Source organism: Cyanistes caeruleus, chromosome 9 (assembly GCF_971803275.1).
Source record: "Cyanistes caeruleus chromosome 9, bCyaCae1.hap1.1, whole genome shotgun sequence".
Classification (NCBI taxonomy): domain Eukaryota; kingdom Metazoa; phylum Chordata; class Aves; order Passeriformes; family Paridae; genus Cyanistes; species Cyanistes caeruleus.
In genome coordinates, this window is record NC_141709.1 from 14,799,312 (window position 1) to 14,860,259 (window position 60,948).

At 38.8% G+C, this 60,948-nt stretch overlaps 1 long non-coding RNA gene across 1 annotated transcript; it reads left to right on the forward strand.

The window, feature by feature from the left end:
* The first annotated feature begins 10,247 nt into the window (after positions 1–10,247).
* On the forward strand, positions 10,248–57,844 carry LOC147651621 (uncharacterized). The gene is made up of 2 exons (XR_015290328.1): positions 10,248–10,644; positions 53,343–57,844. It is a non-coding gene; the product is annotated as an uncharacterized LOC147651621 (long non-coding RNA).
* The last annotated feature ends 3,104 nt before the right edge of the window (positions 57,845–60,948 follow it).

The window sequence follows — 60,948 nt, forward strand, 5'->3', positions numbered from 1 at the left end:
AGGAATTAATTTTTAAATTGATACTTATTAAATTCAGTGAAGCAAAACCAGACTGCATCACTGATCAATATGCAGTGTGCATATTTATTGCCATTAATTTAAACAACTGAAAACCAGAAGGACGCTATTTCTGTAGGATTGCCCATAGACATACACTGGAGAAAACTCATATAACTGTCAGCATCTATTTTGTGGCTATAATCCATTTCTAAGATGCAGACTGTGTTTTCTCCTTAGCTGGTGTTTGTTTGTGCAGAACTCAGTGCGTGAACATCTAGACTCATCATTTTCCCAGTAGAATCTTGGGTTTACCTCAATGCCACAGAAGGGAAAATGTAGCTCTTGAAGTATCTTAAAAATAGTATTGTCTTTGTGACTTATCACAGTCTGGGCTTGTACATTTGTTGTGCTCAAACCACAGTGCTCAATAAAGAGTGGTTCTGTTGAATAACTGGAAAGAGACTTTCTGGCCAGGCTTTTGAGAACCATGCCGTGATGGTCTCTGCTGGAAGCCATATTTTGCATATCCTACAATAGCAGCAATTTCTGTCAGTGCCAGAACTGTTGTAGTCACTCATCATTCATGGGAATGTAACATCTTTGTAATGCCAAGTGGGAGAAGGACAATGACACCAGACTGCAATGCATGAAACATGTGTATCCTAAACACATGGAAATATCTGTGACTGCAGATGGCCATCTCCAGTCCATTTTAAAGTAAGCACTTGACCATTTGTGCATCAGAATGTGTTTCACTAGACCATAACGCTGTGAGATGGTACAATATAATATTCTTTCTGTCATTAGGTTAGCCATGAAATCTCAGTGCTACCAACATATATTAAGAGGGAAATGATCCACCAAAGAACAGACTTCACCTTTTTAAGTGAGTGATAAAATTGAGCAATACCATTAAAAAAAAAGTATGATCAAACCAGGTAAAGGTTGAGAAATACTGTACTAATTTAGCTGTAATAACAATATAAGTCACAAATTTGTCTTTTGGAGATGTGTGAGTGAAATTACAGTGCAGTATTTCAGACGTCAGTTTACATGTCAGCCTTGTTCTTGTGGTTAAAAGGAATGTCTGCAAAACCCGAAGCAGAAGTATTATTCATATGAAGGTTGAGAAAACAGATTGAATGCAGCTGAAACCAACTCAGGCAGAAACAGAAGCTTTGTTGTTCCAGGCAGAATATACAAGCAGAGATTACAAAGTTTTAGTTGCAAAGATCACACTGGTGCCACAGCAATATATACTTTACAGTATCAAAGCAGAACTCACATCTGGCTGCCATGCCAAAGGTTTCTGTGCTTTGCTTAGTTTCAAAAGCTTCTTTCTTTTTTTCCTTTGCTGCATGAGGTGGTGGCATTGCTTATCTGGGAGATGGATCTAACAGATCTGTGGAGTGCAGTGTTCTCATGCATTAGGACAGTCCTGTTCGTCTGTTGTGAACAGCCTCTGCTTTGCAATGTTCGGATGTCAAGGAACCAGATCATGAAAAACCTCTGTTTCTGAGTGCCTGCCTGCACATTTCTCTCCCAGTAGTTTTTGTTCAGCAATTCAATCTGCACTGACAACTGGTAACACAAAGACAGATTTTGAAAAGTTTCTGCTAACTAACATGCAGATGGATAGACACAAGGGCTTCTGAGTGTGCCTAGGCACAAACTCCCATGGAAGCTTGAACAGGAGTAAGCTTTTGATTGTGATTCATCAAAAATTCTTTCAAAATGAGAAGTCAGAGAAGGCCCTTATATAATGGGACAAAAGGAAAAAAAGTATATATATCTATCAACCGGTTTTCTCACAGTGCAGTGCTGGGAGCCAAGCCATCTTTGGCATGGCTATAGTCTGCATCCATCGCCTGTGCTTTCATGTTGACTGTTCATCTTTTCAACATCTGCTTCTTTCTGTTTTCTCTCATCATCTCCTTTTTGCTCCCATCTTTTCACCATGAAAGGATTAGTGTAGGTGAACATCTTTTAAACACATCCCATTCAGATTCATTTGAAACTTACCATTTCAGAAGTCTTTGAGCCTTTACTTAAATCTTTTAAATCATCTCTATACTGATCTCTGCTAGAGACGAAGCATATGATAAAAACTATGCGCTAGGGAAAAATTCCTAATGCCACAGTGAAGTCAGCAGGGATGGTGCAGATCATAAACCTGTTTCCTTCTGTAAGTGCAGTGATTGAAATGCCAATCCCAGCAATTCAAGGCATCTGAAATTGGAGAATTATGATGAGCACTTGCTCTAAGTTTACTTGGTTTGCTTCCTGGCTGGGTTTACTCTCATTTTGCTAGTTGAACTGAAAAAGGAAGGAAATTAGTTGCCTGGTTTTACATTAGGAAAAGATGGCAGGAAAATATATGATTTTTTTAATGTAAGTTTTCTATTCTGTAGTCCTCAAAATTTATGTTATTGAAAGTACTGTTCAAAATCCAACACTGTAATCCTCCAGGAACACTTAGAGTTTTGTGCAAAGCTAAATTTTATCAGTTTCCTCTACAAAGAAAAGTGTTCTTCCTAGGGTGTATAGTTCCTACCAAGCCAAAGCTGCAAAAAGGAATGTGGGTGGCACACTCTTTCTATTCCTGTACCATCATGCTTCATATTGCCTGAATTTATTCATCTGCATTTTTCTCTGGTTTAAAACCTGGCTCCAAATTTTCATGACACTTTGAGAAGATCCAGAAATAAGCTTTTTTCTGGTCCTTTTAATAATCTTTGCAGACTATTCAAATTCTTTATGCTCAGTCTTGCAGAACTTTTTAATAAATACTTTTCTTCAGTAAAATATTTCCCCAGTCAAGAAAAAATGTCCATCTGAGGTCTTTTCCTTCAGTAGCCCTTTTCTTTGGAGACAGGTACTTATTTTAATGTAATTGAATTATTTCAGTGTTTACCAATATTCTCTAAAGATTATTAGTAGTGAATCCCTTTCCTAAATTGATACACACCGATAGCAGAAGTATGTTTTTTCCTGCTAAAAATTAAGCCAGAAAAACTTTCTTGCTTAGTCTCATTGGAATATTGAATTGATTAATAGAAATGTACTCTACAGAACATCTGCCCCTGACAACTGGGCTGCAAAGGGATGCCACCTCCATGCAGAGAGTACAGCTGGGTGTGCTGATGTCAGCTGCTCCACTGGCCAATAACACATCCTGTAATATAATCATTTTTCTTCAATTATGTGTAAGTACATTATGGTCACTATTCTGCCTGCACAGGTTAAGAGGTACTTTTTATATCTGAGAGGCATTACAAACCATCTGTCTTTCTCCAACTAACCTTCACTTTCCACACAGGTGAAGCCACTTCTGAACTATTGTGTTATCCTGAACATACAAGGTTTTCTGATTGAGATCTCTTAGAAAACTAGAAAGTAATAGAAAACTAACAGTGGAAGAAAACTCTACAATGAGGCTCCCTTTTATGTATTCTAAAGTGATTTTTGCAATTTCACAGTAGCTTATGCAGTTTGGTTTGTGACTGTCCTGTGACCCACTACGGATAACCCAGGTAATTATTACTGTGCACCTTAGCATCCAGGGAGATCCACTGGAGCTGAGGGTGGTGGGAAGGTTTCCTAGCTGTATGTGATAAAATAATGAAACAGAAATATCTGGTTCATCTGCACAGCTATCTGAAATATAGACAGTCAACTCAGTCCTCCTATAAATTTTTATAAAGTTTATAAGTTCAGTCCTCTCAGGTGGGAAAAGATAGGAACAATTCCTACCCACTATCCAATTATCACCAAATGAGACTGCAGTCTGTGAAAAGGCAAGCCATTCTAACAAGCTTGAAAAAAGGCTTTTACCCCACCTTTACCATTAACTCTTTTTATATCCTTCTTGTCTACCTCTTTCTATTATTCTTTTGAGTTTTACCACACTGTGACAATGATAGCAGTGTATAAATGCTACATCATGAACATCTAAAAGCATTTTCTACCAGAAATTACATCCTATAAATGGCTGGTAAATTAGTATATTGGGTTGGAAGTGATTTAAAGATCAACTAATTAGATGAAGAAAAAAACCTTTATGAAGAGTTGTCACAAATATTTTCTTATATAAAAAAGGGCTTCTTGTAATCTAATGGTAGCCTAACACAAGAAAAATATTTCTTTTCCCATTTATTGTGTATCCAAGCATCTCATTCTCAGACCATTTAAAAAGTAATAAAGTCATGCCAGATACACAGATACACAAAATTTTGCTGAGTTCATGTAAAATCAGTCCATTGCCTGAAGCTGATATGAAAGGAATATGAACAGGAGGTACAGTTACACCAACTGGGAAGTACAGTTATAAAATTGCACATTTCAGATAGAAGATAAATCCTCTCAGAAACTCTTTCTCAAAAAAAATCATTTTTCGATACTTCAGTGCCCAATAGTGAGCAAAATAATAAACCAAGTAACACCAGAAGATTTCCTTTACAACAAAGGAAATTAACCACAGTGCAAAAGAGGTTTGGGTTGATTCCAATAATATAATGAAATGTGTGTTTTTAACCATCATTTTTTACATTTTCCTTTTTGACCTAATACTGAGGTAGAGAGCTTTAATTAAAATGGATTATTATCAGTGAGCCCAAGCACAGGGACAGAAAGATTAGGAAGCAGCAGGCAACCAAGGAAGAGCATAATAACCAGAGACAGACTCGGCTTTCAGAGAGAAAAAAGTACCGTAGCTACCACCTTAAATTCTTCTGTAGCAGCTTTCCACTGAATAAATAAAGGAAGGAACATTATAAAAGGCTACACAGGTCAAAATATGAGTTTACTTTTAATTTTAAGACTTTATCATCTTTTGCAAAGATTTAATTGCTTAAACTTTTTCTGGCTTAATATCTGTATTAAACGGAAGGTATGGGAAAATAAAGGGAATATCTAAAATAGCAAGTCATGTACATGAAGGGGAAAAAAGGTGGCTTTCCTAATTTTGGAAATGGAATAGTATCATTAAACAAAACAAATGAATAATCCATATATGAATTTATTATTTATTTGTAGTGTAAAACCAAACAAGCTAGATTTCAAAAAATAAGCCATACCTATCAAGGGGGAAAGTGTTAAGGAAATGAAGGATTCACATTTAGAAAAGATGAGTTTTAATTCTTTCTCATGTGCTCTAACATCTCTACAACATTAGGATTTTTGCAATAGTCATGAGAAACAGTGATCTTCACCCTCCACAGGAACATACCAAAGAACATTATTTGGAAAATGAGTTTTGCTTTTGTTTCCCTTCCATGGCTTATCCAGATACATTTGATAAAATCCCTGTCTAAATAGGACAAAATTATTCTGAGTTCTGTTTTTCTGGCTGGAGTTTGCTTTGGTACTTTTTTAGCTAATAAATGCATGTGACTCTGATGTCGATATTGAGTACAGGGATACATAAGATACACAAATAACAGGTTCATTTGCATTCATTTTATGTTTGTTTTTAGTCTTTTTCAAACTTTCTGTCAAAAAGTCTGAAAACACACCCTGTGGATTTTTAACCTTTGTCACTGGCACAATGCTGTCTTACTAACCTGAGCAGAGAATGTAAGGGATAATTTAATCCTGAAAAATCCCAGAGGAAATATTTTTAATTTTCTTCTGAGTCTTATACAGAGTTGTGGCACACTAATTCTGGATTAGACCAATAGTCACTGTTTTCTGTGCAGATTTTACTTAAAATATTATTTTCTGGCATCTTCAGGAAGAGTAACATCACATTAATACGATGTGTAGAGGGAGATAAGATGGAACTGATGTGCAGGCCTTGGGACACACCTGCAGAATTCCATGGCAGCACAGAGAAGCTGGTCTCTGCCTGACCTTGGGGGGAAGAAATGGGGCATGGCAGCCACCCTACGGAGAGGAGCCTGCCAGACGAGTGGGCAGCGCCTGGTCACCCCGTAGAACGACATTTCAGGGTGTTGCAGATGTGGCAATGTGGGATAGGTCATTTATTGAAAAAAAAACATAAGGAAATATTGTGTCTTGAAGTGTAAAAACCAGCTTGGTTCTCACAATAACAGTCTCGGTGTCGCCGCCGCTCTGAGCCCCTGCGATTAGTGGCCACGATGATCCAGAGGGACAGGAGTCAAGCCAGACATATTAGCACTCTGCAGAAACACTGTCATTATCTGTGCAAATGTAGTCATTACAGCAGAATTTCATTTCTACTTTAAACAGCTTCACAAACTTTGACAGTAATTTCTTCTTCTCGTGAGATGTGCAGAGACACACCTTTGCTCATGTCTAGTATCACCTACTCAGAACAAGAACACGCAATTTTCCTGTCAGTGCAACCAGTAGAAATGGTTAGCGAATGCAGAGAAGGTTTCTGTTCTACAATTTCTCTAGAAATCCCAATCATTATTTCCTACTCTTGGTTCTTTGCACACATCATTTTAAAAGTAATAATGCAAATCATTGCTGCCTCACAAGAGCTTATTTCATGAGCTCTCTGCAAACGAAACGTAGCTCGCAATAGCCCATGTTTGTCATAATCTGGGACTAGTAAACCCACATCCTGTTTTACAGCGTGCTCTGATTTCATGTAGAACGTCTTAAGCTTAGACTGGAGCCCAAAATTTGACTAATAATTCATTAATAATTTACTAGATTTATGAAATTGGTAAAGAGGTGTCAGCATCAACAGTCTACAGAACTGCCGTGTTATGCTGTGTGAAACCCTGAAATTAAAATATATCAGTTCAAACCTGCACAAAATATGTAATCCTGCAGCACTGGACAAACAACCAAAACAAAAATCTTTGCACTGGTACATAAGAAATTTGATTTATTGTAGTTTCTCTTAAGTGTATGTTCAGGCTGTTGAGTGTGGAGAGAGACAAAGAGAGAAATCTTCTCAGTGGTCATAGGGGACTCTTCAGCGACATAACACCAAATATAGTAACTCTTTATTCAAATGGTTTCTTGTATGTTTGAAAAGTCATCACATTTTTCCATGTAGCCCACAATGAAGATCAGAGTCAACATTCAATTCTCACAATAAGTAGCTATTTGTGATAGAAAACCAAATTCATTTATGAGTTTATTACAATTATTAATACACCGCTAGTTTTTTTTCTTAACTAGGTTGACTATATTTGTCACTAAAGGACACAAAATGATTCACACTACTACCTTCAGTGTTAGAAAAAAAAAACTTCTGACTTTATTTCCTGGCTCCAGTATTTACAGATTCTTGACAATGACCAAGGATTGGATAATTAAGTTACCACCTTCCTAAGAACACTGGCCATGCAAAACATCCATCAAAAACTGTACCAGAAGGAATATGATAAACAACTAATGTTTACTAGACTCTCATGGGAAAGCAACCAAAACTATGAAAACATTATCAGAAGGCTTAATTTTCAGGGTGACAATATTCATTCATATTTCAGAAATTTCAATATTTTATAAAAGGTCTACATAACTAAGTGCATTGAGTGGCATATTTAGCAATATTGTAGTTGAAGTTAAAGACGTGAGATTTATATCCCATAATGAAAAGCAGCTCTTCATAAATACCCCTGGCTGCTGTAATTCTACCACCAGCCTCCAGGTGTGTCAGTGAAACACTGAACTCTGCAGAATAAGCACCTTAAATACTTGCAATTATATTTGTTACAGATTTTAATATTTGTGATGACTAAATTACAGCAGAGTGGCTGGAAAGCTGACTCGGTGCTCAGGGCATTTCTGGCTTCTCTGCCTGATGAGTTTTGCTGCCCTGTTTTGGCCTGGAAAGAGCAATTGCACCACAGAGCATAATTGCACAAAGTCCTGGAGCTAGCAACACATGTTATGTGCTGTTGGAAAGCGTGAAATCCACACCTTCCAGTGCTAATAGTTATTTGTTTATTTTTCATTTCCTGGTTCATGAAGTGCAACTCTTCTTCAGACTGTACTGCTGCCTGCAGTTGTCCAGATTTCTAATTGTCTACTCTTACATCGAGGGAAAGCTCAAGGGGAAATGTTTTAGAAGTACTGATTTTGATGCTGCCATTTCAATTTTTTAATTTTTCCTTCCACTGGATTTATAACTTGCTAGTCAGAAAAATAAGAGGATGTCGCATTATTAAAATAAAAAGAGAATTAGGTCAATTCCCTTCAAGAGTCTTCCATTCTTAGTTAATGTCCAGGTTAAGACTCATCTCGTTTTCATGATCCAACCATTTTTGCTTCAGTTAATCTGCCTTTCCATTAGCTCCTTAGAGTAAAACAGTAACATACTAATACTCTTTTTGCTTCATGGCCAAATATGGGTATTTCTCCAGGCTCATTCATTACTATTCATCTAATAGCTGCTTTAAGGTTTATGAGAAAAAGTAAAACCTACCATAGGGATAATCTCAAATATGGCAAGCAGCTTTTGCCAAATGGTTCACAGCAGCTCTGCAATTATCTTATTGCTTTATTTCTCAGAAGGGAAACACTCTTTCCTCAAGCTTTTGCTGTAAAAACTGTGAAACTCTAAAAAAAATTACTTCTATTTTAAAGGTCTGATTTCACATGAAAATTATATGCATTGCAAATGTTTTCTTGGCAATTTACTTGTCATAAATGCCTATTGTACTGAAAAACTCTGCAGGGAATTGGATGTATTTATTCTGCATGTGCTTAAGAATTTGTAAAAAAGACACAATGACAATAAAAATAGAAATATTATGACTCTCTGAAAACCCCCAGATACAGAGATTGTTTTCAACTCAAATGTAGCTTTCTGAGGTCTGTGTAAACCAGGCTTCCTAGCAGGGATTAGGTACATGCTATTGTACTTTCATAATGAGGAGAGCACCGAACCAAACAAAAATATTGTGCAGTATTGACAGAAGACATTCAGAGCTGATGCACATAAAATAATGCAGCAAATAGCACATAAGGCTCACAACACTGCTGTGTTTGGGCCACTATTACTCTAAATGCAAAGCTTAGCTTTGTTATTTAAAATGTACTCTTAAAAGAGTTGCAATGGCCCAAGCTCTGCTCCAGTTCAAAGCCCGCACCCGGAGAGTGGTCCTTGGAAAGTCCTTCCCAGCTTTTGTAGGGAAATGTGCCCAAGGGCCAGTGGCACTAGTGTAAAACCTGAAATAACTTGATTTTCATATTTTTGCTGAAGTGCACCTGAATCCAGCCCTCAGCCATGCTCATCAGTCATTTGCCTGGGGGAAGCACAGCAGGCTTTGAAGTGGTGCTACTTCCAAGCAATAGCAGGACAGAGATACAAATATTTTCACCCAGGCTGGTGAAAACTCTTCCAATGGGTTTCCTTCTCAGCTGTCTGTCACTGAAAGACTTTCATTTTTTAATTGTAAAATTATTAGCTGGATGGAATGGGCTGCCTGGGGAAGTGGTGATGTCAACAACCCTGGCCGTATTTAAATGACATGTAGATGTGATACATATTGACAGGGTTCACTGGTGGCCTTGGCAGTGCTGGGTTAATGCTTGGATTTGATGATCTTAAAGGTTTATTTCAATCTAAATGAGTCTGTGACTTCAGTGCAGCTCCTCATTATAGATTGCACTGCTGTGTGTCCAGATTCAGAGTGCATGTGCACTCACAGGAGTGCACTGGCTTCTATTATGCTTCCTTTTCCTAATGCTAAAAATTAGGGGGGGTTTCTTCCCTATAATGGAAGCATTCCATTTACTTAAGGGAAACTAAAGGCACACAAATGGAGTTCAGAAGTGGTATTGCTATTATTTGATCAAAATTGCTTGGGAATTTTTCAGAAAAAATGCTATAATCTGCTTGTTCACTAAAACTAATCATTTTTCCCAGAAAACAGTCCTCTAGGTAATCTATTATAATAAATTATTTAATTTAAATGTATAATTCTGATGTTTTCTGCATGAAATGTACTAAGGTGTTTAAGGTTAAAATTAAACATTTAGTTAGGAAGTAATTTTGAGGGTTTTGTCTGTTCAGGCAGTTTGGAATTGTGGATTTCCTCTTTCAACACAAAAACATCTAGGACTGGAAAACCTTTACCTGTTCGACCTGATTTCCTGCATATTTTTGGACAGAAAGAAAATTTAATTAGAAGCAAATTGTGTAAGATACTCCTTTCCCAAAAGTTCTGTGCCACACGTACCACAAAAAAAAAAGCTATTTTCATTGAAACTCTAGCAAGGAGAGGATTATAGTATGGCCAGAGTTGTTCAAGAAGTCCTTTATGGTGTCAGAAAGTACCCCCAGCTAATGCTGGTACATCAGAGCTGTCGTGTCACCTCCGGTAGCGGCTGAGCTCAGACAGCTGGTGACTCTGGCTTGTTCCCTCACATGCACAGTGTCATTAGAGAACTTCCTAGAAAAACTTTGTCTGGTGCAGTCAGGGTAGCTCCTGGAGTCAGGAGAGCCGGCTGGGGACCCTGCACACCGGAGTGCGGGGCCAGAGCTAGGCTCGGGCTGCTGGAGGCCGCGCTGGGCCGGTGGCTGAGCAGGGACCCTGCAGAGGCCGGCGGGCTGGCACATTCTGCCCAGGGAATGGGGACCTCCTTGGGGAGCTGCTATCGGTGCTGGAATAGCCCCCAAACAGAAAAGTACTGGATGAGCACCTTCCTGGCACAGCAGCTGTGCTCTGCTGTGGACCTGAATTTTGCTTCCTGAAGGTGAGGATTAAATACGAGTTATTTCCTCTTCAACCTTGGGGCAGCTGGGAAGAGCTGAGCCAGGTGCAGGATGGATGCGAGCTGTGCACCTTCCCTGCACTTTTCAGCATGAGTGCTGTGGGATTTATCCATGTATACTGGGGGATAGTCTGAGTAAAAGCAGTAAAAACATAGGCCTGCAATGTGGGATCACGCCTGGGTTGTTTTATGTTACAGTAGAGGGTAATGTCCAGCTGTATGAAGGATTAGGCATAAAGATCTTCAACTAATCTGATGATACAGGATGACTTAAGCTCCCACAGAGTTCAAGGAGTGCTGAGTTCCAGGTGGCTCCAGATTGGTCTCTATTTAGGTGAGGCCACTGCCCAGCCCCCTTCAGCTGAGCTCTGCTGCTGTACCCTGAGACACAGCACAAATACACTTGCTCCATTAGATAGCCCCACAGAGACTTCTGAGGCCCTGTACTTGGCAACCACAAAAGTAGAACACACTAAAACACAAAAACATAGAACTGAGCTGGCAATGGCTCTGCTCTGTGTTCATCTCTGCTCAAACAGGCTTGAGTGAAGCAATACCTGGATCTAATAAACCACGTAAATGTCACTCTCTGAAGGCTCTTTCCAGAAAGAGATGATGTGCAGTGCCATGCGGCAGGCCCGTGCCTAAGCCTCATGGAGAAGAACCAAATTAAATCATATCTCCAGAAGCTGCTGTTCCCTAGATACCAATATGAAAATAATCCATTTCTAAAGATAAATTCTCCTCGTACATCAAAAGTAGAGTACATCAAATGCTGCAAGAAAGAAAAAAAGTGTAGCTGCAGGGATGGTTTCAGAAATTTCAGAGTGTGTAGAGGAAACCCAGAGCTGTTAGCATATTTTTTTACCTTTTTGACAGCGAGTAAATGTTCTGTGGCAGACAAATCTGCAGGAAATAAAATTTTATGATGTGCTGTAACCATACTGGTTATATATCTATACACTACTGGCAGGCTATCAAAAGACGCACATTTCCAGCGTTTCTGAATGTGACTTGAAAGCAGCTTGACTTCTGTAATCATAAACACTGACAAGTGTACTCTGCCTACATGGACCAGATGATGTCTCTCTTCATATTAGCATGGTGGTGTTGTACAAGCAGTCCAGTGAGATCAAAATTAACTGAGAAGCAAAGGGAATTTTCTATCTTGCCTAAATATTGGTCATAAACCAATTTGCCTATAAAAGGAAACTGCAGCTCCTTCTGTTTCCTATCCTATTGAGTTACTGCTCAAAATAACAGTAACTAGTGCTGGCAGTTATTCCTTTTTCATTCTCTGCATCTTAGTAATATGCAACCAAACTCTTTTTATTTATCCTAAGATAATCCCTAATGGAGGGGTACTACTGACCATGAAAGCAGTAGTAGCTAATGGCAGACATAAAATATCTTTCTTCATGCGTGTACATTTTTTAAGAACTCTGATGAATCTGTATGGTACACAGCTGTACTGTATCCTCTCCAGGCCAGTACTGTCACATACAAGCACATAACGCAGGTGTGAGCATATCCTTCAAAAACACCTCCCCTTTTCAGCTCCTATTCCTACCTTCTAGAAATTGCACATGTGATTTCTACCGCAATTGAAAACCATAGTAATTAATGATTTCATTACCTTTTTTTTTTTTTTTTTATGGAAAGGTAGTAGTTACCACAATGAGTGCACAATGAAAAATAATAAGCATACAACTCAACAAAACCCATTGGGCTCTGTTCTTTTACAAAGGCACCACATTGGTGTATGGGTACCTAATTACCACACTGAAGAGCAGAATCAAAAGCAGGTGAAAGTAAATGTAAACAATTTAAACAACCGTTGTTGTCAGGACCTTCATCATTAATGTAAAATGTCCTTGTTCTGGCTGCTGTTGCCTGGTCTGATGAAAAGCTGTTCTGTCAGTATCACATGGTAAAATTGCTCTGTGTAGCAACCTGGGGGTCATTGATAAAAGAAGATGAAAAAAGCAATATGAAGCTGAAAAATTAATTATTGTAGTGAAAATATGTCTTATACTATACGAGGCTGAGGTAGAACTAAATTAAATCCCTAGGGAAAAGCCACAAAGTACAGTAATATGGAGTAAATTAAAGGAAAACACACAACTTAATGGAAATGACCGCTCGATCAAAGGATTTGACAGCGGTCCATGGTTCTGCTGTTATACTTTCAGACATTTGGACTTTCACATTTTTAATCTGTGCACTTTATTTTGCTCTTAATGTAAAAATGTGTTAGGTAATCCTCTCTAATGCTTGCAAATCAAGGAAAGTTTCAAAGATGAAAGTGGAGCTCTTCCCGGGTAGCTTTTGTCTGAGCGTTCTTAGCAGTCGAGGTTCTTAGCTATAATATACTGCCCATGAATCAAAGAGAATAATTTCACTACAACCAGAGGAAAGGCTTGTGGATGTCTGTTATTTAAGAGGCAACAAATAATGGATGATGTGGAAAATATTGAACGTTAAATGCTCTCTTGCTGCTGACTTACAGAATGCTTTAATGTTACTAGATGTTTGACAGTACTAAAACTAAGAAAAAAGGATCACAAGGATATTCCAAAGTTAAGGAAAGAACAGACTGCAGGATAATTTTAGAGAAATCAGAGGTCATCAAAAAAAGTCAACAAAAAAAGCAAACTTGCAGCAGAGCCCTCGAGGAACTAGCTGAGGTATCCTGAGCAGCAAAAGAGAAAATGTAGAGAAAAGCACATCTAGCATCTATATTTAAAATGAATTGACTACTTTCTTGTATTGTGCAACTTGTCACCTGGTTTGAATATCTAAAAAGATATCAAAATATTAAATAACAGCATTGCAAGCATCAGGAGACTCACAATGTTGTGGAAGCACCCTAGAGTGATGCCAGATAGGATAAGCCCAGTCTAATTTACAAGCAAACTGGTTTGATGGTGGCAGGCCATAGATGAGACATATCTTGATACTGCCCCAAACTTATGAAAAATAAACAAGCAAAGCTAATACAAATCAGATGTGTTCAGCTGTCATCCCCAAAAATGGTCCAAAAAGGTGCTTGCTCTCTTTGTCAATGTTGTACTACAGCTGGGATGTTATAGAGGGGTCAGCACGCTAAGGAAGTTTCTTTCCTGCTTCTGGCCAGAGTGACAATACTGCATTCAGTGCACCACTGACCCCAGAACCCAGACCTGTTGGCTGCTTTTCCAGGTACATAATCCACTCCCTCGGATTTCCCTCCAGCTCCCTGGCTGGGCATCTCGGCCACATCAGACTTGCCATGAGCAGAGTTTGCAGGAAGCAGTGGGCTCTCCTCACACCACTGATCTAGAGCCTGGTGCACAAGCCACCAGACCAAAAGCCAAATTTAGGGTTGTACAACACTCCCTGTGACACATCCCCAGTGGCACAGGCAGGGTCTGTGGGCTCCTGTGGCTTTGGGAATGAAGCCTGCCCTGTGAAAAGCCCAATCTCCATAGTGGAAACCTAGGGAAGGGCTTGTTGGGATCATTACTGGAAAATTTCTCCTCCTGATACTGAAAACAGCTTGGCGAAATAAACACAATGCTTTTCAGAGAGAAAAATATAGAGTGCACCAAGACATTCAGTGTACCAATTTGCAGCATACTTTCTGCATAATTAGCACATTATTAGAAAAAATAACTAGAAGGCAAATTTAGAAATTTCTTTGCTCAGGGCTCTTCAGTATACAAAGCTGAAATACCATGACAGATTTTTAAAGGAACTGCTATTTAAACTGGTACTAAAAAACCTCCTCAAGTGAATGTTTCTCTAAGCTTCTCGGCTTAAACCTCAGCTACACATTCTCCCTATGATATACCTGTGGATGCTTAGCATTAACTTTGTCATGAGTGCTGTGTTTAGCCTTTTCTCAAAGTCAAAATCTAGCATGAAAAACTCTGTGCAGTTCAATGCATTAGTATTCCATAAGTGAAGTCAGTATATACCTGTACACTGACTTCTATTTTGAATCAATTTTATAGCCTTAAATGATTAGTGCCTGAAATAAATGATTGAATATGCCTTGAGAGAAAATGTGTGATGAATAAAAAGATGACAAATGCTTTGTTTTCTGGAGAGACCTGGAGCAGATTTATCATGTTAAAGAAATTGCTAGAGTGATGATGAGGTAAAAATCTGAATCTTTATTTTTCAATTAACAGATTTGCTAAGACAGTTTTCCTAGAATATTTAAAATCTTTTCTAGCATAGTGGTATACCTGGTAGCTCCTGTCTGCTCTTCCTTTTATCTGTAAAAAGTTGCACAAGTACACTGGAGCTGCTCACTTTTAGCAAAAACTTATGACCAATGTTCCCAGTTGAAAAGGGACTACATTGACTTATCCATGGCCAACTTTTACGCTGTAAAATTATTCCAGTCACCTGTGATTTGAAAAGATGACCTAGGAATGGATCTGAAATCCTAAGGAGTGCTATTAGATAATGTGTATTGGCAGGACACACATCAGCATCCCCTCAAACCCAGCACCAGTTTTAAGCAGGTATTTCCTGTGAGGCCTCAGAAGCGTTGTATAATTAATACATACAGCAGTTTCTCTCCTAAGTCCGTGGGAAATAAGAATATTTAACTGGAAAAAGATCACCATTTTAGACTCACTGAGCAGAACCTGAGGAGAAGAGCATCTTCTGCCTCCTTTGGAATGGAAAGGATTTCTACCTTTTGTTGTAAGAGTCCTTATTTGTCTGGACATTCATATGCTTAAGTATATTGCTGAAAAAGCATAGGCTTTACATGATCCTTGTCCAGGGGAACATGAAAGTGTCCAACCATTTCACAGTGTGGCTTTAGACAGCTTTCCTAGTCCTGACAACCTGAACCAGTGATTCCAAGGCTTCTGTTTTGTGTTCCAGACACATGGAAAAGGCAATTTCAAACAAATTAAACAAAACCTACTATTTTGGAAGGATTTCTTGGAAAAAAAAAAGTGATATTTGATTAACAGTAAAACCCTTCCTACAATTTTCTGCAGATTTGACACCCTATTAAAGAAAACAACCAGCAGTCACCTCTATAAACCTGGGTCCCTCAGTGTGGGGGCCTTATGATTTTATCTTCCAGGGATTCAGACCAGTGCAGTTCATTAAAGATAGATTGTTCCTATGGAGGGTGAATCTCCTTGAATTTAGCATGATGTCAGTAAGAATGGGGTATTTCCACAGGCTTTCCTCACTGGTGTGCTGCTGACACAGCCCTTGAAGCACAGACCCTGCTGCACGGTGCTTCCTGCCCTACAGTGAAGCAGCTGGCACAAAAGCACACCTTCTATTTTTGTCAAAACCATAACATGCACAGGCCATATTTGGAAGGTGCACATGCCAAGACCCAGAGCAACAGGGACACCAGAAGATATTGATTGACAAATGCTGCAAGATGGAGCCTTGAATGCAACAATAAATTGCCCAGCTGTAATTTTCCTTAAAAATCCTTAAAAATTAAAAAAGCTGAAGCTCATCCTCTCTCTTTCTTACAAAAGTAGGTGTTTTGTGTAAAGCACAAATTAATTCACTCCTTATTAATAATTTTCAAAGGATTTTGCCTTTTCCTGTAAAAGTAAATCCTATACTTTATCCACTTAGACTACTATGATACTTGCAGCCTTTCACATATGCTGTTAGCTGCTCATTTATCTTGCACTAGTGATAGTCTCTTTAGCTGACCTGTGGTGTGACTTTAGCTGAATAGAATGTAAAACAGGAGCTGATAAAGAGCATTTTTACATCTGAAGGTCATAAATATTGAACAGATTCCCTGTCATGCTTGTAAAGAAGAGTGTCACGCCTCTTTTGGTTTTGCAGTCAGTCTTTGAAAAGCAAAGGCCTAGCAGGAGTACTGGGGTATATATAGAATACTTCTTCACACTTCTAAAGGAGTACAGAACCACTTCTATAAATTTAATAATAAATACAAACAGTTTGTGCTTCAAAATGGTACATTAATGCAGAGTTAGAACTGTAATATCAGACACTCAAAACCAGAATATTTTAGAAGGTTGGGCTGTTGTAATTATAATGTAGCTAAGCTGCATATCTGAAAGTGTATATGGCATATTTTAATAGTAAAAATGTATTAAAACTTACATTTTAAAATCCACTTTCTTTTTCAATATGTGAAACTTATGTTAATGAGGCATGAGTGACAAAGCCAGATTTGAAAGTTATCTCTTCAGTGGTTAGAAATTTTCAAACTCCACAGGTTCACAACTCCTTTTTTGACCATCAGGTTGATTCAAAAATCATGCTAGCTGAAAACAACCAGTTCTCTCCTCAGAGGTAGTTAGTTTGTTGTTTAAATAATCTCAAGCTCTGAACTGTAGGGTTTGGTTTTTTTTCCCAAATGTGGTTTAATATATAGGGTTTGCATATTTTTTTAAAACAGGTAGACACAGAAAAATTAGAGAGCAAAAGCAACTCCACAGCCTTCCTTGTCGAAGTGTCCACTGGGAAATAAAAAAGGCTGAAGGATAATTCATACTTTTTGTTTCAGACTAATACTGAAAATTCCATGTCAAATTGATTTGTTTCATGGGTACTTTGCTGTTATCAGTTATCTGGACTTATTAAAATGTGTGAGATATCTTTACTTCTCTCTCTTCACACAAAAAGCAGCATTAGTGAGCACTTCAGTCCTATTTTGAGGAGCTGAGCATCAGACAACATTTTGCGATCCTGATGTGGTCATTAAAAAACACGCTACGGTGAGGGTTAACCTTGACACCTGATTTTGAAAACCCAATTGAATCTTCACACTGACTTAGTGTGGGCTTCGACTCTGGCTGCATTTGAAGGAATTTACCTGGGCAAATGTAGACATGGGAGAGATTAGGCTGAGTACAGAGCTTTTGTCCCCATAGAGACATTTTGTATGCACTGTGCTGCCATCAGGCCCAGCCCTTTGGAGACCTCCCCTGAGCCCACAGGGACTGCATGGGGATCGTGGCACTCCTGCCCCACAGATCACCCTAAGACTCTGACTTGTCATCTTTACTAAATGCTTTAAACTTTCCTTTTAGTCTGTAAATATAATTTGTATCTTCTTTAGAGACTGAATTCAGCACAATTTTAAAGATACTATTTGTCTTAGCTGCTACTTACTGCTTTATCTGAATATGTACATCACGTTTAAACTTCAATTTTTAAGAAGTGCATGCTTTGTTGTAGATGGAAGAGTGGAAAAGTTGAAGACTGTTGAACTCCTATCTGTTTCATCTGCTAAAGACTTTAATTAAAATTATCTCATTAGCAAAGATATTAATCTATAATTTATTGTTTCATTTTTCCAAATGATTCCTAAAGCATAATAACATATCATGTAACATGTCCAAACAATTGATAAAACCAGTCTGTAGTCTGACACAGGCTGAGTTTTTTAACAGACTTATCAAAAGTCTTTGACATTTTAAAAAATTTCTGCCTGTTAGAAAGAGTAACGTTCTTCCCCATTAGAGTGACTTTTTCATCAATGGCAATGATTGATAGAGAGAGTCTATTCCTGCTAGAAAATAACCCCATTCACATTCTGAATCTATACAGGACACTGGAATCTTGGCTGTACAGGTGTATGTCTTTGTCCACTCAGCACAGAAAAAACAGCACAGAAAATGTTGATCCACAGCTGTGGGAATTTGCTTGCTCTGCCTGTCTGATCTGTAGCTCCCTTCTGAATCCACAGAGTTTGCACTCCTGAATTTTGGGCAGCCACTCCTCACATTGTGTTGCGATTGAGTACTGATATAAATTTAACAGTAACCAAAATCTCTCTCATACCTCTATAAGGCTGTGCTGTATCTTGGCCTCAGAATGTTCATCAGTTAAGGTTTTTTTCCCAGCTGAGGATAGCAGTTGTTCCACTCCCAGAGCCACCAACCATCCAGGCAAATATGGACTTTTTCATTCTTGAAGCTTGCAGAAGAAAGGTGTGATGGAAATAAAACTGAACTTATAAATGCTTCTCTTTTTCCCCTATTAGGAGCAAATTCAGCAATGTAAATGGGCTATAAAAACATATTTTGTTATTCCTGGAGCAACAAACTTTAATTTAGTTACCTGCATCAGACTGTTCTAAGTTGCACAACTTGTCTAATGTCATCTAAGCCCCATGAAGTTAAAGGGCTGCTGTTATTGAGGGCCATTCATCCTTTATTTGCTGAACAATACAATACCAAGCAAAACCACAATCCCTTTTTTGTTTCTGAGACAAATGGAAGTGTTTGAGGTTCCTGGTACAAGAGGGAAATTGGACACCCGATGATGTGGTTACATCTTACATGTGGTTACATCTTACATGTGGTTACAGCTTCACAGCTTGAGGAGTTGTGAAGACCTGGAAAATACTGTGAGGCCAGGGCTTTTAGAAGGCTGCTCCTCAGATGGCAAAATACACAGGGCTTGCTGGAATTCTAGGGCAATTTTCCAGCAGTGGGGTTTAAAAGTTGTGCCATGGAAGTCATGTGTATGGCACAGGAGATTTTTCTTGCCAGAAGCTTCTGAACTGAACTCCTTGCTTTCCAGCTTCTCATGTTCTGTGCCCATGGCTGAGCCCTTGAAGGCAATGTCTGCTACTCTCTCCAGCAGGTGGTGGAAGATGGTCCTCACACATTTTGTGTCTGGCTGCCAGCCTGAAAAGGCAAGCAGAAAATGAGCCATGAGGGCTGGCCTGAAAGGTTCATTCAGCTGTTGCTTCAAGAACCAAACTTTTCCTTAATATACTAAGGGGTTAAGAGGGAAGTGAAAATTATTCTTTCAGTAATGGGAAATGGCTAAACAGTTTAAGCTGAAACCTGCTAAAAAACACTTGCCCCTGGGTGGCCACAAAGCAGGAAAATATTACCAGAGAAGGAGAAAGTTTCAAAAAGTTATCTGAATGAAAGAAACAGAAAGTTATAATGGCACTCCTGACTTAACCTTACCAGCTACTGCTACTGGAGCTTACTATAATACTGTATCTTATCTGACCCCAATCCTAAGCCAAATAGTTTTGTTCTCTGTTCCTTTATATTTTGCTGCTGGCTACAGATAAAATTGAGCATGTCTCATTCAAAGAATATTAGTGTCTAGATACCAATTGTTCATCCACTCATAGATACAAAAGAAATAGTAAAGGGTATTTGCTTCAACATCATGACTTCATCAAACAAATGGAACACAAGTAGCTCAGTAGAAACAAAGAGAGTTTTCATAAACTGAAGAACAGGAGGATAGGGATGACTATTCCACTTTCATGGAAAAAGCTGATTCCTTTGATAAACAGCATCACAAAACAAAGCTGGGTGTTATTAAAATGTGTCTTGTCTCTGTAACTTTGTAAAAGATTGTGTCAATCTTGGAGCTATTTTGCTTATATCCTTCAAAATAAGAGGACCCTTAATTAATAATTTATAAGCACAGCCACTCCAGTGAGTGTTCCTGCAGGCTACTCTGACTACCTTAGCAACCACCAGAGAATGCTAAGCAGGAACAGCAGTGACCCTTCTGGACATAAATAAGTTTTTTTCTCATATCACTTGATAATCTTTTTCTTTGTACTGTTAAGTCCTTTGTCCTCTAGTAGCCAGGATGTTAGCTGGTCATCTCCACACTGCTGTAAAGATGAAAAGAGTGGAAATAACACCGAGACAACTTCACTGCTCCGTGCTGACAGGGCAGAGGCAGACTGTATCGATCGCCACGTCTAACTGGTAATAAGAATGTAAACTCAGCCTTGTGCTGCTTTCCATCAAAGCAATGCAAGTCAAGCTTTCCTTTTGCACAGGCCTGCATTCATTTCTCCAGTTGTCAATATGTCCTGATAGAGCTTTTAGAGACTTATCAATATTTAACTGCACTTCTATTGACTCAGCAATTACACGGTAATTGATTTAAGATTGATTATCATCATGTTAACGTTTTAATGGTCAAAGAGTAATATAACTAACTGAACATGATATTATTTTAGGCTTTTATTACCTTTGTCCATGTGTACTATCGTTCCTTGTCACCAAATTTTAGGTTTTACTTAATGTTGTATTGTTCACCAAAAATAACAGAGAATATTATTTATATATTTATTCTTATTAATAAGAATTAATTCTTATTTTTACATCATAATGTTTTTATTATAATTAAAATATTCAAGTGGAACTCTTCAGAATATCTTGTTGCTAGTTGAAACATATGAGAAGTGTGAGTACTGGCAAAGAGTCGATTAATCCCCTGTGCCACATGAGGCAGTCAGCTAAAGGATAAGACAACTAAGTTATTTTATCAACTGCAGTGTTGTATCCAAGGGCTGGGTTTGATGAATGATGTTTTTCATTAATCAGTTTTATTGATTTCTTGCATGGAGAACTCTCAGACCTAGCTGGAACTACAGCAGGTTTGAGCTCTGCCAGCTCTGGAGATATAAATATCAGCCAAGAAAAATATCCAAAAAAATAAAACCAGGAATGTGGAAAGATGGAATTTTTTCCCAGTGCAAGTGATTAATTCAGTCCTGTTGGTGCTGTTAACTCTTTGTCTCTCTTGGTATGTGAGGTGTAGTGAAGGTTGTGTCTGATCTGCTGTGTACAAGACCAGTGGGATGTGAGGCCAAGACCAGCTGCAGCCAGGACCAGTTGGGATTTTTACCTGCTAGACAGGAGACAAAATCACAGAGACAGGGCTACCTTTTTACTTTCTTTCTTTTTTTAATTTTTCTTTTTTTTTTTTTTTTTTGCAACAGCTAGCTAAATAAATAGAAGTACATCAGAAAAACAAGAGGAGAAATTAGATTACAGGTGATGAGTGATTGTCACTATAAACATTTTCCATCCAGTCTTTTCTGAGACAATCAGAGATTAGTTTAAGAAAATCTCACACTATATTTTAGCTGTCTTTTGTCACGACTTACCTTGCTGGGGCATTTTCCAAGAACCCACTTCTGAAGTTTTTCTCAAGATACAGAGGCCGGTTTCTCTCACAAATAGACCTTGGGAGACTGACTGTTAGATCTAGGCCTTAATCAAAGGGAAAAAAGAGCAAAGGAATCTTCAAAGGATGCCTCACTATGCAAACGAAGAGGTCTGTGAGCTATTTCATTGCAGAGCCTACTTGTTCACTGGTAACAACTGAAAAATTATTTTTTCTGCTATGAAGTGGACAGGTTTGAAGTTTTTGAAAGTTTGTGAATCCTGTTTTAAAAAGCTTTCAGAAAACGGCCACTTGATGGGCTGCTACATCAAAGAGGGCAAATCTCACTCTTCAGCACTATCATTGCAGGATTTGGTCAGACTTGTGACTATTTATGGATGTATATTTGTGATGTCTTTTCCTGTTCCTTATCAACCATTGGAAATTCTGTAACTTTCAGGCATGAGCAATCCTGCAGACATCTTTTCACAGAATCACAGAATTGTTAGGGTTGGAGGGAGCTCTGGAGATCATCAGAAGTTCTTCCTCATGTTGAGGTGTGACTTCTTGTGTTTAGTTTATGACCATGGCCACTAGTCAGAATTTTATTTTATCAATCTTAGAAAGAATGGGAGCTCTTCTAATGAAAAGGAATTTTATGCATACTTCTTTTTTTGGGGTTTTTTTGTCTCCTTCCTTTCACCTATTCCCTCCTTCTTCCCAAAGCTGAGGTTCAGTCTGATATGGTATTTAGGGTGGCATGGGTAAAAATAAAATAGAAGGAAGTCCTTTAATATTAATACAAGTAGTTTAGTTGGTGTGTAGTGAGAAAAAAAATCATCAGAACCTTCACTAAATATTAAGGTTGCTGCTATTGTGTACAAAGATTCCTTGAGAGATGTGGTTTCAACATTCCCACCTTGTGGTGTCATTTCAGCACAGCAGCTCAGACTAAGAGTGATAATTTGTATTAGGAACTTAGTACTGAACCTTAACTTGAGCCCAGGGAAAAAACATCATCATTATCAAATAATGTCAGAGGTTGCATGAGTGCAGGAAGGCTTGAAAGGCAACAGAAAGCTTTCTTGAAGAATCCAGAAAATTATTCCTGAAGGTTTGATAATTTTTATTTTTTTTTTTAATATTGGTTGAATCACTATAACAAGAGCCTCATGCTAAGGCTGTATTTTGTAAAAAATAAAAAACAAACTGCAGACACTCTTACAGGACTGAAAAAAATAGGTCCTCCTCCCCCTGAAATGATCACTGTTAAGAAGCTGGTTTTGAAATTAATTTCATTTCTGTCTTGCATCTAGACAGATATTGGATGTGCATAAACACCCAGGAAACTGTTTTGTTCTGACCTTGTTATGATTTTCAACTACTTTGCACAGTCTGTACAAGACTAAACCAGACCTGGGCCTGCAGTGGCTCATTTGACTCCCCTCATTTGCTGGAAGTAAATTAGGACAGTCAGAAAAAGTTAGTGTGCTGCCTCAGAAAAAGTTTCTGTGTTCAGGATTCCTCTGCATTCAGTCAATTTGGATAAGGAATATCAGGTGAAAATGTTGATTCCTGCTCAGTCAGACTACTGATGGGGAAATAAATAAAACATTTTAAAAGGAAAAACCTGTCCACATGTCTACACTTAATTTTAGAACTTCATGCTTTATTTAAAATTCTTTTACATAGGTAGAAAATACTGAATTTCACATTAAATACTTCATTTTAATTAAAATATAATACCAGGGGAAAATCTCACACAAACACACTGCCTGTAAAAGAAAAATAAACCAAGCAAAAACCTAACATGACAGAGTTATAACTCAGTTCTTAGAGTCTCTTCTAACTGTCCTGCATGAAATTGAGGAGCTGAATTTTTAGAGCCAATGGGTATCACAGTTTTATTTGAATGTAGAAGATGCCTTAAATTCCTCAAAAATTATGTCTGAGATATTTCAAAATACATATCTGGGGTTACTTTTCCCTAAGAAAAAATTGGTCCTTAAGTTCTGGATCCTTGTTTGCTGTATGCATCCAGAGGCTCTTTGATTCTCCCCTGACATCCACAGCAGGCCTTGAGGAATGCATTTTATTTATTTGTTTCTTTCTTTGTTTGCTTGTTTGTTTCTCATGAGCTTTGGGTGAGATTTAGGTATAGCTGTGCTCTCCCTGGCTGACAGTCATAGCCCAATTCCATAATTCTTGTCTTCTCTCAGACATTTGCAGAGCCTAGGCAGGAATTCTGTCCAGGTTTTGATCCATCTCTTTTCATGCTGCTTCTTCCCACCTTTGTGCAGAATATAGTTGGATTTCTAAATGGATTCTGTGATTATTAGCTGCTTCTAGAGATGGCAATAATAATTAATACTTCCCTTTTATGGAGGATTTTAATGAGGTTAGTATTTGGACTAATGAAATTCTGATACACGATATACATCTCTCATTGAGGTTACAATTCTGCGTATCATATTTTTTTTTTAAAAATGATCAGTGCTTTGATTCTATTTAGCTTATTTAGAATGACTTTTTAAACTAAAAAAAAAATAAAAAAAATCTTTAAATATAAAGGTAGCACTGCAAAAAGTTATCTATTCAAGTTGGCCAAAAGAAACTTGGGCCTGCAGCTACACAAACCCCTGTGTCAGACTGAGTCTTATATAAAAGACACTTATTATAACGTGGCTCTGTGGAAGTAATAGTACTCAAAAAGCTTGAGAGACAAGGCAGTAAGGGCAGGACTGAACTTTTACAATGCCTCTGCTACTTCAGCTTCATCTCTTTTGGGGCAATATTAAAAGAAAAAGGAAAAGCTGTCAGATGTAATTTATTATATATCAATATTCCCTGGCTCCCAATGCAGCCCAAACCAAATTCCTTCACTTCTGTGTAACAGAGGGTCCAGAAACAATTGTTTTGCATGACAAATTACACTGTTACAGACACTCTTGCAATTAGTATGGAAGGTAGATATGTTAGATTTAGGGAGAAAAAAAAGTACAAAAGATTAATTGCAGTCTATTAAAATTCTAAATTCATCATCACTGGAAATTTTCGTCATTTTATACCAGAGAAGAAAGATTTCAGTGCATTCATGAAATGAATCCAGTATGTGCTAATCTGCCATGCCAACCTCATTCCAACTTGAGGGCCCAGATGTATTATAAAGCATAATTACTCCAGAGCTAAAATCTTAAGGAAGGCTTTGAGGGCAGTGTCTGTGAAACACAAATTGAAGCTGCCATGGTTCACGTATAAACAGAGAACTTAATCTAGTAGAACCAGTAAAAGCAAGACCTTCTGAAATTGCCCCTGGTATCAAAACAGAAGAAGTGTTATTAGAATGTCCATATTTCATAATGGTTTGGAACAGTGCTCATTTTAAAATGGATTGAAAGACCTCCAAAGAAGTGAAGATTACCATATGTTTTAAATTAAGCAGTTTCAATGTCTTTTATATTGGCTAGAAATTGCCACAGTAGAATTATTATTTTAACATAATTATGTCTGCAAACATACAGTATTTAGGTGGATAACTATGAGTCTATGTATCACTTTTCTTTTTTCTGTTGAGTTGTATCATAGACTATAAAAGACTTTTAATAATGTATTGTCAGCTACTGAAGTGTCATAGAAGAGGAGATGGTCTTTCTTCATTAGCCTTTTTCAGGATAGCAGTGTGACTTCTGAGAATACCACTCAGGGCCATTTAAAACAGTACATCATTTCTTTCTTTAAGGTAATCATTGAAGTCTTGTTTCAAAAAAGTAACCAGATGAAGACAAGTGGGGTCAAAGCTGACAAAAACAAATTGCTCTTCACTACTGAAAATCCCATTTGGTAATGAAAAGTTCAGTTCAAACCAGGATTTCTGTTCTGAGCTTTGAGAAACTTGTATTTGCTTAGTACAAGTGAACAGAGGTTAAGTACAAAACAAACCTCTTCTGCCCTTCTTGTCTGACTCCAACATATTAAAAAAAAAAAAAAAAAAAGGCAACAGAAAATCCCTGGCACTAACACTTCTTTACTTTTCCATAATATCCATAGCTTAATTAATCCTAAAATTATTACGGCTTGGTGATCAGCTAACTAGGAACACTCATCATAATTTTCACTGGCTGTTTGCAAAACATTACATCTGGGTAATTTAATGCAAGTTACTTTTGTGAACACTTGCTTAAAATAAAACACACAGACACATAAGCAGATGAGACATCTCATTCAGTGATAGCACTGGAAAGAACACTTTGTATCTGGCCATGTAACTGCTTATAGGAACAAGCTAAAATTACAGGAAATGCATCATGGAGAGCCCTAATGTGCTAAAACACATTATCTTTGTTCTGTATGACTTGTTCTCTCTCAGTAAACCTTTCCCCACATTTTTCCCTGCTGGGATAGATGATGGTTGAAATATTTTCCTCTATTTCATATGCATAAAACTACATGATGAGTCATCTTTTTATAAGCTTAAGTTTACTGTTAGTGTTTACCCTGTGTGACTCATGACCTAATGGGCCTTATGTGCATTTAAGAAATGAGTGGAGAGTATTAAATATCCTGAAATCATTAGAATGGCTTTGTTATTTGTTTCACTGTAGATGCTGTCCAGTCATCTAATAATGATAAACATTTTAGCAATGAAATGGCTGAAAAATGGGGATGTCTGCCATTGCCCAGGGAGTGACTCACATCCAGGATAATACCCCAGAAAGCATTCTGATATCTAGTTTTCACAGCTGGCCACAACCATTAGGGAACAGTATTTCTTTCCTTCTAATGCCATTCCTTCTACCTCAGCTCTGGACCAGAATCCATTTCTCCACCTCTGTCTTCTCTGATGTCCTGAGCCCCCTCTCCACCTTTATAATTAATTATCTAATTGATAATTCACAGTGTCCCCGTTCTAACTTAGGAAGAAAAACAACTTTCATTGCTTGCATCCACATTCCATCTGGCCCTCCAAGGTCTGTGTTCCCATCACAAGGCTGAGGTTGCCCAAGGAATGACCTCTGGACATAAGGCTCCTCCTGAAATTGGTGGTGACTAGAGATGGGCAGAAAGGGAAAATAGGAGAGGCCAGCAGTGTCATAAAGAGGTCAGGGAATATTGAGAGAAGAAGAGAGAGGAGAAATAAAAGTGAAGAGTGGTTAGTGGGCAGAAGCCATAGAAGAAGAGGGGTCAAAAAGGTGATGGAGATAGTGATGAGAGAGACTGGATTTTTTTTTTATTTTTTATATATAGAATAAAAAAACACATTGAGTTGCAACTTTAAAATAAATGTTTAGTAGCAGTATTTATACAAATATATCCAAAAGTAAAAGAAGAGCTCTTTGCAACAAGGACTATTTTTGGTACTATAGAGCCAAAACAAGCTGCAGGTGTTATAATATTAAACCAAATGAAAAACAAACAAAAAATCACTGTTACTCATATAGGATATAAGGACACACTGAATGTTTATCATTTCTACACTGAGTTTGCTGTTCTGTAAATTTAATTTTTATGTCTGTATAAAAAAAACTCTGAAATTTTTGGTTTTCAAAATGAGCATTTGATCTATTCAGTGAAATAGATGTTGGCATATGGAAAACCAAGCTGGTAAACACAGATTTAAAGGACTTGTGAATGTTCTAAGTAGAAATATCTTTTGATCTTTGAAGTTTTGCTGCTCTGTCAACAGCATCCATAACTTTGATTGTCTTTTCTATTCTGAAATAGCTGGCTAAGTCATAAAAATAAATACTAGAGATACTGTCCAAAGGTTACTTTAATCATGGATATTGACCCAACAGTAAAACAAGGATGGAAAGGTTTCTTAGGAATATATTTATAATCTCAGGGCTTTCCTTCTCACAGTAGCCATAGGATTTGCTGTAGGAAAGGGCATTCCACAGACCCTTGGAGATGCCATAACCAAATCAGCCAGGAGTTGTGTTGATTCACATATGTTTTCTGGCTACCCCAGAGGAGCAGGTAGAGTTTTATTTCTCACATTTATCTGAGGCTGCTGTGAAAAAAGACCCAGATACTGTTTTTCTTCAAAGGCTAGAAAGAAATCAAACATTTCCATGCAAATTTGGAAGGCAGTTCTGTAATCACTGACCCTTCCTTTCAAAGCTCTCTGCATTTACACTCCATTTTTGCATTGTCCAAACACATCCCAGTGAACTGAAACTGGTTCAAGGGAGCTAAAAATCATGTATTATTTGCATTAATTTTTTGCTTGAAAAAACCTTGACCAACATAGGTTTAAAATGACCACGTCTCTTTACATTTGCAGGGAAAAAAAAAAAAAGATTGTAAGTGGTAGAAAGTAACTTGTAAAATACACTTGATTCCAAACCCATTCAGTCTCTGAGTGATTTCCTGTTATAGTCAAATTTGCCCTCAAACTGCCTTCTTAAAATTATGCTTTATTGCAAATGTTTTAATGTTTATACAGGAACTTACTCTACAAGTTGAAAGAGCTCAGTCCCCAGGTGTTTATTCAGTGTTTGCATTGCTTCCCCAATGCTTATGATAAATAGTAACTTTCCTAAAGCAGTGCTTATTTCCGTCAAGTATTTGTAGGCAGCTGTCATGTACCCACTGAGTTTCTGCATAGTTGATCTCCTGTGCATGTTTATTACCCTTCTAAGCATTCTTCAGAAGTCAAATAAGACTGTTTCCCTCTCCTGCTGTGCTTGGCAGTGTTTTCTTGTGCCTGATGCTGAATGTGACGTTCTCTGTGTGATCAGTCAGAGGCCAAGGGAGGCTCCCCCTGCACAGAGACAGGAGCTGCAGGAGCAATGCCTCTGACCAGCTCTTTGAGAAGGGAGTAGCCAACAGAGGAAAACAGAGAAGACTGGCAAGACAGGTGTGATTTTGTCTCCACTCACCAAAAAGAATTAGTATTTCAACCCTGGAATAGGTAATTGTGAACCCTTTTATGGAACTGGTCAGTAAATTAAGCTGTGATGTGCTCAGAAGAGACTAATCACAATAATTCTGCTCCTTTCCTTCATTCTGCTCCTTAATCCTAGCAATGAGAGCATTCTGCAGGCCTTCCTCCAACAGACTGGGTTTCACACTTCCCATTATAATCCCCTGAAGAAAATGTATAGGCAGCAGCACTGTTCCTAAATCCTTAGGGAATCGAACACTTGCAGTCAAGTGCAACTAGAACATGATTATATAAATCTTGTAAGAATAGACTTTAATTCTCTGGAAGAAAAAAAATAGACATTCTTTAATTACTTTTGCTTGCCTTTCTTCACTTTAGATTTGCTAAAAATGGTGAATCATAGATATGATAATGTTATCCTCCTTAGAAAATAATTGTTAGAATTGTAGAAGCAGGGATATGGCTGCTCCTTTGAAATTCTCCCCTTAGGACAGAGAAAAAAAAGTTGGGCTGACTCAGAAATCGTCAGTTTTAGTGTGTTTCATTTTTATCTCAAAGGCAAATTCTTGTTAAATGCTAGGTTCAAGAGCAAGAGCTAAAAACCTTTGACTACAATACTTGAGCTACAGGTACAATCTAAAACTGAAGACAGAAGGCAAAGACAAGTCTCAAGATGAGGCAAAATAATTCCTAAAATTGACAGTTTAACAAAAAGTGAAAAAAACCTCATTCAAGTGTGTATGAGTGTATGTGTGTTTTTTTATTGTTTCACTAATAAGAATAATAGTCATCTAAACAGATATAATAACTGAATTAATATGTGGAGGATTAATGCCAGGTAGATTGAATATGACACATGAAGCTTTCCAGAACAGTAAATATCCTTTGTACATGTCTGCTCAGGGTCTGACTGTGACTCACCAGACTGGGCTCAGTTGAATTAAGTAAATAACTACAGCAAACAGAATACAAGGTGCAGTAAAAAGTTGGTTAAAACAGAAGTAGCAGAGAGCAGTGTGGTGACCATGATGGGCAAAGGGATTGCCACCATTACAAAAACAACACAACAGCAGAACTGCACTCATCAACCTGAGAGAAGTGCCTGGCACAAGCCAGCTCTGGGAGCAAACACTGACTGGATTTGCCTCTTGGGTTGCCCGAGAGCCAGGTGTCCTGTTCAAACAGGGTGTCCTTCCCACTGGAAGCTGCAGAAGCTCATGCTCTAGCTGCATCTTGGTGCCTGCCTCTGTTTTTCCTAAATTTCAAAATACTTTTGGCAGCAATTTTCTTTTGTTTTTTGGGGTTTTTTTTGGATGGGGGTTGATTTTTTGGGGTTTTTTTATTGTTTTTGGAGAGAAGTAGAAAATGGCACAAGTATTCAGATATGGAGCTACACTTAGAGAATCATAAGTTCCCTCTTTGATACTTCAAAGTGCCTTCTTCCATATTAATCTAGGACATAGCTTTTAAGGAAGTGACAGAGAGTCTGTAATTTTATGTAGAATATTAAAATAATTGCTGTCTATAGCTGCTTGCATTTTAAGTCAATTCACTGTCTAAAAAGCTACAATATATTTCAGTGCCTTTTTTTTCAGCTACAAGATTTTAAGACACAAAAACTCCCTTTTTCAGGTCAGTGCAGACAGAATGCACTAAGAATCTGCCAATTTCCTTTCATGTTTGATCTTTGCTTCCTTGATCATTTCCGTAATCTCTATCACTTTGGCTGTCTATGCCTCCACTTGTAGCATTAACCTTGATGTTTTGTAATAGATGTCTCACATGGCCTTTGCTCTTTCCTCTTCTCTCCCTTAATTTCCTTGGCTATCCACACTAGTGGTTTTCTTCTTTTATAGCCTATTTATTTCCCAGTGTTAGGCTCTTTCCTTGGACTCCCATTTAATTAAAGCTGTACTGTCAACTTGAAAATTACATTTCCATCTGAAAATGTTGTGTCTTCTCTTGTTACACGAAGCCCTTGAGATGACTCTGGCTAAAAGACAGAGTGGGCTGGGGGGATGTGGGGGGTGTGCCTTGCCTTTTGTCATTTCACTTGTGTAACATTCCAGCATTATTTCAGTGTCTGGCATTTCTGCTGCCTTAGACAGTTCTGCCACTGGCTGTTTGCAGGAGGAGGAGAGAAATAACCCTTCCAGCCTCCCATCATTTCCCCTGTGGCCTTACAGGAATATGTGAGTCAGGATCAAGTCAGTACTGAATGAATTAAGGTGTATTACTGTGCTGCCCTAAAGGAAAATTAAACTCCAGACCTCTTGCTCGCCCTGTTGTTAGGGAAGGACCAGGATGTGTATGGGCAGTTCTGGGATGTTTTCATTAGCGTTTCATGACTTCTGAAAATACAGCCTCTTCTGTTTGTTCTCTACTTTTCCCTGCTCTGTTATTATGTACCAATCACAGAGCAAATATGGCCCTCTCAAATAAACCAAATGTCAAATAAAGAAAAGCTCTTTTTTCCGTAAGTACCCTCCATTTGGAGAGAAATAACTCCTGCTGCACCAAAACCCTGTGTTCTGGGACAGCATCTACTTTTTAAATTTCTAATTTTAAAAAATCACCCAGAAGAGTTTTATGATACTATTGTCATCCCTTACTTCAGCAGATGCACTTACACTCGCAGCAAACAAAAGACATTGTGTTGCATACTTCGAGCCTGTTTGAAAACAGGTGCTGAAAATAGAAACAGTAACCTCTATGCATTATGAATATGGAGATATGTGTTAGTGTAAAACAGAGAGATAACATGCAAAACAGAATTAGAAAATGTGGCGGTAATTTATATCTCTGAGTAACTTATGGCCTTCATAAATTAGGTGGCTGGAAAGATTGACCACAGTAACACCACAATTGAGCCACCCAAGTTCAAAAAGACTATTTCTTTTTCTTTTCCTGTTTTTTTTTTTTAAAGTACTTTGTAGTATTGCTGGTGGTGAATGCAGAATGTTAGAGATGTTGTTACAGTTAAGATCACTTTGAAAGGGTAAGACAGGGAAGTAGTACAGAATAAGGGGTTATCTCTTTGTATGAAAGGAAAAATAGTATTTTCTTAATAGAATTACAGGTGTTTCTTTTAAGGTTTCATACCACTCATGATTTTCTTGCTAAAATGCTCAGTCATGTAATTTCCTCTCTCTTTTACTCAAAGCTAATGAATTTTAAAGATTTTTACACAAGAGGGAAAGAGGGTTTCTGAGAACCCTGTCCACTGCAAACCATGTACTGCACAGCCATCTTACCCACTGTGTTTACCCACAAAAGGGAAATTTCTCCACACTAATATTATGATTTAAATTGCCTACATCTTTCAGTGGGTATTTAGTTAATTTGAGCCATATTTATCAATATGTTTTGAATAACTGCAATGACAGATTTTTGACAAAGACCTCTTATCAAAGGAACTTGCACACTTGCTTTAATACAGAATGTTTTATTCCTCCTAGTAAAGGAATAAATGCTGTCTGGCCAGATCTCAGTGCTTTCTAAGTGTATTATACTCTATATCAAAAAATATTACAGTAAATTCATGTGAATTTACTAAGCTCTGGAAAGCAATGGCTTGCTCAGTGTGTGGCTGAATTTCTTAATAAAGGTACTGGGTCAGGGTTAGATGTCTGTTTACCAGAGAGGGTTATCAGTGCTTTGCCTCATGCATTGTCACAGACCTCAGCTTTAGATCAGGGTGTTATTGCCTGGCAGGATTTCTGTTCCCAGTCTGAAAGTGCTCCATCTCAAACATTAAAAAAAGAAAAAAAAGTACAAGCTTCTTTCTTGTTTGAACACATTTTTTAATTTCTATAAACCTGATAAGTAAAATCCAATTTTTATATTCATTTAAAAAGTATTCCTGAAATCTAGAATCCAAATGAACATATTTGGTTATCCTCTTGTTACATGGAGGTAACCCCCAGAGGGCACCCACAGTGTCCCAAACCCAGGAACAATGTTTATGGGAGAGCTGTACCTGAACAAAGGTCCCACAGACTGCAGAGAATGTGTTTCCTTCCACCAGATAAATGGAAACATTGGATACCCTCATGACTGCAAAAAAGAGTCAGACTTTAGTTTATAGAGCACTTTAAACAATATGAGCTGCCCCTCTGATTAAAATGGAAGACATTCAGTTACCTGCAATTAGCTGTTGGGAGAAATGTACCGAAGGTTTTAAGCCCTAGAAAGGGCAACACTGGCTGAAGAGATGATTTAAGGAAATGTCAAAATTAGAAAATATGTCTTATCACATCCAAAAGTCCCTGCATTTTATTCTAAAGATTAAAAGAAGATGATTTTATTCCTGAGGGACTTTCAGAGCACTCTGATGTTCTCTGCAGTCCTGACGCTTCTTGGAAAGAAGTTACAAAGCAAAAATTTCATTAGTTGCTTCAAAATCTCTGGGACAGAACTCTGCTACCAGTATTTCCTGACACTAATGAAAAATGATATTTTGAGGATGCTACAGATTTTTATTATTTAAGTTCTTAGTGAAACCCCATGCAACATTGGTGTTAAAATTCTGATTTTCTTTGCATTGCTGGTAAGAACTCAAACATCTGTTAGCTGGGATGTGAAACAATTGGGGCAAATAATAATAATTCCTTTTAATAGAATAACTATCTGAACAAACAGCATATAATTTTCTTAATGAAGCTTGTAGTGAAAGTGTTTTTTGGATATTCATCTGCTTCTGGATGGTATCATAAAGATGCCAACAGCACTTTTTCCACCTGTGGTTTCCAAAGGGTTTGTGCCCTTTTCTGTCCAGGTCCCTCAGAATGGTTATCCATGGCTCTTTGTTCCCAGTTTAAATTACACTGAGCATCTTGTAGGGTTTATTTTCCATTTTCACTTCAGCATCATTGTAGGCACAGAGCATGTCATCATGTGTTAGATAGATTTTATGTACTGTTTCTGTATTCAATTCAGGTTCCTGGTTTCAGTCTCTTCTTAGGATCTTTCAAATCTGTTCCTCTTGTCATGCTCTGCCCTTGTAACTGAGATGAGCTGAGCTAACCCTCTGCAGGTATTTTGGCAGTTGCAAGAAAGACAGTGTCATTGGCAGGGTATAATTCAGCATTTTCTTTTGCTCTTGATCCTTGAAGATTATTGACCTGCAGAATTTGTTGCTCAGCCTATTAAATATATCTTCTAGTTGCTTTCACTGTGCACTTGAGGAGGCAGTGAGGTACGAAGGCAGGATTATGATTTTGCCTTCAGTCAAATTAAGTGGAATTTAAATCAGTGGAATCTTCACAATTAAAGCTGGCTTGCACAAGGATCAGTTTTGTCCAAGTCCACTAATAGGATTTTAATTTTTGATTGATCTGATTCTGCTTTTGCACAATATGGATGAAAGGAACTTCAGTGAACTCACTGAACCTTGACAACTGCAAAAAAACCCAGGATAATTTCTGATTATGTAGCTTAGCCTTTTAAATGCTAACTGCTGGAAAATGGATGCACATGCACATACCCAATGGCATGTGTTCAATTTTTTCATTTCTCATGATAATGTAGAATAGGTAAAGTGCTCTCTCTAAAATGCCTGCTACCTTAATGTGTAAGACAGAGAAAAGTAAAATGAGTCTTATTCCTCTTTCATTTCACAAGAAAATTTACTTTAACTATTGCTTTATATAGATTTGCACGGTGGTGACTTGGGTTAAATAGACTTCTCAGTTTTTCTATCCAAATTTATGGTAGGAACAATTCTTTGTAAGTTGCATTACAATAATAAAATCCTATTACAATATGATGGGGGGAAAAAAACCCAAACAGAAGCATTTACAACATTTACATGCAAGTCTGCTTTAGTGATTGGCATCTTTATGACACCCAGGTGCTCTGCATGTTTCTTTATGAGAATTGAATTACATGACCTGGAAGTTCAGAGTAAATGTTTAAGCTTTACTAGTCCTTGAAAAGCAGTAAGGTGGAGAAGATTTTGCAATACTTGTTAGTGAAACTATTTGGAAGTTGAATTACAGATGCTTTCAGGGCCACATCCCATCCTTATATAATTTACAGAAGCAAGTTATCTCCCTGACCCTCAAAACCTCCAGTACAACCGCTTCCTTGCTAAATAAAAACAACTAGATCATCTACTTTGACAAGCCAAAGCTGGGAATCAATTTTTAAAGCCCAAGTCTAGCAATGTCCCTTGCTTATTATTGCAGCATCTCCCTTCCTTCTGAAGCCGGAGGTGCTGAGCGCTCCCTGGATGATTGCTGCACGTGTGGGCAGTGCCTGCATGGGTTTGGTCTGTGGAGAGGTGGTTAACAGTCTCTGAAAACTTCAAAATGCACAAGTCACTTTGAATTTTTATCTCCCACCAAGTTTCCTTGTTACCCTTTCTGTAGTCCCTAACTTTGGAGAAGCTTTGGTCAGTGCTGTGGAAAGGCTGGGTAACACTGGCACTGCAGCCTGCCCTGAGCCCCGTGGCTGGGGGGGACAGGTGTCTGCTACCCCCACTGTGCTGAGCAGATGTGAAATGTGCTGACAAAAGCAGGTTTCTGTAGCTGCAGATAGACTATTTCATCGAAAGGCATGAAATAAATGGGCAAAACCCATTATTTTGTCAGGAGAGTTTCCTACCAAAATGCACCTGAAGTGGTCTCCTCTCTGTCTGGTTGTGACACTACAAAGTTGGACCCATTAACATTCTAGTTCATATTCAACAATGTGTTTAGCCAAAATTCTAGATATTTTGTGTTGCTGGAAGTAGGAATAAGAAAATGGGATGGCATGAAGAACTGTATTAATATTGCATGAAAAGAAAATGTCAAAATACATAATACTGTGGTGCAATAAGGGTATTACCAGATATCCTTAATTATTTAAATATAGAAGAGTTCTGATATATCAAAAGAAACTTAGTTGGGCAGGTGAAAAATAATACTCCTGAGCAAGCATATAATATTAGAATTATATTATGTTATATTAATTTGTGTCATCGATTCTAATATCTGGTGTAGAAGGAAATTTGTAGCCCTTTAATATAGTCTATCACAACTGATCCCAAAAATGTTGGACACTATAGTTAGTTTCCTAGTGAAGAATATTTATACTCTAAATAACATTTCTGGCAAAAAAGAAAATTCGTAAGTGATAGAATTCCTAGATAAATTGTAAATGTGAACTGAAATACAGTGAAATAACATTTCGTTAAATGGTAGTAGACTATTCTCATCCTGGAATTTATTCCAGCCTCTCTGATAGAGGGCTCATTATTTTAATGTCATCATGACTGATTCAGTTAACTACTCTATCTTGCAAAAATGCCAGAAAAATAAATTTGTATCAAGAAAGTTAAATATGCTAGGTTACATAGGTGCATAGGTTACCTGGACCCTTCATCTCACAAGCTTCCAAGATAGAAGTAATCCTTTAATCTTCTGAGCAAGTCTCAAGGCTCTCTTTTTAATGCTATATTACATTTTCAGCAGCTTTTTTTTTCCCCACTTTTCTGAATCTCCTTGCTTAATCTATTCTGTGTTTATGAGGTGCTAGAGATGTCCCTTCAACCTTACTGACAGCAAAGGCTCTGGTGAGCTATTTTCTTATATAAAAAGAAGATGATTTTCCAGGGCATGCAAAGGGTCATTACTAATGGCAAGGAAAAGATTTTGAATCTGATCTTGGCTGAATGACAGAAGAGATCAGTGAAAGAAAACATAAGGATGTCACAGAAAATGGGACAGGACAGTAGAATGGGAATACATATTGGCTGAATGCAAGCCTTTTGTATCTAGGAGATGATTTCTCATTCAGATAATTTAATTAAATGCATTTATGTTTATTTATTACCTTCTGGTAAATTATGGAGCTTTTGAATATTTTATTCTGCCTCTTTCACGTTAACAATACTGCTTGTCTTGCACCACAGAATGGCAGTGTGTGCAGAACACACCATATGCATCACTCAATTTGGCCAAGGAGCAGCTGATGAGCCTTTATTGTGTTTGAGAAGCTGTGCAATTTCTAGTGCTGGTGAGATTGAGATGGTGCAGCATCCTAAACAATCCCAGTGATGATAACATATAAGTAACAATAACAGGAGGTGTTATGTCATCTTGGCAAAATTACACCTTTGGAATATCACTTTAACTATGAGTAATTGCATCATAATCTGTATTTGTGTCAACTCCACTCTGCCTCCTGAATTCCTCATATGTGTGCAGAGCAAGTGTACAATGCTGCCAAGCTCCATGGGAACACAGCAGCCCAGACAGTAAATGTTAATATAACCCAGGGACTCTGCTCACACCATCAGCTCAGTCCCTGCCATGCCTGGGCTGGAGTCCTGACTCATGGAGCCACCAAACCCATGGGACTCCCTTTCCTTTTCCTTGTGCAGTGGCTGCTCAGGGTGATGGTGTCCAAACGCCTGGGTGCCAAAACTGAGAAAGTTCCTAGTTCTAATCACGTGTTTCAGATATGTTTGACTTTGGTGATTCACTTCTTCCTTATTTTTGATGCAACACCTTGTTCTGAGTTTTTTCAGTTCCGGGTCCAGCAGAGGAAGAGTAATGGCAATTTCTACAATGTCTTTCCATTGCCTTTTCCTTTGAACATAATTTAAAACATATTTTGTAAGATAAATCATCAAATATCCTTGTGATTTCCTTTCAAATGCATCCTTTCTTTCTATAATGCTAATTAAATGTCTGGTGAAAGCAATGGACAAGCAATGCTGGGCGAATTCAACTTGGCCTGAAGCTCATCTTATCTTCAAACTGACTCCGAAATCTGGGGTTTGAAGGGCCGTAGAAGTGCTACATCACTAGAAAGCTTAAACAAGAGAGCAACAGCTCATGTTATCTTCTAGTGTCAAGAGAAAAGGATAGCAGAAATAAGTAATATAGCTAAGTATGAATTGTGCAAATTAGGATACTTTGCTTTATTTAAAAAGTTTCAAAAACTAGAAACGGTTTGGTGCAGAATTCATCCACTGCAAGGAGTTGTAAAAATACCTCAGGTGGGCATTTTTGAAATAATATGCATATAAAACCTGACTTTTCTCCAAATAATTTTATCTGGAAGTCCTATAAAACTCTTTATTTGCAGATAATTGAAAAGTCACACTTGATATATGAGCTCAAAATACTGTCTCATCAACTCCTATGAGGAAGATCAGCATAGCACCCCCATGCTTTTTGTTTGCTTCTATATTTTCCTATTAATTATTGACCTTTTCCTGCTTTCTGTTGTGTTAGTTATTCTGAAATTTTACAATTTGCATATGTAAGTTTTATTCAGCTATGTGTATTTTTACAAAGGTAGTTTACACCTTCAGGGAAGTTATCTATAAAAATTCTGCCAGCATTGAAGATGGAAGGAGTAAGAATGTCTTGTCTGAGCCACTGATTGGATGGAGCTTTCTAGATTTGATTGCAATTTCTGGCGCTGTCACCAGTCATCATATGTCAACCTGAACCTAGACCTAGATTTTTATTTAGGGATAATGACTCAGAGAGGTCTGGGTCTCAAAACCAACATTCCTCATTTCCCTTATCTGTCAAGTGGTGCTGTTGCTCATTTTGCATCTCCTTATTTCTTTAATTCCATGTGCAACAACAGTGTTTTAATTACACAGTTGATTTTCCAGGACAGGTGTAAAATTGTTTTCCAGAACTATACAAAAATCATCATGAATATGGGGGAAGAAAAGGTTACACATGTAAATACATATACATATGTAAAATATGCACATGAACATATGTAAAATAAAAAAATACCTTCTTCTTTCTCCCTTACAAGAAAAGGGGTTCAATCATTTTCTAAGTTGACACAACACAAATAAAGAATGAAATCTTTAGAGGAAAAAAAATGAAACTGAGAATTTTCAGTTTGCTGTAGGTTGGAGATAATTAGTGTAATTATTGATGAGCTCAAATTACCAGTTAGAGTGTCACTGGCTATTTGTGGGAATATGAACTGAGGGACCCCTTCTAATCAGTTAAAAAAAATCAAAACAAAACACTTTTTTATGCCACAAGTCGTGTCTACAAGAGAATATTTTTTCTGTCATTCACATCCACTTCACCTTGTCTCTATTAGAAGTTTAATATATAGGCAGGTTAAGAGCAATACTCTGCAGTACATGAGCAATGTACTCAATTTTCAATGTACTCACCTAGAGTGCCTGCTACAGGAGGTATCTTTTCCCATATGCATTTTTTAAAAGAGTTTAAGTGATGAAAAAAGAAAGCAAAGCACAGTTAATACAATTTTGATTTTTTTATTTCTTGGGGTTAGTGAGCTGGAAAACTGGCTCTCTTGCCTTAAACTGTTTTGCTATTTAAATGTATCAGCATCTGAAAAATCTCTGTGGAATATAGCTTCTATTTAACTGAAAAGGTATCATTGCTGACATCTGACTGAGAACTGTCATATTGGGTAGTAATTAATCTTCTCAGGTGCAGTTTCCAAGTTCACTGACAGAAAAAGGTGGGATCTGGAAGCAAAAAGGAAGTACTGGATGTTGGTGCTGCCTGCTGTGATTATCCTGTTAATACCTCCCATCCCTAGAATGTGCGGAGTATTGGAGGATAGGAGAACTTTGCAGAGTTTTTTCTCAGTTGCAAATACAATTGCCTTTGAGACACTGGGCTAAGCACGGGCTGATACATCTGCAGGGATTGCCGAGGAGATTTCATGACCAGCATTGGTGGAGCTGGTTCCAACTGCACTAATGCCCAGTGCCTTAATTTCTGGCATTGGCTGAAGAAACCAACAACCCCTGGAAACACTCAAGGTTAATGTTGTGGTAATGGATTATGTTTGGTGAGGAGCACAACAATGGATGCAAGCATCAATCTCAAAGTCTTTTCTCAATGAGTACAACTCTCCCTGACAGAGAAAAAAGATTGTAAATTCACTGGCTTGTGTTACACAGGGACATGGAGATGGGACCTGCCTCCTTTCCAGCCTGTGATAAAGTACAGCTTGAACTGCTCTGGAACACAGGGACTGTTTCTCACAGTAAATGTGAAAGCAGCTACTCATGTAAATGCATTCAGCTTGATTCCATCCTAATATTGACCTGCATGAAAGTACTGCCATCAAGTAACTTACCTCAGGATGAGAGTAGAATTAGATCATAGTCATGTCCCTGGTCTGCAACTGCACTTCTTTTTAATCCTTTTCACTTTGGCTGCTTAGAAAGAGAGGGAAATGGTCTGCTTTCCCACGGTTGTATCTTATATGGTCAAATAGACCTTTGCTGAGGTGATGCCCAAATTCCCCATAAATGATCATTTTTTACTCGGAAAATGTCTCGTTGTGAGTATCTCAGGATTCACATTTAACTGGAAAAAAACCTCTCTCCTCTGCAGTGGAAATTCTGGGTGCATCCCTTCAGCCTAGTCTCTTGAGTAGAAAGCAAATTAAACAAATGTTTATGCCTTCACTTTCATTGGGTGAAACCCCACTTCTTTGTATCACATCATATAAGGTGCCCCCACCCAGGGAGGCAAAGATTCAGTTTCAGATAAGCATTGTTAAAGTGAGAGGTGTGGCTTTAAAGCTGGGGAAGAGTAAATTCCATCCCTCTGCCTCAGGGGATGGGCCCTGTGAGCCCAGGAAGAGTTGTCCCAACCCCGTGGGATGGCAGCTCAGGGGTTCTGATTGAGTTTGAGCCCCTGGGGTTTCTCCCTTGCTGTGTTCCTAATGGTCCCTGACCCTGAACTCCACCCTGGTCCTGTCCCACAAAACCCATCACCCTGCCTCTGTTCCGGGCTCTTTGTCTCTGAATCTGGGTTGTTCCTGTGCTGAATAAATGGTTTCCTGAGCAGAATCCTGTCTCATTGGTGTCCCATGTGGGTCACTGGTCACTGTAGCCTGCCTGGACAGGATCCTGCAGCCCCAGAGCATCAGGCCTGAGTGATGCTGTATCACACCCTAGGCAGGGCACCCTTCTGCCTCCTTTTCACTGTGTCTGACTGCAAAGCAAGGCTGATATAAAATACGAGTGGGCAATAGCACCTATGCCTACCTCAAGAGATCAGCTACTTTATCCATGAGTCTTTGTATCTAAAGGAGGGTGCTGAACCAGAAATAAAATAGGAAAATGGAGTTTGTCTTGGTTTATTCTGTCAAGAATATGGAAAAATAAAGAAGACCAAAAAAACCCCAAACTCAAGGCAGTGATTTTCATGTAAAACTACTTGTGCAGAGTATCTTTTAAAGACAATGTGTGTTTCTATTCAATACTGTTGCCAGGTCAATGCTGCTGTTTTCACGTCTGACTGTAGAGGTACTCCTCAACTGTTATCCATACATTGTCCATTAAAGAAAGCTGTGTTTCTGGAGGCAGTCCTTTTTAAGAACAAAATTCTCCTTGATCTGTCATTGCAGGTGGGGGTTAAGAAAAAGCTCAGCTTTATTAAGTGCTGTGAGAAAACCTTTATGTCCCTCACAAGATTTAGACAGTGCATGTGCAATCCTTTCGCATGCTTCTAAATTAATTAAAGAGGAAATAAATGAAAAATCTAAATGCTAAACATCATATCATTTTCGTCCAGCCAAAAAAAAAATAAATAACAGGTTACATCACTACAATATTGTCTGTGTCAATGAGATTTCATTAACAGATGCTGTTATAATATAGATCATACATTTTCACTGGAAGAGGGATGTGTGATAGCTGTCCATTAACAGATAATTTAAGCTGACTCCAGAAAACATTCAGATTCAGTCTTCTGTGGATATCTTCTTTTACTGGCAGTTTTGCCTGCATTTTCATTGCTTGCAATGGCCATTTAACTGAAGAAATGCAACTCCCAGCATGAAAGGATTATTTTGCTAATCTTCCTTAAAGCTTCCCCCTGAGTATTCTATCAATATGAGGTTGTTGGTAGGAGACAACATAAACCTAATATAAATCCTGTTTTTTGGAACTGTGATTTGAAGTTGCACAGCATTCCACAGTCATGTGGAAGGGTATTTTGTAGAATGCTTGTTATTCATTCTTTCATTCTGCTGTCCCTTAAATCTAAGACCCAATAGGAATAATGTTTTCCTGAAGCTGCCTTGGCAAATACGGCTTTTATTACAGGAGATTCACACAATTTTCAAATCCAATTAGACTCGTGCCACCCTGCTGAGGCACACATTAAAACTGAGCAAATGAATCTTATGGAATGACCTGCTTCTTCTGCCATAGCATTTTTTCTTTTAGTAAAGGATTCTCCAACCCGAAATTTATTTTTTCTGTTTTTTCTACAGTGGATTCTTTTAGTAAAAGGAAAATACGGAAACACAGAAAATGTATTCAGAAGCAATGCTGTAAATGGGACAGTATGTTCCATCTGAGATAATAGAGATGGTCCGCTGGTTAATAAAAGATAAAACATTTCCAGGGCCCTGAACTAACTGCAAGAGAACCCAAAAGGAAAAGATTTTTTTCTGTGTAAGCTTTTTAGAAAAGCAAAATGAAACAAAAAAATCCCAGCACCATTCCACCTCCATCCTACATGTGCATTGGAAATATGTCTCATTAACAAGATGAATTTACTATCCCAAAGGTACATTGCAATGTGATTTCACCAAGAAAAAAAGATTTACTGAATTCTCCTTAGTGAAAGAGATCCTGGCAAAACCACAGATCATTATAGACAGAGTTGTACCTGACAGATTCTTGCTGTTTGACTGACCCTTAATTTTGTTAAGTGTGAGAAAATTTTGCCGAGCACATCAGAATATGAACTAACACACTAAATATTTTATTCTGTGCTAAATTAGGTATTACAGGTTTTAATTCATCTTCATCAAGCATCCTTATTGAAAACAAAACAGGCACAACTCAGCAAAATAGGAGAGGAGGGGTATAATAATTAAGCAAAAATAAACAGAGCATATGATTTTACTAAAACTTATTATTAAGCTATTCTTTCCAAAACGTGTCATAGCTTTAGTGGTGTTTTGCCATAAAGAAGTGTTCTAGTCAAGGCCCTGGAGTTTTGGATCCCTTCATCCTGCAAAGCCAGTCCTGGTAAATGGGAGGGGCTGTGTGGCAAAGAAGCCTCTTGGTACTTCATTTCCCATCATTTGAAGAGCAAACTGCCCCAGGTCAGAGATCAGGGCAGCCTGCACCACTCTGCACCCCTGGCATCCCCCCTCCTGATCCTGAGCTAGAGCAGGGAGAGTGCTCTCCTTGGGAGCCTCAGGGAAGGGCCAGACCTGCTGGAGAACAAAGAGGTGCTGGAGATGGTGGTGCTCAGTGATTCCCTGGGGATGGGCACTGGTGTTCAGATACAAACCCTGTGCCTGCACAGTGCCTGGGACTGATCTGTTCAAGCTCTGGGATTAGGGAGCCAGCCCAGCACTGCCTTTGCCTCTGCTCTTCCCTGTGCCAAGCATGAGTGCCATGACTCTGAGGCTGGGACATGGCTGCTTTGTTCTTCAGATCTACACCTGTAGACTGAAATCCCAGCAGATCTAAGAAGAGCCAAAAGCATTTCCTTTGGACACTTTGACAAAAACTTCTCTATTTGTAGCAAAACTTTCTGGATAGCATAGTGGCTTATCTTTGTTTATCTATGTTATTTTCACTCCTCTATTTTTATTTCAATTCATTTTCACTTGTGCTGTTCTGAGATTCTTATACTGAGACTATCCTGTTCATGAGTGCATTTAATTTGTCCCTACAGCTGCAGGCTGAAAATCTTTTTCAGCTTTGTCTGTGGCAAATGACTAATCTGCACACATTGTTGCTCATGAACATATCGTATTTGCTATAGTGAATGATCTGGTATCAGAGTATACAGGAAGTCCTTCTGCCATTTGTGTTATGATTTTTTTTGTAACCATGAAGTTTGAATGCATTGGCTTAGGACTGTGTTAATTTTGCCTTTCTGCCTTTCTACCTTGTGATATTGTGGTTCTCATTATGACTTTGTCAAATCTTCATTCAGTCTATTCAATTTCCAGCAGAATATGCCTGGAGATAATCACCCTTTTTCCCCTCTGCAATACCTGTACTTTCTTGTCAGTGATTCACTCAGACACTGTTCCTTTCCTGAACATGCAGTTTTAATAGAAATGCCAAAGGTAGTGAGCCTACTTTAAGTGCACTGAATGTCACAGAGTGGATGCATTAAAAGGGGAGTTGAGACATTCCCTCAAAAAACTTTTGAAACCCAGTAAGAAATATGGCTAATCTTTAAGAGCAAGACTGTGACTGTGGTCTCATGTAGCAGGAACCTGTTTCATACCCTGAGGGAGCTAGTTTGTATCTCTTTCCCAGAGGTAGGACAGTATCAGGGAATTTGCCAGTTTACACCTTCTGCTAGGCAAGTGGCTGGGCAGGAAGAACAGGCAGGAAATGCCTACAGCCTTATTTTCTCCATCTTCCCTCTTAAACGGCCTTTATTTCTGGTTTGGAAGGATAATAATTTACTGTTCACTTTTTCTCAGGGATGGACGTGAAGGCAAAATCAACCTTCTGTCAGAAATTACGTGAACTGTGGTTTTAGAGCCATCAATTCATCAGTGGCACTTTTTTCTAGTCAAAACTCCAACTAACAGTACTTCAACTAGCTGCTCTCCAGCCCTTGTTTATGCTTTATTTATGTCAGCCTGCCTCCACAGCCAACAGGAGCCATTGTGAGCGAGAGGTTCTTTTCCTCTTTCAAGCTGGAAAGCCTGGGTGAAGCTCCAGGCAGTTCCAGGGTGTAGGAAGCGGCAGGGTGCACACAGCCAGGCTCCCAGCTTCCCTAGAACAGGGCAGTCCCTCAGGAAGCAGGGCTCTCCATACAGAACACTCTTCCTTCAGTTATTGCCAAAGAGAGAGTCATCTGACCCATAAATATTACAGCTGAAAAGACCTCTGGGGTTACCAGCTCCAGCCTCTGCAAACAATGTAGCTTGATGTGATCCTCAGGGATGAGCATTTGCCTTGAAATCAGTGACCCTGTCTGCCAGATTACCTCCCTCCTCTCTCATTTAGTCCTATTTAATCTACATTTTCCCCTTCAGTAATTCTGAGCTATTACTATGCTTCTACCTGCTTTCCCCATGCTGCCAACCATCCTCCCACACCACCCTCCACCTTCTAGTTATTAATTCTTCTTAAGTACTCACAGCCTGTTATCATTTCATCTTTCCTCTAGACAGGGCAAATTCAACAGTTGGCTTTTTTGCCTAACAACTCTTAATACAATAGCTGCTGTCTTCTGAACTTTGAGGATTTTTTTTGTTTGCTGCCTGCTCTAGTTAAGCATTCTTTTTACTTTAAATCTAACATGATTTTCTAGTAGGGAATGTTCAGAGAATTGCAGATGCAGCCTTACCAGCCAGGACTGTGTAAAACATTTCAACTCCGTGTATAATATCCTACTGCATGTAGCCACAAGGACAGTAATCAATGGCATTGCAGAAAACACTGAATTTTAGAGAAATCAAAAGAAAAATCACTGAGCCCTGTGGAAAACAGCAAAAGATGAATTAGGACAGAAAGATTAAGAAATTTATATAATTATATCTTCTTGATAGTCCAAAACTAGGTATCTTTAGACTTAGGTTTATTTTTTAGGAAAATGTCTATAAAATCTATTTAAAAAAAAAAAAAAAAAAAAGGAATTCTATTTTAAATCTTTATTTCTCCTGTTCTGCAGAAAATGCTTTGGGCCAAGTCTCTTTACTGATTATTAACCCATGCTGAGTGCACACAGCACTTTGCCCTTGGTCTCAGGGCACCCCGGTCCTGCCGTCACACAGCACAATACCCAGAACGCTGCCTCTTCTTGCCTGGCTGATGCATCACATTCTAAATCACAGCATGTACTGAGTGCAGGTGAAATAACTTAGCATAAAGACAAGGTCTGCTTGGAAAGAATCAGCCCCAGTTTGGGTTTGGAGTTAAGAGCACATTCGTAGCTATGCTGTGAAAAGGAATATATAGCCCATCTCTTTTAAAACTGCTTTTAAATTAAGGGCAAGGAAGGTTGGCTTATTATATAAGGTTTATATTTTTTATTACTAAAACTATGCCTTCTATGTTATATGTTTGCTTTAACTTTAATTGCAAATAATTTTGCATAACGTATGTTCAAGATTGTCTGAAACAAGTATATGATACCTCATCATACTTCTCTCTCAATACATTGGGAAAAAATAGTGGGGGAGAAGGATATCCACTTAAAACCATAAAATCTTTAATTAAAGGTATCTATATGGGAAGCTCCTTTCTTCAGAACATTATTAAATATTGCCACCTTCAGGTGAAATTGCATCTAAACATTTAAGGAGACTTTTTTCACACATACTCTTACAATTTTTCATCTTAACTATTTTTAAACCATGTTTATGCTTTTTCTTCTGACGGTTGAGCACAGAAGGGCAGACAGGGTGATGTGCTGAATTTGGGGAAATTCACTTCATTGGGTTTGAGGAAAGCAAAGCAGAGTGAAAGAAGGCACCACAGTTAATAAATTAAACCCAAGCAGTCTGTGGTCTCCTTGAACAAATCATCCCAGAGAACTAGAATCCTGCAGTCTACTTTTGTGTAAGTCACTTTATGTGGCTTTGCCTCTTGCAAAACTTCTTCCAAGTTCTCCCTTTCTAATATGGAAGAATCAAGATGATTTTTAAAGTAAATAGAATTTACTTGGTTGAAACTCAGGTCAAAGTTAAGCTTAAATTTATAAGAGAAATTCCCTAAATTAAGGAGACACAACTAATTCTGCTGGAAAAGAAAGGAAATTTACGATTAATTAAACAGTGATATTAACCTATAGCAAAATTCTCAAAGCTATTTGCCTGTACCAAACATTTCAATCAGTCTTTAAGTTTAGTGAAAAAACAATTATAAATACAAGTACCCCTGCTGGAGAGGGCACTCACATTAAGTAACATTCACTTTGTTCCTGGTTTTGCCTCTGCTGGTTTCTTTCAGTGCTAAGTAGGGAGACCGGTCCATGGCAGTGAGTTATTGATTAACTGATGGCAGGATCCCATTTCCTGTGTATCTAAAGTCAAATTCTTTTGAAACATGGCATTATACAAACAGTGCCTTCCACCCAGAGAAAAATGTCATGCTGTTCAGTAATAGCAATGGCAAACACTCCCTTTGGACTGAGCATAACGCTCCACTTCCCACTTAAATGGTTTTGCACTGTTGCACTAAAGAGCTGGCACATTACTCCCCACAGGTGGCTGCATTTCAGTGCCTGGGTGAAAAGAGTCTCTATTTCATCGTTCAGCTGTAGTGAGTACTAAACATAATGTGGGCCTCCTCTATTTCCACAGGCTATTAACCTTCCAAAACATTTATCTCTGCTGCTAAACTTTCCGGGACTTCAGCTTCAATTCCAGCAAATGTCTCTATTCAAAAACAATGCATTGAGAATGAATTAAGTCCCCTTGCAACAAATAGTAACCATATCCCAAAGCTAAACATGGGCTAAAACAGCTTTCTGAACTTATTCCTTCTCAAAAGTAACATTTATATTTTGGCCAGTTGGAGCAAAACTTCTTCATTCATTTTTAAATAAGAGAGTGGAAATAAGACAAACAATCTCACTGAACTTCTGTTCATAAAAGCATTTTAAAATATTGTGCTTTATAAATAGTATTTTCATGGCATTTACAAAACACAGTAGAAGGTCTGAAGAACTGAAAGCTGACACCTCTAAAGGAAAATGGTAGGTCTACAAGACTTGGCATAAAAAACCCTCAGGTTTCTTCTGGGGAAATATGTCCAGCAGACAAACACAACCTCCTAAACAAGTAGTTTACATTCCCTTTTTGCTGAAGGTAGTGTTTCTTTAACAGAGCAGATGGGAAGGCTAGATAATTAGAAGGGAAGCCAGCTAATAGCTGGCTGGGCAAGTTTAACCACGGGCACTGCAACAGCTTCAGGGTCAGTACAGTCCCAAATGAACTTGGAGGGAGACACTTGATCCAGGGAAGGGATGCTACAGCTGACCTTGTAATGGTGTGCTTCCCCACCCAGCCTGAGCTGTATTTCCATGGCCCTGCTCGAGTGGAAACCACCAGTGGCAGTCACACTGTTTGTGCTGGTCATGATGGCTGCAACCAGCTCAAAGTAGATTCAGGGGAGACAGCAAACAGCTCAGTAGCCAAGGGCTAGTTTGAACAATACACCCACCTAACCACAGCGCTGCCCAATATCCAATTCAAGCCAGATTTGGAAGAAATGAACATCTGTACTTGGTATGCAATTCTGATTCTATGATTTTACTCCATAAATAGTGGGCAGCCCACGGACTGTTGAGACCTCCTGCCTGGCAGTGGGCTGCACACCAGGATCTCCCCTGGGGAAGGGTTGCTTCTCAAGGTTTCTACTATTCAAGCTTGAGAAACTCTTTATCACATCAGATACTTGGTAAACGAATTAGGAACAGACACATTGAAATTCTGAAATTATAGCTAAGTGACATAAAGCATGGATGGTGAGTATATAATCCTTTGGACATAAACCATTGACCAAGTCTGGGACTAAGTCTGGATTCAGCTGCCCCTGAACTCTCCTCTAAGATGTTTAGAATGCAAGGAGGTCCTTTATGGACCTCATGATCTTCCTGACAGTTTTGTCTGATCCCGTTCTTTATGCAGAATTAAATTCTTGTGCACCTTGCCATCAAATCTTGTTAAATCAGTGTTGTTAACTCAGTGTCTTTTCTCAATCAAATATATTGTTGCTTTTCTCTTATGAGTGAATGCCTTGCTCCATCCACAACAACTAAACAAGATGCTGCATATGCCATGTATATAAAGTATTGCACAACCCTTGCAGAGAAAGTAATAGCTAAGCATTCAATACCTCATTTTCATTCCCTCTGTCATTTAGAAAATGTGGCTGAAGATGAGATATTCTCTGCGTTTATAAAATGGAGGATTATAACAAAAAATGAAGGGCTGTAGAAGAGGATGGTTAGTCAGAAATACTTTCTACAGTAGAAAGAGGAAATAAAACTGAAATTAGATACTAAAGGGAGGAAAATGCATCCAACAGTAATTCAGAATTCAGTCACTGGCAAAGGGAACTTAGCAGTCCAAATAAGAGATTTTGAAATATTTAATCTGCAGGCTCCCTGGAATTATGTATAGGACGAGATGTCTTGGCTGTTTTCTCAAACTAAATTGATTGAGGTCTTTGCATTTTATGACATGGCTTTATTCTGATTAGTTCTAAAGCTAAAAGTCTTCCTTCCAAAGGAAGATCCAGAAACTCGAAATTTTTGGGTTTTTCTATCATGGGTTTATCTCAGAAACACTGCAGCACTCTCCCTGCACCCATGGCAGAACAACTGCTGTGGTTCAGTGTGGCTGGATGGGGGTAGCTGTGATACAGCCACCACAGTGGTGTCAGAACACTGTAATCTCTGAAGTGCTTGAGGATGAATGGCTTATAGAAATGTAGAATATTACTACAATATACTCAACTGGGCCATACTGAATAGGGTTAGCTGCTGTATGGGGTCTATCTCCGTGGAAACTGGTGACAGTCTAGAGTATTGACCGCAAATTAACCAACATAATATCGGCATGTGCTCTGCTTAAGAGATCTGACTTAAGAGATCTGCAAAATATAGTGCCCTTTAGCCAGGTGACAAATAGGTGTGAAATCCTGAACCAATGCACAAGCTGCCAAACCAAGATGAAGCAGAGTATTTTCCTAGTCCCTTGGGTAGCTCAGACAGGAGTGCAGAGGTGCTGGCTGGGGGCAGGAGCAGATCTCACCAAATCACTGCTGGTCCAGGCACTGACAGAGCACTGGCAGCGTTAATTCTGGCACTTCTGTAGCTCAGAACAAGTGAGTGCTGTGCACCCCATGAGCAGACACAGCCCAGACCCTGTCACACTGCCCAGAAAAGGGCCTGGTCACCCCCAAATAACTCCCTGTGTGTGCTGCACCTTCCTCCCGGGTTTCCCTGGGGCAAGGTAGCACAGCTTTTGGAGTGTGTGAGGAGATGTGTTCCACAAGATGTCTGGCATTTAACTTCTCTGCCATCTTCAAGCGTGCCTGGGCCAGAGTGCATCTTTTAATGTGAATTTGGGAAAGTATCCTGGGACTGTGACGCTGTGAAGTACAAAACAGGAGTTCTGCTAAATTAAACAGCTGTCTGCAGAAGAACTAATTCAATTCTTGCTGTTGAGAGGCACTGGGTTTGATGGACGTGGCATATGTGGAAGTGCCACAGCTTTGTTTCTTCAGCCTTAAGCCATTCACTTAACTGTACTATAACAAAATAGGAGTCTACAATTTTTTCCATAAGAACGCTGTTTTTCTCTTACCTGAAAAATCATTTTTGTAGGTACAAAAATTTCCCAAATTGAAAATTCTTTGATTTCTGTCTTGGAAAGGTAATCATGCTAGTAAACACTGCAAATCATTATGGTCCTCATAATGGGGCATTAAAATAAAAAACCCACAGATGCTCTGTCATGATTTATAGCCTTGCTGGTAAACACCTTGGGCTGTTTTATTTTACCATGGAGCCAAAGAGAATTAACCATTTCTCCTGTATAGAAAAACCCTGAAGATAGTAATAAGCCTTTTCCAAGTAAAAATTAGTAAAGTCATCATGAAACTGGTAGGAAGTCTTGATAATTATTTAAACATTGTTTTTAAAATTATTATTTGATATATGAAATATTGTTTTCCATATTGAAAATACTTATGAATTTTCTGTGCAGTGAATCTAGTAACTGCTGGAAGCTGTGTCTTATTTTAGCTGCTTGAAAGATACATGGTAAACTTAAAATAATTCAAACTGCATTCTGCTTCAGAGTTTCCATAAAAATTCAGTGTTACTATAGTTCTCTTTTCATGCTGTCAGCAATTTCTGGACTGCAAAACTTTGGATTTGTTTCTTATTCTTAATTGAAAGACACAATAAAAACTGAGAATCCCATGGTGTTATATTCTTTACTTCTAACATGGACTACAAATCTGTTATTTGTCAGTAAGCTGTGATGCCTTGTATTCTATACTGGACGTATTTGTTGAAGCCTCAGCTGCTGAAACCATGTCCACAATTAGTCTCATCTAACTTACACTGTCTGAGAACTAAAGTAGTTTCTTCCTCTCCTATGAGCAGCCTGTTAGCAGCCTGTTTGGTGGAATTCCAGGACCAGGTGAGGTGTGAGTCTCTCCGGAGAAGCTTATCCCTCTGTTTCACTGACAGAAAGGATTGGCTTAGTCTGAGGATTACCTTTTCCTTTTCTGAAACTCTGGGTTCCTTACCCTAAAACTTAGGTAACTCTTTGCCTACTTTCTATTGTCGATCTTTAAGCAGAATTATACCTTGTTTTTTGTTTATCTTTGCAGTTTGTTTTAGGATTAGCACACTACTAAATATGCCTTCTTTATTCTTCCATCTATTTCACATTTAAGTGAAAGGGAGGCTGTGAAAAGTCTGTCTCCAGTGCTCTGTACACCTCACAGGTGCTGGGGCTCTCATCTGCCTCCTGGGTGAGCAGGGTTATTCAGTTCCTTCAGTGCAGAAGCTCTCAGTGGGACCAAGAAAAACTCAGGGGTATCTCCCCAAGGAAATGCTCAGAAAAGCTCATAGTACAGCCCACAAAATATTCCAGACTCAAATATTCTACTTACAAGTACAGCTATATAATCTAGAGAAGTATCTTCTGATTTAGAGATGGAAGAACAAAATGCAGCCCTATTAACTAAGCTGTTCCTAGGCTGTCAGAATGTCAGTTATGGATAGTTTGGCCTTGGAAAATTAGACAACAAACTTTTTTTAACTGCAGGAATTAATTCTTTATGTGCTCTTAATTTATAGTGTTTCACAAGGAAGATGAATCAGTCTTGTAATTAGTTTTGTTCTCTTTAAGTCTTTTCAAGACATTGGATGAAATAAAATTATGATCAAGACTAATGATGGGCATGGATCAAGATGCCTTTTCTCTCCATCATGAAATGGAATTTTATGAAAAGGTTTCCTTCCATTATTAGTTTAAGAAAGAAGAATCAAGTCAAAAAACAGGACAAAAAATTAAGGAGAAGGTAAAGTTGGCAGCAGGCAAAGAAAAGACCACATCATCTCTTTTCAGTTTGCTAGAAAATACCTTTCTCTCTCTCAGCATCACCTTTCATTTCTGCTACTCCCAGATTATGTTAAAATATTTACTGAGGTTGGTTTTTAAACCCACAGCAGCTAAACCACTTTAGCATGGGGTGAATTTATAACAGGTTTCTTATAATTTGTGCCCAGGGACATCATTATGCAAGTGTCATCCAAAATAGTCAGGCTAAATGGTGAAACTAAAAGGAAAAGAAAGGAAATCACTCATGGATATGCCTGGAAATCCACACAATCATTTTCTCTGAAGCAATTCAGTCATATAGTGAAAATATATGCTTGGACCATTTTAAAACCTTTTATTATTTACTCAATAGGCTGTAACATGTCTGAAACTTACTGCAGTGTTTATTCAATAAACCAGCTCTGTGTCTTTGGTCTGTCATGTCAAAATGCATTTGAGCAATTATAAAAGGGCACATTTTACTCAGAGTACTACAGTGGCTCCACTGGAGCCTGTTACATTGTGCAGCATTTTGTAGTAGGTTGCAATTCCAGCATTAATGCAGGCATACTCATGGTGTGTCCTTTCAGGACTGATTCCTTTCTAACAACTCAGGTACCTGCATGGACAGGGAGATTGTTCCCAGCAGCATTGTCTTATGCCAAGATCCTGTCTCTCTCCTTAAAATGAGGCTTGCCTTCTGGATGCCAGAAGGCCAGTGGGATTTAATGCTGCACTCCAAATTTCACTGGAGGATTGTATGGTTAAACTAATATGAAAAAACCAAAACTTCCTCCAGCTCTCTAATAACTCCTGTCTGCTTGCTTGAAAGTCTCATTTTCTCTGGTGCATCTGTGAATATCCCCTTGACATTATCTCAAGCCCACAAATTCAGTGTTTTTTTTAAACAACACACACTTGTCTTTGTCTTGCACTGATTCTTTTCAGTGTTTCCCTGCAGAGGAGATCTGTATGTTTGTGGTGATCCAAAAAGGAAGGTGAAGCAGCAAGCAGGAGTGTCCTGGGAAAGCCTGAAGTGCAAGCTTTCTCAAACCAGAAGCATCTCTCCAGGCTGCATGAGGGAGGAGCACTTCTGTAAACAGAAGTCTCTCAAGACTACAAATGTTTTCACCCATGCCTGGCTTTCCACAGCATGAAAACTCTGCTTCTGAGTTATCTACCTCAGGCCCTTTGACTGGACACAGACTCTGTATTGCCTATGGAAACACTTCCATGGCTAAAACATCATCCAGAATCTCAGCTACTGCATGTTTGTTTTAGGACTGGAAATATTTAATATTATCTTCTCTGTACTCCCTTACTTTTGTGAAACAAAATTGATTAATTGTTGGATATTTTTTATTTCTACCTTTTATTGCTTTAGTTCCTTCAAAGCTGCTGGCATTGCTGAGGCATTAACACCAGTAAGAGGGGAGTTTGCATATGCAAATTTTACTCCCTTAATTAAAAGCAGGAGCACTTGATTACAGTGCTGAGCCCCAGAGCTGCAAATATGTAAACAAAGGCTACATGCTCAGAAAGGAAAATTGAGCCCTAAGTTTCAGTTTTTTGATAGACTTCTGTTAGTTTTTAGTTAACATGAAGCCCAGTGCCAAATTAAATTCCTTATTCCTAGACTGAAGTGCATGCTCTTCCAGAAGCATGTTTTGTGGTTATTTTCTTTGGGTTTGGGATTGTTTTCTTCTAATTTTGTATTTGCTCTTCTGACTTGGAATGCCCTTGTTTCCTGGATGGTAGCAATAAAGCAATTAAGAGCAGATGTAGCTCAAAGAATGTGATGCAGCATCTAGAAAAAGTGATTAACAGGAAAAATAAGCCACAGGTTTTAATTTGTTTCTTAATTGTCATCCAGGTGTGGCCTTAGTCCTTCAAAATCGTGAGAATGCCGAGCTTTGCTGACTCCAGGTGTCACGAGGACTGACTGCTGGACCTGAGAATAATTTGGTGAAACTTTGTCTCTTGTGGTAACCACCTTTCTCAAAACTGCCTCTTCCTGTCTCTGCACATGGGTCCTCAGTCCTCTCAGTTATCCTGACATGACTGCCCTTGGTAAATTGGGTCATACAAATCACCTGGCCACAAGAAAAACAAAAAGACAAGCAGAGCACCCCACTACTGTGTGCTTTCTCTAAGGCAGCTGATGTCAATTATCCAATTCTTGGAACAGTTCCATAAAGAGTGCTGGTGTGAGCCCAAGCCCTGGGGTGAAAAAAGGGTTGGGGAGAGAGATGTACTGAGGAGCAGGAATTTCTTAGGCTGGTTATACCAATGCTATGAGCATGTTTTGCAGATGGACCCTCTCTGATAAAGTCAGTAGTGTTACATTTTAGATTTTTGAAGTATAAAACAGTGTAGCAATGCAGGAGATTCCCTTTCCTTACACGGGTAAGTCTTGCTGAACTGGCAAGTTCCCTTTATGATCAGACACTTATATCCTAGTCTTAACAAATCTTAGGCCAGTCCTGAAACAGATACAGGGATGGAAAGGACACAAAGTACCTTACACTGGTGTAATTGTGACAAACCCACGCTTCTCTGGATGCTTCCTTAAGAGCTTGTGTTTGGTGCCACATAGGGATGATGCTCTCTTTCATCTGCTGCGTGGGCTTTGCAAGGCAAAGGTGGCTCCTGCTAGCCAGCACATAACAGGACCTGATTTAGGTGAGGAGCTCTGGGATTTCTGGAGGTTACAGTGCTGTGTGCTCTGTTAACATTCTTTTTAAAAGAATATTGCTGGCAATTATATTTTGATTGTGATCTTTAATACTTTGGGGTCTTGTCTTCTCACTATCTATGGGCTTTTGCTGATGTGAAAGACACGTAGAAAATTTCAGTATCTGCACAAATAATGCCCCAGAACATCAAAGGCTGCAGCCCATATGTGGCATTTTCAGTTTGTAAATTCCACTAACTCCTTTCACTGAAGGGGACAATTCAGGCCCCTTCTCCACACACAGTCTCAAATTGATTAGGAGCATCTACAAAAGAAAATTTGTAAAATAAATTGCCACAAACTTCACAGGCCCAATGAAAGCATAGCTGGCAGGACCCAAGGCAGATCACAGCTGCATGAGTATCTATCACAGTACAGCCTTGGGTGAGATTTATCGTCATCAAAAAAAACCAATTTTGATCAAACCCCACTGAATTGCATGTATTTGCCAACTCTACATATTGACCCCAGCTGAGATTGCTGAATCAAGACTGAGATTGCTGTTCCCTGATCTGAGATTTCACATTGTCTGGAAAATGAATCTCTGCATTTTGCCTTAATTTGGCATGGTGCTTAGAGCCCAGCATAATACACCAACTGGATAATTAACAGGAAGCAATGCATCTCCTGAAGATGAACTAGAACCCAAACACCAAGGGCAAGTTCCTGTTAGCAAGGTAAAGGCAGTTCCTGCATACATCCCATTAGCACTGCCGGCACTTTCAGCCACACACATGTGCATCTCTCATTAACACTAATGGGCAACACAAGCACATAGATCTTGGGCTAATACTGGTGAGAATTACATGAACGTGCAACGCTCATTAGCATTAATGAGGGTTCTCCTGTGGATCTCTAATGATCATTAATGGGAATTACACACATGTTTCTCATTAGCATTAGTGGCACGAGCATCTTCATTAATATTGATGGGAAATGCAGGAAGCCATATCTCCCATTAATATTAGGAGGAAAGTTGCACTCACTGCAAGGAAAAACTGACACATCCTCAACAAGGAAGTTTGAGCTGTTGTTAATTCTGTTCCAAAACAATTTCAGTTTGTGCTATCCTTCCATGAATTATCCTAGTCCCCATGACCTTGGCAACCAGGCATAAGTTTTGTTCCCACATGAATGAAGTAGTTCTGAAAAAGCCCAAACATTCATTTCTTTGGAACTAGACAGCATGTCATCTCTGTGGGTTTTTTTAAGCAAACGTATTTCTGAATTGCTGCTATTTCAAAGAAAAGTCTGTATATGCTTTTCACAGCATAGGGTGGCACACACCAGCTGCTGAGTTATTGCCATAGGCACACCAAATTTATTATAAGTTCTTATCATAATTCCATTTTACATCATGCACTAATGCAGTATTGTGTTAAACTCTGACATGGCTCCTGATGGATGTAGTAGAGACTAAAGACCACAGCCTCCCCTCAGAGTAAAAAGAGGTATGAATTTACTACAGGATAGAGCTAGTTACAAAGGCATTAAACTTCAGTACACCTTTCAAAGATGTGCTCTCACGCCTGCCAAATGGTTTCCATTGGCCTTTCTGTAGGACTGTATTTTGAGTGTCCTTTAGAACATGTGCCAGGACTGTTGGCTACTGTCAGTGCCAGCTCAGGGGTCCATTGGCAGGGCAGCCAAGGGCTTTGCTTCTGGGAGGATTTTTCCCCTCTCTCTTCCCAGAGCCAGCACTGCTTGGGTGGGTGCTGAAGAGCAAGGCTGTCCAAGTGGTGTGAGCAGTGGCGACCAGACAGAGCTAAGGAAGAATGCTGATCTCCCCATCCATTATGTACATGAAGATAAGGAAAGGTGGTGCATCAAGTCCTGAACTGGGAATCAAGTGGTTTGCTATCATATCTGTCCTGTCATTTGCTTCATATCTGTCATGGCCTGGGCAGTGGTCTGGGTGCTGCAGCCTTCCCAGAGGAGCATCCTTGGAAGGACACTCTTGGGTGCACAGGCACTCCCTGCCCTGCCAAGAGTGATCCCAGCTCTGAGCCCTGAAAAGGGCTGGTGAGTGCCTGCAGCTCTTCAGGCAATACAAAACAGACAGAGCCTTTCTATGCAGTTCCTGAGAAAGCTTTATTCAGCTTCTTCCTCAGAGGGGTCCAGGGGGTTGCAGGGAGTGGGGGTTTATATAGGAACATCAGGATGAGTCAGATGAGGGTTCAGGGCAGAACAAAGGGGAAGGACCAATGGGATACATCGACTCTGCATGGCGTACACAAAATTTGCATGGGCTGCAAGGCATGCTGGGGGTGACTCCTTTCTGCTCACCACAACTGCATGGCTATTAGCTAGGGTTTCTCCCACGGGGGGGAGAGTAACAAGCTGGAGGATAAGAGTTTTTTCTCCACACATACCTTATAATTATCGAATTTGTAGGACAAACTACTTTTTCTTTTCTCTGGTATACCTACCACCTTTTACACAGGAATTATAACCTGAAACAGGATCTCTAGCTGCCACTGTAAGGGCTTAGCTACAGTTAATACGAACAAAAATGACCCCATCAGATATAAGATGTTTAAAACAGAGAGCAATAGATTTAGTTTTATAAGTGCCCTTTGGTAAGAAAGTCTTATTGCTTTTCTCATTACTGTGCAGAATTAGAACAACTGTTGCCCATGCAAATTAGTTACAAGAAACAATATTTGCAACTAGCAGATGAAAATTAAAGGATTATATTTGGCAAACACAACTGCTAGATCAGATTCCCTAAGGCTGGGGGAGTACAGATCACACCTTCTGTGCTGCACAGGAATACCTCAGTGCAGGGAATGGCAGTCTGTACCACTGAAGTGTTGAGCCATTCCAGGAGCCTTTTGGAGAGAGGCAGCAGGAGTGTGAGAGCAGTTTCCAGCTCTCACAAGAGCTGTGCAGAGTGCCTGGTGTGAGCCTCTCAGCTGCCCTAGCTCTGCCCCCTTGGCAGCACATGTTGCACACTCCGTTAGCACAAATTGGTTCTGCGTTGCTACAGGGATGTAGGAGGTGTTGCTGCTTTCTTCACAGGCAGATGTTTTATTGCTGGGCTCCTTGACCACAGCCCCTGTATGGGCTCGGTATGTAACCAACTTCAATTCACATGAAAATTAACAACCAGTTCAGAGAGAGCTGGCATAATGCATAAAACCGTTTACAACCCCAGACATTCAGACTCAGATATATCTTACATAAAGTGCACACACTTATCCATATATATACCTGTCCTGGAAAGTATAATGCAGGAAAGGTGATTCTAGTCTTAATCTACTCTAGGATGACAGATGTTAGAAGACATCAAGGAAAATCACAATAATGGTATTATGTCTGGCTACAGCAGCATTAAAGATTCTAATCTGTAACTACAGCTTTCACTTATAATTCAGACTTTAGCTGCCAAACAAACTAAATAATTTATCAGGTACAATATGTTCTAACTCTGCAGCTTGCAAAAACTGCAGCCATACCTTTATTTCAGAGTCACCAAATGGTGGAAATGTCAAGCTCTTCCTTAAAGTGCACCTTCCTCAATTCCCTTGGTAGACAGCACTGATTTTTTTTTTTTTTCCTGAAGATGTTTTATTGTTTTTCTACTTTTCATCAGGGTGGGGTTGCCATGGCAATAAAGTAGGATGTCTTGCTGGATTTCACCTTTGCTGTCTTGCTTCATATGGTTCTCTCTCCTCAGAGCAAACATGGTGGACACAATGCACATACAGATGTCTGATTTCAGATTTCTTTCTCGAGTGTGCTTGGCAGCTGCTCTCCTGAGACAGGCAAGGCAGCACTTCGCAGGCAGCACTTCACTTTACATTCATCTTCCCACTCTCTAGTGGCCACCATCACGTCTCCCTTGCTTTCTGAGCTCTCCTTTAAGATGGACAAATCTTTTTGTGAAAGACTTGCTTCTAGTGTAAAGAAAAACTTTATGAAATATGAAATATTTCATATGAAATGCTTAAGTATTTCAATTAACCAAATGACCAAATCAATTCTCCTCTCAAAGTTGGTTGAGGTAAAGTGGCAAAATATGCTGCAATAGTTATAAACACCCATTACATATCCCAGCAATCTGCTCAGAGTTACCCCAAAGTTACTGGATTTAAAAGGATGAGTTTAGGTTGTGATGCTGGTGAACTGGGTCTCACCTTTCCATATGTCAGTGTTCATTGCCAGACCAGTTTTCCCAGTTTGATTTCTCCCAGGAAGAAAAAGTTAAAAAATTAAATCACTCACTGGGTTGAGGAGTTTTCATTTTATATATCTTTCCTGCATCCTTCAAAAATAGATTATAAATCTGTTATCTATATCTGAATTTCACAGTGGTAACATCTCAAAAATCCAGATGAAAAGAATGGTAAATGCAGGCTTAAGTCACAGTCCTTCAGTGAACATTGCAGATCAACTCTTCTCTCCTTGTGGAGTACCATCAGTGGAAATAGCTGAAGTTTCAGGGTACACTAATGAATGATGCATCCCATGCCACAAAATTATCACTAATATCACAAATATTTAAAACTCCATATCCAGTAGCTATATGTCACAAAAGAATTTTTAAAATATATGACATTTTTAATATGATGGGATTTTTTTTCCCTTTGGTGTTTGGATTCCTCTTTGCAATTCTACCAAAGTAAAATAGGGATGTACTACATGAGCTCCTGTGGATTAGCCATGATGCCTTTCTTTGTCACTTTCCAATACTCTGCTTGTAATGCCCAGGCTGAGAAAATGTTTCTCAATTTCCAGGTCAATGGTTTATCCTCTGCTTTCCTTCTTTCTGCCTTACTCACTAGAGTAGCATTAAGTTTCCCTTTGATTTTGTTAACATTGCCTTGGCAGAACATCAGTGTCATTTTAAAGTATCATTACAATATTTGTTCTCCCTACTCCGTTGGTCTCTGCCTGCCAGTCCCAATTTTTTTCTTGGAAAGATACTATTAGCATAATTATTATTCAAACATTATAGCCCCCCAGAGACATGGGCATTGTCTCACTTTTCCATTTAGTTAATGCCATAGGAAACTTACAATCTGGGTAGAAGACAAAAAATAACATATGTATATCAAGACAGATAAGAAAAGTGCTTCAAGGCTACATGACTCTGCATGCTAAGCAGCACTGATACTAAACAGCAGCACTGTGATAGCGTCTCTTACTTTTGGTGCATTATAATAAAAGAGATTGAAGAGGAACCTCCAGTAGCTGTTCCTTCAGAAGCTCTTTCACAGGATGGAGTACAGCAAAGATCATGAAGTTGCTTCTCTGAAAGTCTTGTGATTGGTGTCAGACATTGGCTTATCAGATGAATGGGTGGTAGGAATTGATTTCTTAGCAAAGTCATTCAGAAGATTGAAGAAAATCTGTGATGTGGGAAGGTCTAGTGCAAATTATTTTGCTGACCTGGATCATCTGTTTCCAGCCTGGTAGTAATGGTCTGCTCATAACAGGCTTACTGCTGCTATCATGATGAGAATTTCTATTTTAGAAGACAGACTCTACTCTTTCTGCCCCAAATTAATATTTCTGTGCACAACGTATCACAGCCACAGTGATAATTGTGGTTGTAGGGCAAGCTGTGCCTTGGCTGCTTCTCTCCAGGTTATTTTTCAGGACAGAAGCCACACTTCCTGCTATTTTGGACAGGATCAGGCCATCTTGTGCCTTTTATACCAAATCTTAGCCCAGTTTATGAACACATGTGGCACAGCTTCAGCTGGCACCATTTGGGACAGTGCCTGATTTTAGTGACCTAAAGGCAGGTTCTGCACAAAAAAACTCCAGTGTTCATTCTGTTGCCTGAAATGTGCAGCATGTGTAGGTCTCTTGTCCTGGAAAGCTGTGCTATGTCTGCTATTTTCTGACTTGCTGCTATTTTAGGAATGCACCAAACCCCAGGAATTATATGAAAAGAAAAAAAATCAGAATGTTTTCAAAGGTATTTACATTGCTTAGAATTTTTATCAGGAAGATTTCAAAGTATTTTGTGTGAATATTACTATTATCCCCAGATTATAACTGGTAGGGCTCAGATAACATACAGATCAGCTATTTCCTCTAATCTATGGCAGAGTTAAGTGATGAAATTAGGAATGGGATCCCCCGTCTTGGCTTTCTATTCCATGTTGTAACTATCACACATCTCCATGTCATGTACATTTCTGATAGTTACAATTTAATCCAGCTGCACTCCCTGCCATTTAATTCAGTGACAAGATGTGCATTTGCAGGAGTGGGGTGGAAGGGCCTATTTTTTGGGCAGGCCGTGTGTGCTGTTTATAGTCTAAAAAGCGTGTACTGTGAAAATCTGATGGCTCTTGAAAATATCTTCCTGGACATTTTGCTGAGCCTGCCAAGAAAACTGATAATTAACAAAAGTAATTTTTGTGACAGAAACAAAAAGGCTGGCCATATGCTTTGCTTTTAGTCCTATACCATTCCTCTGTTAGAAAAATGGAACTTCAACCAGCACTGAGAAGCATTAGAACTGAAAATACAGTTCATTACTTACCATGTTTACCTTGAATAAAAATATAACTCAGTTTTTATGTTCAACTGAATTATTAGAAACATCTAAACATTTGATTAGCAAGTTTTTCTAGGCCCAAGGACTAGTGGCTGAGCCAAGGTGCTGACGCATGTTATGGTGTGGTATTACCTGTGTCAGCAGTTGTTAATTCAACATGTCAACAGTTGATTCAAATAATGTAAAAAAAAATAGATAACTGCCTCAGATTTTATTATTCTGGGGGGA